The 57,303-nt window shown below is 41.2% G+C and overlaps 7 protein-coding genes across 7 annotated transcripts; 1 reads left to right on the top strand and 6 right to left on the bottom strand.

The window, feature by feature from the left end:
* Positions 1-252: 252 nt before the first annotated feature.
* On the bottom strand, positions 253-6,085 carry LOC102720044 (probable serine/threonine-protein kinase PBL7). Its single transcript, XM_040523566.1, has 5 exons — positions 5,573-6,085; positions 5,022-5,221; positions 4,415-4,604; positions 2,136-2,527; positions 253-1,426 (listed from the first exon to the last, which is right to left on the bottom strand). Exons 1-5 carry the CDS (start codon positions 5,802-5,804, stop codon positions 926-928), a joined length of 1,515 nt encoding a protein of 504 aa, XP_040379500.1. The 5' UTR covers positions 5,805-6,085; the 3' UTR covers positions 253-925.
* A 5,566-nt stretch (positions 6,086-11,651) lies between these two features.
* Positions 11,652-12,093, bottom strand: LOC102719766 (glutaredoxin-C3-like). The gene has a single exon (XM_006653281.2). The coding sequence runs from the start codon at positions 12,089-12,091 to the stop codon at positions 11,672-11,674; it is 420 nt and encodes a 139-aa protein (XP_006653344.2). The 5' UTR covers positions 12,092-12,093; the 3' UTR covers positions 11,652-11,671.
* Positions 12,094-29,689: 17,596 nt separating this feature from the next.
* LOC102712904 (membrane-anchored ubiquitin-fold protein 4) lies at positions 29,690-33,554 on the top strand. The gene is made up of 3 exons (XM_006652155.2): positions 29,690-29,876; positions 31,316-31,486; positions 33,203-33,554. The coding sequence occupies exons 1-3, from the start codon at positions 29,690-29,692 to the stop codon at positions 33,256-33,258; spliced, it is 414 nt and encodes a 137-aa protein (XP_006652218.1). The 3' UTR covers positions 33,259-33,554.
* Positions 33,555-34,637: 1,083 nt separating this feature from the next.
* On the bottom strand, positions 34,638-37,204 carry LOC107304005 (putative uncharacterized protein DDB_G0271606). Its single transcript, XM_040523564.1, has 2 exons — positions 36,902-37,204; positions 34,638-36,048 (listed from the first exon to the last, which is right to left on the bottom strand). The coding sequence occupies exons 1-2, from the start codon at positions 37,108-37,110 to the stop codon at positions 34,944-34,946; spliced, it is 1,314 nt and encodes a 437-aa protein (XP_040379498.1). The 5' UTR covers positions 37,111-37,204; the 3' UTR covers positions 34,638-34,943.
* Positions 37,205-39,634: 2,430 nt separating this feature from the next.
* Positions 39,635-41,946, bottom strand: LOC102719486 (putative uncharacterized protein DDB_G0271606). The gene is made up of 2 exons (XM_040523467.1): positions 41,796-41,946; positions 39,635-41,011 (listed from the first exon to the last, which is right to left on the bottom strand). The coding sequence occupies exons 1-2, from the start codon at positions 41,933-41,935 to the stop codon at positions 40,081-40,083; spliced, it is 1,071 nt and encodes a 356-aa protein (XP_040379401.1). The 5' UTR covers positions 41,936-41,946; the 3' UTR covers positions 39,635-40,080.
* Positions 41,947-43,972: 2,026 nt separating this feature from the next.
* Positions 43,973-47,932, bottom strand: LOC102719202 (4-sulfomuconolactone hydrolase). The gene is made up of 10 exons (XM_006653279.3): positions 47,622-47,932; positions 47,429-47,500; positions 46,932-47,011; positions 46,662-46,761; positions 46,521-46,574; positions 46,345-46,422; positions 45,650-45,747; positions 45,497-45,554; positions 44,798-44,919; positions 43,973-44,561 (listed from the first exon to the last, which is right to left on the bottom strand). The coding sequence occupies exons 1-10, from the start codon at positions 47,865-47,867 to the stop codon at positions 44,405-44,407; spliced, it is 1,065 nt and encodes a 354-aa protein (XP_006653342.3). The 5' UTR covers positions 47,868-47,932; the 3' UTR covers positions 43,973-44,404.
* Positions 47,933-50,602: 2,670 nt separating this feature from the next.
* On the bottom strand, positions 50,603-52,777 carry LOC102718924 (ACT domain-containing protein ACR6-like). Its single transcript, XM_040522909.1, has 3 exons — positions 52,317-52,777; positions 52,154-52,221; positions 50,603-52,071 (listed from the first exon to the last, which is right to left on the bottom strand). Exons 1-3 carry the CDS (start codon positions 52,564-52,566, stop codon positions 50,989-50,991), a joined length of 1,401 nt encoding a protein of 466 aa, XP_040378843.1. The 5' UTR covers positions 52,567-52,777; the 3' UTR covers positions 50,603-50,988.
* Between the last annotated feature and the right edge of the window lie 4,526 nt (positions 52,778-57,303).

Raw genomic sequence — 57,303 nt, 5'->3', positions numbered from 1 at the left:
GGCCCATTTTACGGGCCGGGACGGCCCAGCCCAACCGCCCTCTGTCTGCCTGCATGTCCAAGCCCGACTTATGCTGTAAAGGATAACAACGTCATAAGACTCATAACTTATTTTCAAAACACAAAGTGTTTCCAAGTTGTCCTCTAAATCGTAAGGATTCTAATCATTTCATCATTTTTTATTCTTTACATGATTCATATGTTTAATAATTTTATGTTACGACCAATTCCATAAAAAATATGACGTTATGCTTAATTTTTGTTATGTATGATATATAGTTATCATATAATCGTTAAGTGTTCGATATTATACAAGCCAATTATTGAAATTTTAGATATAAAAAAATTTCTTAGTCCTTAACTTTTCGAATACCCGACCTCTTACCGTTTCGAATACCAAACCTCTCAACCATGTGCCTGCCACTGTCCTGACGGTGCTCAGCTTCCTCTTCACCACCGCCGACGAGGACACCGGCGAGCGCAGCCGCCGGACCTACTGCCGCGGCAAGGGCTTCTGACTGAATGACTGACTGACTGACTGACTGACGACGACGACATTAGCCAGAGCGAAACTCACCGACAACATCTGTATCAGCTCTACCACCAGTACAGTTCAGCAAACTCGTGTCCAAATTTGTTCTTCGTTGATGCAAAATTTTTCCGAGAATTTACAGGCACAATGACATTCCAGTACAGAGCACCCAAATTCTTCCCCTCTCTTCTCCACCCCTCCTTCCTGTTGTTTTCACCGCTACAAATTTACATCCTAACACCATCCATCGGTAATCAAAAACGAAAACGAAAGAAACCACCACCCAGTTCGTTTTCAGCTCTAACCCAAATCATACCACGAAATGATGAACTCACCAGCAACAATGCCGATCCATGATGGCACTGCTTCTTCTTGTGGGTATGGTGTCCCAGCTTTAGCCGGTTTCGGTAGGGGAGTCCAGGCTCCCCTGGGCGCTGCTGCTGTTGCCGGTGGTGGCGGCGCGCCTCTTCTCCCGCCAGTTCTCGCCCCACATCCTCGCCTCCGCCACCATCCTCTCCCTGTCGTTGAGGATCCCCGGGAGCGGCCCTGGCCCTGGCCCCGGCCCCCTGGGGGAGTCCTTGCTTGACGGCGACTTGTGGCCAGAGCTGCCCGCCTCGTCGTTCCTGGACAGCGCCGCCCTGCCGCCCTCGCAACCGCCACCACCTCCTCCAACCTTCTTTGAGGATGGCGTCGCGTTGGGATCGTACTTCTGGGATGCCAGGTAGGAGAGGGCGGTCACGACATCGGCGATGAGCGGGCGGGACGCAGCCTCCGACTGAATGCACATTGATGCCACTGCAAGCGCTTGGTAAAGGCCGCGCATCGGATATCGTCCCTCCAGCCCTGGGTCAGCCATCTTTGGGAGCTTCCGCCTGTCGTTGAAAAGAGGCCGCGCCTGCAAATTAACAATGTGATTATTGATTACCACATTCAATCAATTGATTTAAAAAAAACAGAAAAAACCATTGCACAGAAAATACCAAATGATCATTACTTTCCCTGAACATTAACCATCAAATACACGAGTACATGCAAGCAATCTATTATGGACAAGTTTGACTACGGTGCTCTCTACCACTATAGAGAATAATCTCGGCCATTGATTTAGATTTCTACTGCAATTAGATAAAAATATTTTACTACCAGTAGTTTATGTGGTAGTATAAATAGATTTGATCCATTGGATTAGAAAAGATAAACAGACTAGATTAATTCTACTACCATTATAGAGCATAGTAGAACAACTAATCATGGACATTCGCAAGATGTGTAAACAGAACTAATAGAAGGCATAATACAGCAAAAAATTATAGTCAAGGCTTGCACATCAGCTCCAGCACAATGTAGTGTGGAGAAGATATATTGTATCGTGATCCTATCACATTGTCTACAAACAGAGATACAAATAGCTATTACTAGATGCACCCATCTTACATTTATCTCCCATAATGATTAGATATCCAGTTTTCCAATAAAGAAATATTTTGAAGAAAGTGACAGCTGATCTCAATACATGAAAATGCCACAAGATAATCAGATGCTGCTCATAGAAAGAAGAAAAACCATGATTTATGACATTTATGATTACCAAAACCATAGCTTACCCATGAGACGAGGTTTTGTTCTACATTTGGTCTGGTACTGTCGATGGCCTTCCGGCCAGTAATCAACTCAAGCAGGACTACTCCGAAGCTATAAACATCCGATTTAACTGTAAGCTGTCCTGTCATAGCATATTCTGGAGCACAATATCCATATGTTCCCATCACACGTGTAGAGACATGAGACTTGTCACCAACAGGGCCCAATTTTGCAAGACCAAAGTCTGATAGCTTTGGATGGAAACCCTCGCCCAATAGAATATTTGATGACTTGAAGTCCCTATATATAACTGGTGGTTGAGCCTTGTCATGAAGGTACTCCAGACCTTTAGCTGCACCTGCAGCGATTTTCATCCTAGTGTTCCAATCCAAGGGAACCTTATCAGGAGGGAGATCTGCACCAAGTATTTCACACAGGTGAAAATTAATTCAGCAAATTAAAAATATTTTCACTGCTCAAAGTATTAGTACACGTGCACAATCACTTGGGAAAAGGTTTAAAAAGTGTCATACAAACACATCTTTCGCAAAAAGTTTGAAAACCTACTGATTTCTAGTTTTGTACTTGCAACACTTGTTAAAGACCACTGGTTCCCCTTACCAACACTGACCCAGCACTCATGTATCGATTGAGTGCTCTTCCAAAAGAAAAGGTACCCAGCATACTGTTGCATAGCTAGATATGTAGAAATTTTATAGTTCAACAATGTACTTTCTGGGCACAATATTCCCATAAGTGTATCAAGTTTATAGTTCAACAATGTACTTTCTTTGCCAGGATACAATTAGTACCATGGCTGACTAGTTATTCTCTGGTCCCCCAAAATAGACAGTGCAATTTTCACCAATTTAGCAATGTACACTATCCTTCTGTTCAAATAAGCAACTGAACGGGTGCTTCGATAGATTGTTACGTAGCAGTAATTGATTGGGATGCAAGTGCGTTGACCCATGGGTACCGTTCAACCCAAGGTGTTTGATTTGCTTTATTCTTGTTTCATAACAAGCATGAGCTAATAAGTAGGAAAAGTGAACTTTATTAGTTGAATGGTGTTGGTCAATGGCTACCCATGAGTGAGCAACCTTGCATCCCTAGTAATTGCTCCAATTACATTTCAAACCATCTATCAAGGCAGTAAAACTAAAGGCCACCGAGTAGGTAACAGAGTTAAAATTAACATTTCATGGCTAAATTCTTTATTACTTGTGAAAAGGACATGCATCTTACAAAAGGCAAATTAGTGGTTAGGACTTGTTGCATACATCACCATTACTAAAGTCAGCCCAGTTCTAGGTGCCTAAAGGGACCTGGTGTCCCACTTAGCAAATACAACATGATGCGATATTTCAAATATTACAAAAGAATCTTACATTAGCACACAAAAAGTAAACTGCGAAAATTCGCTTCCAAAATTACTCTAGATGTCAAGACACAAAAAAGACAAGCATTCAGCATGGCTTTGAAAGTATGCAGTGGTAGGCCGGCAGTGCTGTCTGTCCTTTGCTCCTTTTCTTTTGTATCTCTACGTCTAAAATGAATTTGAAATTAAAGATGTGTAAGTTTACATACTTTATGTCTTCATCTATGATTTATTTGGGGAATTCTAAGGCGGTGCATCATGTTTGACTAGTCTGATTTTGTTCAAAATGCATAATGTTGACATAACAGTATGCAACTTTGGCTGCTAATAAAAATGCATACATGCACATGGAATCCACCTCCGAATACAGGCCTAATAGCCAAACCAGAAAAAGGACAAGAGTTTCCTGATTTGCTCTACTGGGGAATTGCCAAGAAAAGAACATTATGCTGCGAAACATGTCTCAAAAAGTTGAGATAACAGTACGCTGTCTGAAGAATCATTGTACAGATATGAACAGTTCATCCTACTATAATTAGGCAGCACAAGAGAAAAGAGAAAGGTGGGAACTGTGGTTAGGTAAAATGCTCCAGTAAGCGGGGTAGTTATAAATCCTATGGATCCCCAAAAGGGGCACGCTCTATCATGCGAAAAACCCTACTGGACACTGTACGTCTGCACATTATACACCATTGAATGGACAAAAAGACTTCAGAGCTGGGAGAGAAAAATGTCTCATGGCAAGAACCATGCACATGGATGAAGTGAATAACAGACAGATGCGGGACAGACAGCATGGCAGATTGACAACATGCTCCAACAAACATGTGAGGAACAACAGGTAACACAGATTTGTGCAGTACTCACACAGAAACATTACTATGCACCAGAACAACATAAATAACCAAAGAGCAGTCTTACCATGCAAATGATCCTCCAATGATCCAAGGGGCATGTACTCGTACACAAGAAGGCGTTGATCTCCATCAGCACAATAGCCAACCAAGTTAACAAGGTTCTGATGATGCAGCAAACTGAGCATCAGAACTTCCACTAGAAATTCTTTGTTCCCTTGAGTACCATCCCTATTGAGCTGTTTTATAGCAACAACCTGCACAAGGATGCATCGACAACTTTTCAGCTACAGAAGTATTGCAGCTCATCTCATAATTTTGTGAATTATGATTTACAACAATTAAATATTAATTTCAAAAAGGGCATGCATCAGCTGTTTCATGCGATTAATCCTGTTCGATTCAATAAACGAAAAGGGCCTACGAACAGTCTAAACACTATTCACAATTGAGGAGGCCAGCATAAATTGGATCTGCTAGCATAATTGGACGGCATGGACTTTTTCCCCTTGTGGGGATCCCTCTCACCCAAGTGCAAACACTGATTTCCTCGAATGTCCTAGGCAAATCAATGGCGCCTTTCAGTACAACCAAGCAAATTCAGTACCACTTCAACAGCAAGGAGCAAGAAAACGTCAAAGCCGACCCAAAAAAAGAAAAGGAGGAGTTTTTACCTGGCCAGTGCCGTCCAGGCGTCCCTTGTAAACGCGTCCAAACCCTCCTTCCCCGATGAAGCACTCCTCCCTGAAGTTCCTCGTCGCGGCGGCGAGCTGGCGGAAGGTGAACGTCTGCGCGGAGATGACATTGCCATTGGCGTCCTTGAGAGCTGAGAGCTCCTTCACGGTGGCATTGCCTTTCCCTGATCTGCAGGCCCCTGCGCGTATCCACACAATGATGGCAAAAGCAACTCAATGGACTAACCCTGAAACAAGAATTCTGCGTATAATCCATTGAGCAGTCATCTCGAAAGGTTGCCGAGCTAGTCCAGACCACCTCTATTTCTCAGGGATCTAAAGCGCTCGCTCACAAAATGAAACTTTTTTTCCCCGGACTTTTGCATCAATATCCCATCACAAACGATCAACCAGTACGTTCATCGTTAACAAACAAGAAGATGAGACTAGAAGAGTAGCAGAGAATCAAAACCACGAGCTAGCACGCGCGGATCCGATCCTACCAACCAACAAAACGATGGGGAGCGGGGGCGGCCGACGCAAGCACGCACCTGCGGCGGCGGAGATCCTCTCGACGCGCGGCGCCGCCGTGGAAGTCCCCTCCCAGCCGCCACCACCACCACCACCTCCACCTCCTCCTCCTCCTCCTCCGCCGCCGCCGCCGCCGCCACCGACGCCGGAGGACGACGCCGCCGCCCCATTGCCGCCACCTCCCGCCCCCTTCCGGTAGCACACCTCCTCCTCCTCCTCCAGCCTCGAATCGAAGCACGGGAAGCAGCCCATCGCCTTCGTCTCGCTAGCCGCCGCCGCCCAACCCAAGGCAGACCAAACCAAACCAAACCAAACTCACCGCCGCCCCGCCGCGCCAAGAACCCGCATTTCCACACCCCTCACTCCTCCTCCTCCTCCGCGCGCGCGCCTGCCCCGCTACCTCGCCCTCCACGCAACCCGCAGCCGCCGGCGTGGATCAGTCGTGGTGGTGGGCTCCCGCCCTCCGCGGCCGGTGGAGTGGAGTCGTCGTCGTCGTGCCCCCGAGCTCGTCTTTAACGAGGGAAAAAAAAGCTTGCTTCTTGGGGTTGGTAAGAAAAGGGCGAGAGAGGGAAGGCAAAGCACTGCTGCTACCACTGGAGAGAGGGAGGAGGGTAGGACTTCCTTGTCATTTCAAAGGTGATTATTATATTATGATTAATTTAATTAATCCCTCTGTGATTTGTGATCTTGCTAACATTTATGTCAGTGAGAAAGAAAATTGGGGAAGAAATCTGAATCAGATAATTTAATCCACCTGATTTTTTTATTTGAGCCTTTTTAATCTAGGTTTAATCGTTCGTCTTATTCAAATTTTTTATATAAATACATAAAAATATAAGTCGTGATTAGATCGTCTTTAGTAATAAAATTAAATCATAATAAAGTAATTAATAAAAATATATTTTTTTCAATAAAATAAATAGTCAACCAGAGATTTAAAAGTTAACGATGTCAAATAAAAGAAACCACGGTAGCAGTTATTATAAAGATTGGGGAAGATTTTTTTTTTAGTGGGTGATTTCATGGGTGGACAAAGTTGTATTTGTGCGTGCGCAGCAGGTTAAGAAAACCGTGGGTGTGAGATAGGATTGCAAACAAAGCATGTGCCGGATGGAGATGGGGCTGCAGGTATTTGCAGGCTGTGGTAGGTGATTAGAAGTGTCAACTGTGGTTAATTAGATGGAGTAGAGTTGAAAGCGCTGTTGGGATGTTAACAATGTTGTTAGAACGATGCAAATGTGTGGTCTTATTTAGAGCATGAGTAATGATGACACGATGTTACCGTCTTGGAGAAACTACCGTATAAGAGTTTTTTATGCCGTGGAAGGAAGAAAATAGAAAAGAAAGATGTTATCCTAATTGATTACTAAACGGTCTAATAGACAACTTAGGTCATGTTCTTATGTAGGTATCATAACCGGCGAAAAAATATAGTAATGGATTAACACTTTTTTAATTAATTATTAACTGTAGAAAACTTGAAAATTATATTAATAAGAAAGTTTAAAACAACTTTCTTATATATTTTCTTCAAAAATAATACATAATTTAGTATTTTGGAAAGCATGCAAAAAAAAGAAAAAATCTGGATCAGTAATGAGATAAAAAGAACACACCATCTATATAGTCAAGTCATCAATCATGAAAATATATTACAAATAACTAAACAAACATCATGTTTTACAAGTTACCATATAACTCGTGCACCGGCGGTCATAAGCTTGCGTGCATGTGTTATCTAGGTTCCTGAACTCTCAAAATGTATTTTTAGGTCTCCAAACTTGTCCGGGGGCGTCATATAGGTCCAAACAGGTTTCAACCCGCTCCTTCCGCTGACGTGGCATGACACGGTGGCGCCACAAATTAAAATTTTAATTTAATTTGTAAGCCAAAAATTAAATTTTTAACCTTAATTTTAGAGTTTTTATCATAATTTATTTTCAGACTTGCCTTTTAGATTGCTAAGAACAAAATTCTATTTACAAATTATTTTTTTGTTTGCAAATATATCAAAGAAAAAGCCAAACAATCACCGTCTTATCCCTCTCTGATCCATGCCGGCAAAAAAAAATTCAGAATACTAACATATTGTAATGAGATTTTAGTAGAAAATATCATTAGCATTGTTTTAAATTAGAGTTAATAAAAATGGTTTGATATATAGGACTTTGTTATTTTTTCTCTTAAAAATAGAAGAGAATTGGTGGTGAGTGGGTGGCAGATTTACTCCTTTTTATAGGAGTACAGGTAATGATCGTGAAGTAATTTCGATAACAATTCTGCAAGTGACAACATTTTCATCTGGAAAAACAAAACTTCCAATATACATATAATAAGTAGTATAGTTTTATGCTGGGATGAATTTAAAGAAAGAAAAAGGAAGATGAGTAGGGGCATCTAACTTTCTGGACTTCCAAGTTACAAGAGAACAAACAGACCAGGCCTTTGTGGGCCATGTTTGGCAGCAGCCCAGGCCTTTCTGATCCATGTATTTGAGGGAGAGCAGGCCTGGCTAATTAACTAACTACGAGGGTAGATCTATACAATCTGGGCCTACAATTTTTGTTAACAAGCTAAGCTAAGCCCATCTGCATTTTTAATCGTTGGAATGCATCAAGCAACCGTTTTTTCTTTGGTTGTTGTTTCTATAAATTATAAATTTTCAACCCACAAACTCAACATCGACAACTCACATGTAGTTTTGGTGGAAAAAGGCATTTGGTGTGTCTACCAACATAAAATAAAAATACTCTAATATAGAGAAACGTATACACATATCCTGGGCTAGTAACATAATAAGGAAATAAATAACGGTCAAAATTAAAAGTGTAATAAAGTTATATTTTGTGTCATTTTAAAACTTCACATGAAGTTTTAGGCAATTATTTGTGCCAGTTTAGTTGACTACGTGCTCCCTCCAGTTTAATAGTTCATGTCATTTTGAACAATGACACGGTCTTCAAAATCTACTTTTAACTGTCGTTTTCTATTATAATATATAAGAAACAAATATTTATTTTTTATTACATTACTTTTAAGACTCATATATACAACCTGTTCTAGTTTCTTCGTACTAAATATTTTAAAAGTCATTGTCAATCAAAGTTTAAAATTTTGACCACAATCTTATAAAAAACAACATGAATTATTGAACTAGTCAACTAGAAGTAGTAAAAAATAAGAAAAATTCCCATGAACAAGACGGTTATCTATTCGTGTATTTACTAAAGAGAGTATATGGTTGCTCCAGATCCCTCATAAGAAGTAATCCACTCTAGCTTCTGACGTGGTCTTCAGCATAACATATATATCATGGACAAAGACTTATAAAACGGAAATAATTCACGTACGATGCGCCTCGTACGATCCACGTACGACACGGACGGCGCGCGCGGCCGCAGACGGAAGCAACGCCGTGCGCGCTGCGGACCAGTCGGTCGTAGACGGCTAGTACGACGCGCGTCGTACATATAGCGTTGCTCCTTGTACTTATAAATATGAATAAGATGGAACCATTCATGTATCACTGAACGTGTATATACCAATCAATTTTAGCTATTGATATGTTAAAATATTACGTACATATAATTAAGTTTTCAATAGTATTTTTATTAGCTAAGTTTAGGCTTGTTTTTGGCTAGCTGTGTAGTCCCCGCCTCTTTGAAAGCGTGTATATGCTGGCAACGTTGCGTTTATGATGACGCGCGTGCGCCCGTGTTTTTTATATGTAATCCGAATAATAATAATAATAATAATAATAATAATAATAATAATAATAATAATAATAATAATAATAAGCTAGCTAGGAACTCGATCGATCGTGTCTATCCAGCAATTGGCCTCGTAACTTTTCCCTCTCATGCATAGATATTGCTGGCGTCCGTACTACCTTACACCCTAGAATTAATTTTAGATGAGCCCAACTGTACACTTTAGTAAAGAAGGTAAGTTAAGAGCAAATTTAATGGTAGAACCAACTGCTTGCTATAAATTCATATATAACTAGATCTAATATGTATAATATATGTATTAGCTATAAGATTAGCTTTAATATTTTTCTCATATCTCCTTTCTCACTTATATATGTAATTAATGCATCTACCCTAAAACATATATAGAGCTAACTCTTACACGTGAGTCAATAATTTTCTTATTTCATCTCTGATCCAGGCAATATAACCTGTATAATAGATTATAGCTTTAGTATTTTCCTCTTATCTCTTTTGTCTCACGTATATGTATGTAATGTATCTGCCCTTGAGTATATATATGCAAAGCTAACTCTTGCATAAGAGTCAAGAACTCAAGATTTTTCATTTTTTATTTTCTCTCTCATCTACTTAAGATTATAATTGGCTTGTAATGGAGGTTTTATGGACGTGTCATGCACATTAATTAGGTGACACATCAGCACAAAAAAGAATATTGGCATGAAACTATGAGAAGAGAGAGAAAATTAGTTTCATGGTCATAAAACATTTGGGCACCATTACCAAGTCCTCAGTAACGCAGTGAAAATTACATTGAGGGACTTGAGACATTTCATGCAATCAAACACTCTCTGCATACAGTCAAACTTTCAGCAGTAATTAAATATTTTATTTAGCTTTGGAAATGGTACAATACAACGTTGCACTATGAGTAGTTATTTTATGCATCGTTTTATCGAGTTAGCTGTTTGGATAACTGTGTAGTGAAACTTAGCATTGAGACTGGCCTAAGGACAGTCCCATAGAAGAAATTGACACGGTTGCCGTAGTATAAGAAATCATCTACGGAAACCCTTTTTCACAATGGAGATGTCTTCGAATAATAAACGTTTTCTCTTTCTCTCTCCTAACTCTATATTATTCCTCCAATGGTGAGCGTGACATATGTCCCTTAAAAACTAGTAGTTTCTCTCCAATGGTGAATTCATAGTTTCTTGGTGTATTGGGTGAAGAAAAGACTTGATTTCTTCGTGAGGAAACCATTTCTAAATTTTTCCTTCTCTTTCTTTATTAATTACGTTGCCATGCCACTGTTTTACTTATGTGATAAGCTATTTAATAAAAATAGAAATCATCATTAATATACCATTAGAACTGCCCTAACCAAACTAAGCAACAAGCAGCAAGCAGGCAGACATGCACACAGGGGGAAGCAATGCAAACAGTGTAAAGTTAGTTGTCTCGAGCAAAGCATAAAGATGAGCTCCTCATGCAAAAAGATGCATGCATGCATGCTGCCCCAAAAAGGAGCTGAGACTGAGAGAGCTTAGCTTAGCTTGGCCCCCGGCCGAAACTGCACTCTGACCTCGCGAGCTAAGGCATGCACCGACCACGACCCAGCAACATAGCCCACTTGGCCTTATAAAATTAATCATCTCAAAAAAAACATTAGCTTCATTTCGCCTTTGTGCTTTAATTTATATATGTGCGCTACATAGTACATATGCTACATCTGTTAAGTGGGCTAGTATTAGCATCTCTGGTTGGTCCAATCAGTACCGTTAGCCACAGACATTTAAATGGTACTATAACGGTAATGCAATGCAGAGGATTGGACATCCAAAACTCCAATTATATCATATGCAAAATATATTGTCCTTGTGTTTTCGCTTCTATTTATGCTTATAAGCAAAAAATTGAATTTTCAACCTTAAATTTAGAGATGATTTGAGGTTTACTTTATTGCAACTTATGTTTTAACCTTAACTTTTAGATCGCTAAGAACACGTATATAAAATTTTTATTTATAGACTATTTTTCGTTCGCAAATATGTGGTGGCCATCCACCTGCGAAAATTGGTGCTTGGCCAGGGGATGGAATTAATCGAAGTCAGAAAAGAACATGAAATCAATTAAGGAAATCTCTCAAGAAAGCAAGCCAAACTGACAGAATTAATAGAAGAAAAATGAAGCAGTACACTAGCTACTAGGTGTAAGCAAGCGTGCAGGCACGTACTAAATAGTAGCTCTCCTCACACGCGCACACATGGCGGAGGCAGTGCAGCAAAAAAAAAAGATACACCGACCTCTCTCTCACACACACTCACGCCGGCCACAAAAATCTACCCTACGGCGGCTACCCGCGGCGGCGGCCAGCTCCGGCAGCCCGCCGGCGCGCGGCTAGCTAGCTCAGAGCCAGAGCGCGCCGGCCTCCTTGAGCAGCGGCACGAGGGAGCCGTTGATGTGCGCGGCCATGACGCGGTCCATGGCGCCGACCAGCTTGCCGCCGATGAACACGACGGGCACGACGGGGGGGGCGGCGGCGCCGCCGCCGCCCCCGCCGCCGGCGGCGAGGCGCGCGAGCGCGCGCTCCAGCTCGCGGCCGCGCGGGTCGAGGTCCAGCTCGTGCACCGTCGGATGGACGCCCATGCCGCAGAAGAGGCGCTTCACGGCGTGGCACATGCAGCAGCTGCTCACGCTGAACACCACCACCGCGCTCTCCGACGCCAGCCGCTCCACGCGCTCCGCCGCCGTCTCGGCCACCACCACCGGCGCCGCCATCGCCGCCGGCATGTACCACGGCTGCTCCGCCGCCGCGCCGTACTGCATTGTCGCCGCTCGCTCGCCTAGCTAACCACTAGCTAGCTAGCTAGCTCGGCGTAATCGTGTGCTTTGTGAGAGCTAATTAGGGTTGGCGAGCTCAGCAGCAAGAGCAAGAGGTGGTTCTATATAGTGAAGTGCCAAGGGTGTTTTGGTAATTTTATGGGACAGTTTTTTTATATAAAAAAGGATTACTTTTGCTTTTCTTTTCAGCCGTGAACTACAACTTGATGAGCTTTATTTGCAGGTCAAGAGTGAATATTATAATATGCCTTGTACTGTGGCATATATGTGTATGTATATTCTACTCGGAGTTGTTTTCCTTTTTTTTTTTAAAGAAATGGTCCATCTGGAAGTTTCTTGTGTCAGCCAGTCAAAATAGGAATATTATCAATTTGTATAATGATTGGTTTTTTCTTTACTATCATTATCTTTTTTTACTAATTAACATATATATCTATCCTTTCATGGAAATGAAACAAGTAATTTCTAACTTAATCATGATACTACATTCATCCCTTAATATAAACGACCTCTGTAGTTTGAAGATGATAGAAGTGATCAAGAATCTAGGATTTAGAGATTTTTTTTTGGTTGAGTATTTTTATTCGGCATCCGGTGAGATATATCCGGTGAGATATACGTGGCCATACGATTTATAGACATATCAAACATGCCCCTGAAATCTTGGATTTGAACTTTTGGCAAAGTTAATGAGAGTACCTATTAGTTAACTAGTACTATAAATAATCATCCCTATCGCTTTCCTGATTAGCTTCTACTCCATCCAGGCTAGTGTGCCCTTTGAACAAGGCACACGACATAGTGCATGCATGCATATGTCGCATAATTGCTAATTATTAAATATCCCAATGAACTCCAAAAATTACTTCCAACCTGTTCATTATTTCTACGAAAAAGCTAGATTACATGTCCAGAGCTTCATATACAGAGAGATTGTGCTCTAAAGGCATGAACAATGTAGCGTATCTCAAACGAGTAGACTTGTGCTCCACGTAGGATTGGACCACTTATCTAAAAAGTAGTTATTTCACAGTGCATGAAGCATCGTTGAGTAGCCTCAATTTTTTAAGTCAGCCCCTATATTTTACCTATTTATATATAGGTCCAAACTTTTATATCCAACCTCTCAACTACAGAAAACTAGCACCAACTTCCCCCTCCCCTCCCTTTTCACTTTCCCCTTTCCCCTCCCCTCATTTTTTCCCTCCCCTCCAAATCAAGATCTAGACGGCGGCGTGGCGGGCCGGCGTGGCTCTGGCGGCCGTGGGTCCAGCGGTGTTGGCGTCGTCATCCGGGCGACGACGGTGCAGATCAGGAGGTGGCGGCGGCGGTCAGGCGATGACGGCGGTCGTCGGGTCTAGGCGCAGGTGGCCGGGGCAGGCAGAGCGCAGGTCGATCGAGGCTGCCGCGGCGGGCAGTGAAGGCAGTCGTGGGTGAAGCTCGGAGGAGGGGGCGGAGGAAGGAGGAGCGGAGCAGGCGCGGCTGCTGGCGGAGTTCGGACGGTGCGGCGAATGGAGCTTGTGGGCTCGTGGCATCGAAGTCAGTCACCGGTTGTTGCTTCACTTCTTTTTTGACAAGAAGATAGTGGCATGAAGAGGATATAAGGATCCCAATGAAACTACCCTTCCCCACCAGTAACATTGTGCCTACATGGAGAGCTACATCCACTCGCGACGTAGGTGCATTGTTCATGCCCTAATGTATCTGGGGACAAATATCCTATATTTTGGATGGCAAATACTTGATGCATATCACCTAGAGTTTAATTGAGACAAGTGAGAGCCTACTTTTGTCTCCCTGCTGGTCGTGGATGGTACCTTCCGCACACAAGCAGGACTTCTTTTGGGAACAAACAGCCATATATTTCTCTCCTTGTCAATGTACAAAAGGGAAGCATCGTCGCTACAATTTTGATTTGTCAAAGGATTTAATGGCTTTTGTTTCCACTACATAATTCCATATCCATCTACGACTCTATGTGGACTGGCCGGCAAGCTAGCTGGCTAATTCGTCCGTTTCAAAGTATAGTAGCTTCTCAGTGGCAGAGCCACCTTCCGGTTAGGTCAGATGACTGTCCGGGCTCCGTTACCGGCGTTTTCACTGTATTAAATATCACAATACATATAAAAAGTTATACATGGCTAGCACACATATCTTAGTCACCCGTGCTACAAGACGTCACTTGCTCCACCATTGTAGCTTCTAGCAAATTTTTTTCACAAAATTTAACAACTTATCTATCTTAACCACTCATATATAAACAAGGGCATACGCGATATAATAGCACTAAATTGGGTGCTGCTTAATTTACAAACTGGCTGGTCTGATGATTTTTTTTTTTGCTTTTACTTGTGCTTATAAGGCAAAATTTGAATTTTCAATCTTAACTTTACAGCAGATTTTGAGGGGGTTTTTTTATCGTAGTTTGTTTTAGCCTTGAATTGGCTTTTAGATCGCTGAGAACCCTTATATAAACATTCTATTCATAAGTTATTTTTTATTTATAAATATGTCATTTGATTTTTATTTCCCTAATTAAGCCAAATGATCGATCACCCCACGACGTCAATTGCCAAGAGGTCAGCTAGCCATGCATAAATAAGATAGGATGAGATGTGCTCTATGCATATCTGAATTACTTAATTAAGGTGAGATGGATTAATTTTCTACATAGAGTAAACAGAGCAAGAGGATTCCATGAACTAACTAGCTAGTCGGCCATCATTAATCTTGGACGCAGTGCTCTCTATCTCTAGCTGCGTGATCTCTCGGGTTATGGAGTGGGTTATGTAGGCCGTACGTGTAGATTAATTTGATGTGTAAGCAGTAAGCTAGTTGATGCTGTTTTAATTTATGCCAAGCATGCATTCGTATATAATAGTACATCTTCCCTATATTATTATATATTATCAATAACACGTATCAATGGGGTTGAAATTGCTGCATGGCCATGCATGCATACGAGTGCAGGGCGCCCAAAATTATTTGTGAGAGGCACGGGCAGGTAATGCGTGTGGGCGTGATCATGACGACCAATGGCCTTGTCGGGAAAATTTTAAATTGCTACTGTATGTCCTACCGTATGAACAATTAGATATTTAGATATGTACGTTGGTCGTTGTGGAATCCATACAGTTGTAGCATGGAAGAGCGGTGGTTGTTCGACTTTTTCAACGTATTTGTAAATAAAAAATAATCTGTGAATAAAATTTTATATATGTATTTCAGTTGATACTGGAAGTAAACTTCGATGAAAAAACCTTAAAATCAACTATAAATTTAAAGTAAAAATTCAAAATTTTACGTATAAGCATAAACAAAAATAAAAGGATGGGCTTAAGATCTAAGCAAGCTATCAAAATAGGATTACGTAGACGGTTGTAGCATCCATCTTGTTAGAAGATATATAGGCTTCTTTGCAGGCGGTCGGTCAACTGCCTATGTAATGGACATCTTGGTAAGTGTGCCGCTTAACTTAATCGCTGGTAAAAAGAGATATATAATATATTAAGTCATTTTCTTGTAAATATTTTTTTTGAAAAATAAAATAAATTTCAAGAAACCATAGCTCCTCCCCTAGAAGAAACTTTCCCATTCACATTCACAAATGAAACATACAAACAACATTCAGTCACAAATTACATTAACACATGTCAAACAAGGGACGACTTCTCCATCATCACCACGGCACCGCCATCGATCATCCTCCTCCGTCGCCACACACTTGTCTGCCACTGTCGTTCTCCTCGAAGAGCCACTGGCGCTGACTTGGAGTTCCTCCTCGCAGCTAGGTAGGTGCTCCGCAGTGTCGATGCTCCCGGCGAACATGCTCTTCGATCTCCAGCGAGAGACCATGTCTGTCGCTTCAGCTTCATCCTTCGATCATGTCGGCATGTGCGAGTGTGTGGGGTTTAGAATGGCGGTGAAGGGTGGCCGGGCAAGAGGTGGCACCGGTGGAGGTGGAGGAGACTAAATGATCTCAGCTAGACGATGGTGGAATCTCCTCCGGCTGAGGAAGTAGTATGCGTTGTCAGCGGCCATGTCATTGTCCGAGCCCAAGTCGTTCCGTCGTCTCCTCTACCGCATGCCCAGTTCATTATGTTGTCTCCTCTCCTGCGAGCCCAAGCCGCCGGAGCTAGAGCCATCGCTCAACCACCTGCTCCTTCGCAAGTCCGTCCTTGATCAACAAGCCAGACATCAAACTCGACAATCCTAAGGTGGTGTTTAGATTGAGAAAATTTTTAGGAGAAGTGTCACGTTAAATGTTTGACTGGATGTCGGAAGGGGTTTTTGGACACGAATGAAAAAACGAATTTCACGGCTAGCCTAGAAACCGCAAGACGAATCTTTTGAGCCTAATTAATCCGTCATTAGCACATGTTGGTTACTGTAGCACTTATGGTTAATCGTGGACTAATTAGGCTCAAAATATTCGTCTCCAGATTTCTTACATAACTGTGCAATTAGTTTTATGGTTCATCTATGTTTAATGCTTTATTTAGGTGTCAAAAATTTCGATGTGATGTTTTTGGAAAAAAAATTTAGGAACTAAACGAGGCCTAAGAAACACTCACCGGTGTCTGAGTCTAACCCCCACAATGATGACACTGCCGCCACCGCCATTCCTATTTATAACGTTGCGTGATGGGTGATAGAGTTAAAAAATAACTCACTCAAACAAGCATGTCGTATATCGTGTTTTGCGATATCCAGTATGAGTTAAAAAATAACTGGCTTCGCAGGTAGCATAGTGTTGCATGTTGAGTCAAAAATTAACTCAAAAGTGACTGCCCACTAATTGAACAATACATTGGTTGTTTAGTTAAAAATTAACTCACGTTTACTGGTTTGTATTCATGCTTTAGTAAATTAAAATTTGATTGAAAATAGGTAAAACTTAACTCACTTTATTCAGGGCACCCACAAGTAATTCAAATAGTTAAAATTGAACTGCGACGTAAAAAACATGGTGGTTGCTCTGTATCTTGGTAAAAGTAAATCGTTAACATCATCATCGATCACCAATGTAGCCATTTTACCGCCATGGTTAAATACCTATTACCTGCATTTATAAGAGCACATACAAAGATGTTTATTAACTAACTCTACTGATGGCCATGCAAGTAAATGGTGACATGGAGAAAAGAGAAATAAAAAGAAAGAAAAGTCATTGTTATGCATGACAACGATTCAGAGTCGACTGTTAGCATTTATTAAAGGAAATTTTGTTGTACCATGGTGGATAAATAGAAAAGTAATGTAATAAAAATATTTCATTATATTAACGAAGAATTCACACCTAACTATATCTTTAACGTGCCATTATAAAATCAGGTTTTGTGCTGATGTGAATTTTATTAGAATCAATAGTGGGCTCTGCCGGGAGGCGCTACGTTTGGTAAGTAATAACCAAGTGTGATGTGATTAAAGCAGTGCTTAGAGCAAGTATTATAACCAACTGCAAGTCGGCGGAGAGGGGTCCATGTCATCTAAATACAGCCACGTAAGCAGAGAGATTACATCCTCTTCGCCCGGCTGTAGCGCATCATACGAGGGAAAACACCTCCTTCCAGCCCGCACCCAGCGAGAAGCCGACGTTCTATCTCCCGTATCAATTTCTTCCCGATCCTGTGCTCCCCTTCCCCTTCCCGGCGCCAAATCCACCATGCCCTTGCCGCCAAATCGATTCCTCCCGCGCAAAATCGATTCCTCGTGCGCTAAATCGAAGGATTTAAGCCCCAAATCTTCCCCAATTGTCACCTCTCCCAAACCCTAGCCGTCATATCCAACAACCGGTGAGATGAGTGGGAGGTCCAAGAGAGCTTCTGCGCCAGCGCCCATGAGGATTCCGTCGTCGCTAGTTCAGTCTGGTTAGCCCGCAACGACTCATCCTGCTCCTCCGCCGTCCATCGCTTCCATGTTTGGATCTGGTGTATGGTGCCTGCCTCGCCCACCGCAGTCGATGCATCCCTCCTCGGCACCATGCTGGCTAACAGTCGTACAACAACCGAGCATGGCAAGCTCGTCGGCTCAAGGCCATTGGTGGGCAGCTCCTGGCGTTGATGCTTCAGCATATCCTTGGTCTGGACTGGGCATGGCGTGCTAGAAGCTGCAGATGCTATTTGCAGGTATCCACTCTAAAATTCTGAAGATGTTCTCTTCAAAATATTTGATCCACACCTGTCCATAGACATAAACTTTTCTATCTAATTTTTAGGACTCATATTTTAACTTTCGCACTATTATGCTTGCAGTGTTGTCACTTTTGGCGCAAACGAGCTGCGTGCTGCATTCTACCGAAGATCACTTATCAACTTTGGCTTCATGGTTCTATCATTGTCGTTTAGTATTGCTTGTTTAGTAAATGATGACCTGTGCGCCAACAAACTTGTCTAGTATTGCTTTTAGTTAATGGTCTGTGTGCCAGCGAACTTATTTGGATTGTTGCTTGAAATTTATCATCCATCTGGTATTGTTTCTTTTATTATGTTGTTTAGTAAAATAGTATGGACGTGCATATTTGTTTTTTAGTTAAATGAGCACATATATCTGGTCACAAAGATGTGATCACAACAGATGTATGTGTACATGTGAACATTAAATGATTGTAATCTGTGCTGCAGCTTGTTGTATGAGTTAGCTGTATAGCAGGCTGTATATGACATGGCATACGCTTACAGCCAGGAGCAGGCTAAATTATTAGACTTGCTCTTAGACGTACGAGACCTCTCGGAGCTTTTCGTCAAAGCCAGCGACGACGGCCGGAGTTCAGCTTACCACTTTGGGCCGGGTAGGCTACACATCCCGAGGTCGAGGGGCTCATCGGGCGCTCCACGGCCGTCCGATCGATCGCCTGCATGCCGCGCCTCCCCTCCCCTCCCCTCCCCGTCGTCTGATCGATCGAGATAGATATTAAAGCGAGCGGGGGCCGATCGAGCGATCCGCACGGGAAAAAAGCGATCGGTCTGTATACGTTGCTGGCTCGGGCGGCCCAACCGATGGACGGATGTGAAGGCCAGCCGGCAGGTGTGTTGTACTTGCTCGCGTGACTGCATGCTCGCCGGTATGATCGATCCATCTCTTTTATCGAGCAGTGTTATGCGTTACGACTAACGGCAGCACGCGTAGCGTAACGGCGCGGATCAGGGCGCAGCGGCAAATCACGGTGACGGCATCAAAAATCGTACACGTATCGTACGATTTCATTCGTATGTACAACATTGTTCCTCTTTTATCAGCGTACATGTGTGCTACGTGCTGACTCCGTTCTCCAGTGATATAGTATAAGATATTTTGATCTGATCTAATTTCATTTATGAAAGCAAATACCTTAATTGAAATGGAGATGATTTGAAGAGGTACACCGTTCCATTGTCCACCAACGGTACGAAGTGGTCCTATCCAAATGTATATTTTCATCCATACAAAATTTTGCAATCGCACGTATACTTTTCATCCATACAGGCGCACTATGCACATCGCCAAGACTCTATATATGATAACCAATACAACCTCTTTACTATATATGCCACTATTGGCTTTATTAATTATGGTGCACGTATCTATTCACGCTATCCTTGTATCTCAGACTGATTCAATTAGGGAAGCATGCAGCTAGGACCATATAACCATGTTTGGGTTTTATTTTTATTTTTCTTTATAAGTTAAATAAAAATACCAGAATAATATGTGCACAGCACATGCTGCATGTGATGGTTTATTAGTACTAGCAACCGCTAAATCCGTTAACTGGATTTAATTTTTTTTTCAATTTTTAGTAAATTTATTTTATTACAATTTAGATATTTCAATGTATCGTTTATATTATAGAGTATCATTCTTAACGAGTAATGTTGCTATCGTCTTGTTATTAGTCTTTACCGATAATGTATCAGTTGATATCACATCAGTATCAGTTGGTATCAACCGAGTATTATCTGATACAGTCGTGGTACTAGATGTTACCGGTGCTGTATAAGATCTGGTACTGATTGGGTATATCATGTTTGATACATCGTAAAAATCATCATGTTCCATAATGAAATATCGTACGATAGCATCTTCATATAAATAGTTTACCTCCATAGTTAAATCTACATAAGATTAGAACTGAGAAGATATTATAATATAAGACGGAGGAATAGCTAGATGCAGGTGATAACATATCTCTCGCTGGATTTTCGTCCCTGTGCCCTCTCGTACTTGTTTTTCCATCCTTTGCATGCACATGCATGCGCATCCTTTCCATGCGTGCGTGTATAGCAGCAGCAAACGGCACCCCCTTTGCCCATGGTGGCCGGCCACGTCATGCATGGCGCTCATACACGACACATGTATCCATTTATCTAGCCTACGGTCTTGAGGGATGATGTGGTAGTGTGGTGCTAGGGTTTGGGTATACGGCTAGGATCCTATGATAATTAATTCTTGTTGTTTCTTGATTGTTTGTTGTACCAGTATATTATCCATACGTTGTAATGAAATTTTATTAAGAAAATATCATTAGCATGCATGTTATTAAAATATAACAATAAAAATGGTTTGTTATATATGTCTCAGTTATTTTTCCAGTTAGAGGTAGAGTAAGTGACAGATTCACCACCACCCACTATCACCGCTACTCATTTTATAAGAGCATAGATATAGATAAAAGTTAGAGTTCATCGGTGGCAATTTTCTAGAGCAATTTATCATCAATTATAAAACATACTTATAATTTCTCTTAATTAAAATGCACTTGATTATATGGCCAGTTTGATATTACACTATACTAAAACTATACAAATTTGTCTTGGTCATGAGTATAAAATGTAGCGCCATACTCTATAACATAGAGTTATAGACAGTCCCATTCTACCACACATGCATGCATGTTATTGGTTCCCTTAATTACAATACAAGCACCAAAAGTTCTATAGATCTATGCCTCTCATTAACTTGGCTCTCATTAACTAGAATGGCTCTTTCCATTTCAGTTAGTCCCAAATCCTATGGTTATACGTTAAATTTTACATGCTATTTTAAACCTTGTCCAATACACGGTAGTATGTCAAAGGGCTTATACTTTTGTGTATCCCTCCCTGCCCCCACCCAAACCCCTCCTTGTGTGAGGTTAAGAATATCTATTCTATTAACTTTTATTTTTTATGTTGATCTCTATTCATCAGTGTAAATCATAAAATATTAAGCTTCGTAATTGTGCTATATATGCTTTTGTACCTTGGTTGACAACACAAATCTTACTTTCTTGTAACATAGTACAAAGTTGGTGCCTTTGCTTGTCCATGTGTTTTTTTTCCTATCAAAGGTGATGCCAAAGGATGCTTTGTTGGCACCAGAGGTGATGACCTCTAGTACACTACTTCCGACTACTCCTTGGATGAGAGTAAATATTTAGGCAATCTTACTCTTTGGATGAGAGTAAATACTATAAACCGCTTAACACAAACACCAAGATGACATGTAGGATTAAATGGTGAGATATAAAAGAGGGAAGAGGGGAGATGGAATGACCCACCCCTCATGCAAGGGATAACCTCTACACAATCTCTAAAAAAAAAGGTGAAATAGAAAGAACATATTAGCTAATCAATGGTTGAAATTAGTGAAATAGAGGTAGTATAGATGTGATATATTGTATATGTCACATTATATTTGATGAATTGTTTACATGGATAAATTAGATGTGTACCTCTCATATAAATGACATGTCGGGATTTGTGTTAAATAAGTTGACACATAGGGTACAAAATGACGTGACAAGTGAGATGCAACACCTAAGACATAATAAGAGGTAAATAACATTAAATTCTATGTGAATTAGTAGTGTTTACATTATAATAGTACATAGTTTATTAATAACATATAGGATATAACTAGTGTTATGTATTAGGATTGGTCTTACGGTATCGGATACCTGACACAAATGGTATGTATATATGTTCTGTGGTAATGATTTAAATTATTGGATCCAACTAGTTATTTTCATGGTTGCGCATGCATAAGCACGCTGCATTAGAGGGAAGAGGATGCAAGACAACTCTGCTTCTAAGGAATAGATATATACCGTGCACCAGTAAAATACCCATGCTTTGTTATGGAAATGTATTACAAACTGTTATAGGAATTTTTTTTATCAACTATATTAATATCACTTTGTTTGAACCAAATATTGACTATTTCACACTATCAGAATAATTTCAGAAAAACAATAGAAAACGATGGGAGTGACAAATTCACTGCTATCACTGCTAAAAACATTTAAAATAATACAGATAAACACACATGCCAAGTAAAGCGGGCAACAATAAACAAACAATACTAGCAGCCCACCACTGATACTGCGTGCACAAATCAGGTGATCGTATGGAGTAACTAACTACCTAAGCACGTAAACAAAGTGATCTTGTATATCAAAGATGGAACAATACACTCGGGAGTAGTATAGTAAACTTCAATTTGTACACTAGTAGTACTAAACAATCGACCGGCCGGTGCGTACGTACGTATGTACGTCCTGGCCATGATTCTGGGGATTAATCACATGCAGAGCTAGCTACTGTCCCAATTTATATGTAGGTGTGGATTTTTGGGTCCACCGTTTGATTATCCCTATTATTTTAAAAATAATATATTTTTAAAAAATATATAATTACACATGAATTAATAATATGGGTTTGTTTAGTGATCAAATGTTTGAAAATTTTAATCTCATCAATTAAATCTAGTGATTGGATGGTAATCTAAAGACATGCGCACAAGTTAAAAACCTCATGCACGGCCTCCCCTAGCCTCCATATATTACATACGTGTTTAACAGAAGAACAAAAAATCAAACGTTTGGTAAATAGCAAATGGAAACAATTAGTATTATAAAAATAAAGAATTTAAAATAAAACGAATGATCGTGGAACAACTGCATTCTTTTGAGGACGGAGGGAGAGAGCACGAGGGCGTCAGGGCGTGCTTGTCTGCTGGTCTCCTGCCTGCCGCTGCCACCATGCTCCTCGTCGTCGTCGTCGCCGCCGTCGACCGACGCATGCAGAGAAAGCGATCGGGAGAGGGAAAAAAGAAAGAAGTAAAAGCTAGGCGCTACCTTTGCCTGCTGCAGCCACCTGCTGCAATCTGCATGCGATCGGCTCCCATGCAGCTGATCATGCGGCGCCCGAGGCGAGGAAGAAAAGCCGGAGGCGCGGCACGCACGCTGCCGGCAGGCCGGCCGCCCGCCATGGGTGGTTCTCGTTGCTGCTGCTGCGTGCCGGTGGTTTTTATCTTTTGCCGGCCGGCCGGCTGACGGTGGTGGTGGGCCGGGTGAGCAGGCATGCGAGGATGCGTGGATCGGGCAGCGTCCCGAGGCTGACGCGATGTCCATTGACTGATGACCTACTTCGCCGCCCGCCGGTGGTCCAGGCTGTGAGGGATACAGATACATACAGTTAGATTAGAGATAATAGAGTCCAATAAAAACTCTAGAAATAAAGATAATCTTGAGTTACGTTCTGCGTATGTCTTCCTCGTTAAAGACGAGATGATCGATCGATCCGCTTCCGGCAGCCTCCGTTCATTTCTTTGCGGCCTCCTGCATACCCGTCCACCTCTTTTTTTAAGGATGCTTAACAATCCACTGGTTAGGATAGTCTCAATGCATGAAACTGTCATATTTATCATAGTGTAAGAAATTATTTATAGAAACATTTTATAATGGAGGTGTCTTTGAGTAATAATTATTTTCTCTTTCTCTTCTAACTATATATTCTTTCACCAATGGTGAGCATGACACATGCTTACTAGAAACTGTGTTTTCTCCCTAGTGATGAATTCATAGTTTCTTAGTGCATTGGATGAAGAGAAGACTTCAGTTTTTTCATCAGAAAATCATTTCTAAGTTTTTTCGTATCTTTCTTCATTAATTATGTTGTCATGTCATCATTTTACTTATGTGTCAAGCTATTTAATGTTGATTGAAACTACCATTAATATACCATTGGGACTGCCCTTACTAGAAGATACTGTAACAATCCTCCTGCTTAAAGGATAAGATAGAAGTGTTTGGTACTACGGGTAACGAGATTGTGGCTTGAGAATTCATCGAACTTGTACCCTTAAGGGCATCCTCATGTATACAGAATGAGTAGTCCATAATGATAGGGCTCATATATAAGTGGGTTTTTTGCTATTTCAATTTGCACCATGTATAAAGATAGCAATAGATATAATCTATGACCCACGTCCTAACAAATAAATCATATCAAATAGTGCTAACTCTCTCACTAGAGAGGAAAAGGAGAGGAGAGGAGAGAGATAACACATTTTAATTTATATGGATAGTCCATATAACTAAAATTAGTATATCATATTTTATTTTCTAATATCCGTTTCAAAATACTAAAGTAGCCTATATAGGGCTATAAGGACTATTTTTGACTGTGATGCCTTAATCAGTTGAGGTGAGCTGGCTAGGTTTTTAGCCCGTGAGTTTTTGAGCCATCTGGTGAGCTGCTTGTTGGACTAATTCATTAGTAATATTTATATATATTTAAGAATAATCGCATCAAAACTATTATATATATTATATATAGTGAATGTTTTGTTAATTAGTGTTTATTCCTATGTTAATATATGATAGTGATAAATTTATAAATTACATAGATGATTTAAATGGTATAACTTATTAACGAGCTTCAAGAGCCTTTCAACATTAACAAGCCAAGTAGTCCTATTATCCTTCTAGTTGGAACATGGCAATCATTTTGAAGAAGTTGTTTTGAGGATGAGTGGGACAAAGCCATCACTAAAAGTGAGTATTCATTCAAGATCTGCGTTGACCTTTTCCATCAAAATTTTTGAAACCAATCCAACCCACTTTCTCTCTCAAAGATACACGGGCCATCCTTAAAAAGTAGAACCATCCTATTTCTTGTGCCAAACGAATAGTTGGGATCATCCCATCGTAAAAACATAGATGGGTACCATCTCATCTCGTCCCCAAATAAAACATATGCTTAAGCTCTGTTTGGGTAGGTTTTAGTTGATGCATCTTTCTTAGAATTTCTAACCCTCTAATCAGTATATATTCTTATTTAAATTCTGAGAATGTATAACTATATAATTAAGAAAATAAACTAGAAGTCACAAGTTAGAAACTAGAAAATCTTTTCTAGCTTTTCTTGATATCTAGATTAATTATTAATTATAAAAAAATAAAAATAGATTAATATGGTATTTTAAAGCAACTTTCCTAAAAAAAATTTCGTACAAAACATATCGCTTAGCAGTTCGGGAAGCGTGCACGCAAAAAACGAGATAATCTGGATAAGATAGAGGCACAACCGAACATAACCTTTATGGCTTAGGTTCCTTATGAAACATGTTTGCCAGAGTTTAAGTCTCCAATCTGGTCTGAGAGCCCTTATTTGTGGATAATTACTTTTTCAGTGGTAGACATTGTCGACAGCATGTCGTTTGGTGATTAAGATATGCCATCGGATATATTGAAGGTGTTTATAGGGGATAGAGTGTACCCACGTGCTTCCTTGCTTTTTTTTTAAAAAAAAAGTAAATTATCAATTTATCACATGTAGCTAGATCTATGAGTCTTGGGGACATGCCCTCCTTCCATGTAATCATTTCCTCCTTTCTCTCCAATGCATGACACGGCCACATATCGACATCTCTTTCATCGTCTCCACTGGTTTTTGTCCCTATTATGGTTATTATAGTTTTTATCGGATCGACTTATATATAGACTTAGCTGATAATTTGTTAATCTAGTGATTGAGGTCTAAGGATTTTAACAAGCCCATTAATGATGTTTGACATTAGGTTGAATAATACACATTGTACAGTCAAGAATAGTGCAATGATATAGTTATCGAGTCTTTTAATTATTTAACACTTACGTGCAATTTTGATAATGCAATTCACTCTCGAGGGTATTTTTAGAATGCATGTTAGCCAATTCCCATGGGAAGCATTGCTCATCCCACAGGGAACAAAGTCATTGAAGCAAACAAACAGTACTGCAAAGTCCAACAACGGTCAGCCACTACACTCACTCACAATCATATGAGCATCATGTGTGTCTAGAAGAACCAAATCAAATCAGCACTACACATTATATTGGCCACAGTGACATAGGCATGCATGCAGTAGTGTCTGTTCCTGTGTGACATCACTCATGCTCAAGTGGGCCCTGCAGCCACATTATCCTGTGCCCTAGCATGAAGTTGATGTGTTCCTCTCCAATATTAGGGACCATATATAAGTATGGTGTTTAATTAAGGTAAATGAGGGAAAAAAAGAGCTCTTTGTTGTTTAATTAAGGGAAAAGGCATAAATATGGTTGCCCTAGCTAGAGGCAGGCTCTTTGTTTTCTCCTTGCAAGGACAGACAGCTTCTCCATGTTTAATGGCTAATGCATTAGATTTAGCCTAAAAAAACTAAAGTAGAATGATAGAGCTAGAGATGATGGGCTACCCCAATTTGAAGGGTTTTCTAATCCATTGCCTGCATTGTCTTTCAGATGGGAGCTTGATCAATCATTTTGTTCCATCAATATTACTACCTCCATCCCTAAATATTTAACGCTGTTGACTTTTTTATATATGTTTGACTATTTGTCTTATTTAATTTTTTTTTCAAATATGTAAAACTATATATACATAAAAGTATATATATTTAACAATACAGTGAAATGATATAAAAATAATTAATAGTTATGTAATTCTTTTTAATAAGACGATTAGTCAAACAACGTTAAATATTTAGGGATGGATGGAGTATAGATCTGGCTCAAGCTGGGGGGCGAACAAAAATTGCGTGCAGTAAACAAAGGAAAAGGTAGCAAGAGACTGATCGACCTCGGTCTACCTAGCGCGCGTACTGTATGCATGGCGAGTATTTACGGCTAAATAGAAAAGAACGGCTGCAAAAAAATATCCTCTCAAACATCAAAAGAAATGTCCCTTGATTTTGTAACTTAGTACGATAAGGTAATATGTGTGGGTGTTAAGACATACTCCCTCCGTCCCAAAATAAACTAATTTTTCACTTTTTATCTATAATTTTTAACTCTTCATCTTATTAAAAAAATTTTGCGATTGATATTTTTGTTTTTATTAGATGATAAATCATGAATAGTACTTTACGTGTGACTAATTTTTTTCTAATTTCCTGAAAATTTTTTAAATAAGACGGATGGTCAAACGTTGGACACAGAAACCGAAGAATTGGTTCTTTTTGGGACGGAGGGAGTATCAGATTTGTGTTTAGGTGACAAAGACACGAGATGGGAGAGAAAAAATAGCTTTGGATTTGTCGCTAGCTCCGGCATGAACTTTAATGAGCTTTGTATGAGAGAATTAGTCCAAGCGATACAATATTCATATATAACTAGATTATTGTATAAGTGGACTGCTAAACTGGCTATAGATGATATGCGTAATTTTTAGAGCTCCTGGATCATAGTTGTTGTTAATATTGTAAAAAATATGTTTTAGGTTTATTATAAGTTAAACCTGTTTCTATTAATTAACCAAATATATATAAAAACATGATAGCTCTACAACAATTTACTTTCATAAAATCCAACATTAAGTATAATTTTATGATATATTTATATTGGATTGAAAATGTTAATGTACTTTTTTTAGAAGTTAGTTAAATTAAAACGTTTGAATTGGTACAACCCAAAGTACTTTTTTCAGGAAAAGCCGAAAACATCGAACGAAAAACCACTATCAGTGTTGCATTATTTCCAAATGCCTCACAGAATTAAGTTCGTGTTAAATTGGGCTCAACTGTGCTTCGTCAAGAGGAGGGAACTAGGAGATCGGAACAGTTGGATTTCGATCCAACGGTCGAAACTTGAGCAGATATGAGGCCTTAAAACATTAGAATGATACACAGACAGTCCCTGTAAACTTCATAGGTTTTTACCGAAAAATAAAAATTGTCTAACAGTATATTCCCTCCATATTTTTATTATAGATGACACCGTTGACTTTTAGAATCGCGTTTGACCATTCTATCTTATTCAAAATTTATATCCAAATATGCAAAATTATAATGCATAATTAAAGTTTCTATAATAATAAATCATATTATAACAAAATAATTAATAATTATATAATTTTTTTAATAAGACGAATGATCAAACGTGGACCTAAAAGTTAACGGCATCATATAAAAAATATAGAGGGAGTACATAAGTTTTAGTTTTAGAGAACAACCGGTGCATGGTTTCGTACTTCACCTTAGTTTTTCTATTAAGATACTCGCAGTCATATTTTTTCGTTTTTGCTTATGCTTATAAGCCAAGTCTAAATTTTCAAACCACAAATTTAAAGTAAATTTGAAGGGTTTTATCGTAGTTTATTTTCTAGCCTTTGATTTTAGATCGATAAGACATATAAAGTAGTATTTATAAATTAATTTTTATTTATAAATGTGTTGTTCGGACTCCCAAAAAAAATAATCAACAAGTACGGTACCTACATACCATGAGATAAACCACTATCAACATTGTATCATTTCCATAAATAATCAAGAACATGATGTGAGTCCATAAAAAAATCAAGCGTACCGGCCCAGTTAAGCTGACAGGCCAGTTTTACTGGCTAGAGCATCTGTGGCAGCCCGGCCCAACATCTATATTCTGCAAAGGATATCAGCCCAAAAGGTCCATTTACAAAAGTGCCAAAATACTTTTGGAAGTTAGAAGCAGACACTGAAGTTTGCAGCCAACAAACTTTTAGGTCACTTTCTCTGCACATTGAAGTGTTCTCAGCCAAAAAGTTTGTAGCTTATCTGGCTGATTTGCAGGGTGTTCAACCACAAGTAAAACCAACCATTTTAAAAAGAGCTAATTATTTCAAATTTTTTTGTCACATATTACATTCATGCCGTAATCGTAACTAGTTGTAACAAATAGACCTGCCTGTATATATATATATATATATATATATATATATATATATATATATATATATATATATATACTATCATTGTATAAGTAACAACACCACATCAAGAGAAAAAAAAGTCAATTTCCCTCATTTTGTAGTAAAATCAATTACTCACCTGATGCCACTAATTACTGTTATTTAAGAAAAGATTTTGTTAACCCTTACAATTTCAGCCATCGGCCATCTATCAGAATAATTTCATACAATCTAATCGAAGAATTAATTTATAAAATTTGATCGAATCTTGTACTAAGCGTGTCAGCCACCAATGAATCGAGACAATACAAAAGAGCCGCTTACGCTTAATTTTAATAGCATAAAGGCCCCTGCTTTAGAGAGAGAAAAAAAAGTGGAAAGAGAAATTCCTCCTGCCTTGCAAAGAAGCTCTCCTTCCTCTTCCTCCTTCCTCCTCTCCTACCTTCCTCCCCCCCTCGCCCTCCCACCAAACCCTAGCACGCGAGCGGGAGCGAACCCTATCCCTTCCCCACCCGCCGTCGAGCTCGTGACCTCCTCCCGCCGCTCGGAGCTGCGCCGTGAAGCGGTGGGCGGGAGGGGGGGGGGGGCGGCGGCCGCCAGTTTGGTTGGGGTGGGAGGGGGAGGAGGAGGAGGAGGCCAGGAGATGGCGGAGGGGAAGGTCGCGGAGGGGACGAGAGAGGGGGAGGAGAGGGGCGGCGCGGAGGCGGACGAGGAGGTGGAGGTGAAGTTCCGCCTCTTCGACGGCTCCGACATCGGCCCCGTCCGCTGCAACGCCGTCGCCACCACCGTCGCCGCCCTCAAGGACCGCGTCGTCGCCGACTGGCCCAAAGGTTGATGCCGCTGCCCCGATTTCCCCTCCCGCTCCCGCTGGGGCTCCGCGCTCTCGCCCGTGGCTGTAGTGTTGGTATGCCCCCCGCGTGATCCGCGGTTGCCGAATTCCGTAGCGGAGCCTCTTGACTCTTCTTCGCGACAGCTAGGAGATTGGAGGAGTAAAGCCTTTTGACTTAGGCGAGAGAGAGAGAGAGAGTTTCTTGTTTCGTTAGATTTGCTTGCCTAGTGTAGTGAGTAGTGACTAACATCTGCATGGTTGGAGTGATCTGGGGGGTAAAGCATGGAGAGGTGCACCTATTATTAGCAAATTTATTTTTAATATTCTAAATGGAGGGTTATGTTGGTGGTATTTAATGTTTATGATCCATGATGGTCTATGATACCTAAATGGAATTGGCTGGTGGGATGTTTGGTTGCGATAGGGACTATATTTGTAATGAAGATTTGGTAATGTGTTTATGATGCGTGAGGGGGGATTAGGCTGGGATTTAGTTTTAATTAGCAATACATCTTATTCTGATCCTCTCAACAAAACTGGCTGATCAGCGATAAATAGTTATGCAAGGGAATCTCCACTTCATGAAAATGTGCAACTATTCACTTGGTCTCCCTGAACATGCATGGTTGCATCATTTTACTTTAGGTTGATGTTGATAGAGGAGAAAGGCTTCTGGAGCTTGAAAAATGAGACACGCCAGCATCTGAGGTAGCCACGGTGCTCAAGAGTGTTCTTATGGAGAATCCAAGAGGTCAGCTTCAGAGTAGCCTGTAGAGAGCAGAATAGGGAGGAAATGAGGCTTTGCAACACACAAAGCTCTAAGAAAACTCATGGTGTTCAGGCTAAGGTTACATATTGCATTATTGGCAGCTATCCTATTCTCATCAAATCCCCGTCACATCCACACCAGAGGAAAGAGAGCACGCCATATGCTCTACTCTGTTGTTAGGGGTTGAAAGATGACTTAATGAGTACGCATTTATCCTGTGGAAAAGAAGTCATTTGTCTTGATTTAATGCACTCCTGTTCTCAAGGCTTGTATTTTGTGGCATGATGGATCAACCAAACAGTTGAATAGTAAGGCATCCAACTTGGATTAGCTAGCGTAGGCAGTTTTTTTATGAGCCTGAAAATATATCGCTCTCATACCCTTTGGTGTTTATTGATGATTTGGGACTCCATATTGTCTTTGTTTCATTGACAGTGTTTTAGTAAAGATTTACTCTTTCTGTGTTACTTCTTTCATTTCAGTTTCGTGTAATACATTTTTTCTAATATCCTTCGCTCTGGAATTTATATTGATTACTTATGCATACCAAATCTCCAATATCTTGTATTGCTAGACACATGTTCATAATGTTTTTTTGAAATTGTTAAAGAATAGTTCTATCTTCTGATATTTGTGTGACACTTCTAATTTATGCAATGATTCTGTTGTAGATAAAACAATTGTCCCAAAGACTGCTAATGATGTCAAACTGATAAGTGGAGGAAAAATTCTAGAAAACGACAAGAACATTGCGCAGTGCAGAGCACCTTTTGGTGATCTTCCAAGCACTGCTATCACAATGCACGTTGTTGTGCAGCCATCATCAGCCAAATCAAAACCTGGTGAGCTATAACCTCATAGCATTCTGTATCTTGGACTGTTTGACATAGTTTAGATTTATAGCTTTTGTTAATTACAATCATAAAAACAAAGTATCAATTGTTTCTCTAGCTTACTCTGATATGTTTTTTCTGTAATTTATATTTTACCAAATCTGTCAGCAAAAGTTGGAGTTCAATAGACTTCCTGAAGTAATTTTTTCTTCTTAAGATATCAATTAGATGCTATTAAAATTGAATGTGCTCATTGCATAGTTTTCTATTCTTCAAGAGTCAGCTAAGTAAGCTCCAGCTACCCTGTACATAGTTAAAATGCTGAGATTGCCCATTGGTGTCAAAAAGCTGTTCCTAGGGCTTCTCCTGCCAGGTCATATGTTTTGTTTTTCTGGTTGATTCCCTAGTAACCGCGACAGATGGAATTTGCCAAAATCGGCAATAAACTGCCTGTCTTGAAGCACACGACTATATCAGAATGTCAGATTTGTCAAATATCTGGATATATCACCATGAATGCTGTTATTGTTACGCAATAAAATAAGGTAAAAAGGATCCCACACAGTTGCTCTCAACCCTCTAAGCGTATAAATTTACCATGCTTGTTTGTTGTGGTGCTGTTCCATGTTCATAAATATTAAAGGTACAATTCAAATTCAATGCTGGATTAAAACGTTAATAGCCTATTTGGTTTGGAGGAATTTTGAGGTATTGAACTGCTTCCTGTGAAAATCCTATGATTTCTGTGTTCCAAAGGAGCCCTAAAGAAGAATCCATGTAAAATGCAATATACGAATAGCTGGAATTCTGAACAAACAACATTAAACCAGCAATTTAATGTTCATAGGAATTCTGAAGTAAATTCTCTCGATAACTATAAGCCAACTCATCTAAATATTAAACTATAATCTAGGCACATGCAATTGTGCAGGAAATAAGTCAGCTAGTGTTGTATTATAGAATATGAGACCAAAGAAATGGTCCTACCTGCATTGGTCATAACTTGAAATAGCATGTTTATTTAAATCGTCGTACGTATAGCAGTGCTGGTTTATTTTGTGAACACTAGCATCCAGGACTCAAAAGTATGCCTTGGCCAAAATATTATTTTGCTACTGTAAGCAATACTAGCTAAATGCACATGGCCTTACTATAGATAAAAATAAAATTGTATATGTGATATATTTTTTTAAAGAACTAAGTGTGATTTTTTTTTCATTGAACTCTTGCTTCATGTTTTTGATATATGGAACACTTAGGTTTTTATTTTAGAGACTAAATAAGAATAAGATTACGCGATAGGACCCCGTGTATTATTGAATAACTTCAAGGACTCAGGTAAACTGTAGTGCAGCTTGGTTGGGATGGAAGATTCATGGCTCCCCTCTTCTAGCCCGATATTATTGAATAACTTCAAGTATGGATCCCCTCTTCTAGCCCGATATTAGTATTGTCCTCTTGGTTACTTCTTAGTAGTGTTCTTGCTCTGTACTTTGCCCTCCTGAGCTAGTTCAACTTTGATGACCCACTGTTTACTAAGAATCCTCATTTACATAAAGCATGAAATATTCTGTTTTAGTATTTCAGTCAATAAACACTGAGGTAATGATTCTAGAAATATGGACAGCAAAGTTACACATGTTGCAGTTTCAATTGTCAACAGCACATGCTAAAATCTGATGAAGCCTGGATTCTGTTTTCTCTGTTCCTTTTTGTTTGTGGCAGACAAGAAGACCAACAAGTTGCCTAAGACCACTCGCTGCTCATGTACCATACTATGAAGGTTCAAAGTCAACTCCGTTGACAATAATTTGTATGTCGGGGAAAATTACGCAGAGAGACGACTGGAGAGGAGATTGAAGAAAATCTGGTGTCAGAGAAGGGAGACCCATGTGTTGTGAGATTGTATTGTAATTGTAAGCTAGATACTACAGAGAGTTCGTCCCTCTGCGGCTAGGGAAAATAGTTGTCGTTCGGTTGCTTGTCTGTTTTACCCAACAAAATGTTTCTATATGATGTACAATATACACATACATGATGTTTCTGGAGGAAGAAGTTGGTTGTTTTTCCGTGTCAAGTCCACTTCGTATCAGTTTAGAATTTGTCAACTCGATTTGCACTTGATTGATGCTGCGTTCCCCGTCATAAGTACACCAGTAAACAGTCTATCACTGTCAATTTTCTGAACAAAGTTGATTGATCCTTCGAATCTGAAGGACTGTCGCTATCGTCAAATTCTACTTATTTACTTACATTAGAAGGGTTCAGAAAATCATTTTGAATAGTAGCTATGACCGTGCTTTCCTAATGATTAGGACGCTCTTTGAGGAGAAAATTGCCCTATTGACATTCTAAAGACGACACTTTAAATATTGTTTTGATTAAATCACACTCTAAACATTGTGTTGCTTGATTCACTAACATTTTCCCTTTATTAATCTATTTCATTTTTCTTTTCACTATTTTACCATATGAATTGACACCTATACCCTTGGCTATTTTTTCCCTCAGATGCTGCTAACGGGACGCTGCTCTTCCCACACCCAATGTTGCTTCGTTCTTTTTCTAAACAAACCAGGTTTGTGGTAATAGTAAGACACCTGATGTTGTTTCATTCTTTTTCCGAAGAAAACTAGGTAGCTGTTTGGATCCAGAAACTTTTTTTTAAGTACCTTATCACATCGGATGTTTGGACGTTAATTAGGAGTATTAAATATAGACTGATGACAAAATTAATCACATAAATAAAGGCTATTTTATTAGACAAATTTTTTAAGCCTAATTAATCCATAATTAGTAAATTTTTACTATAGCATTACATTCGCTAATCATAAACTAATTAGGCTCAACAGATTCGTCTCATAAAATAGTCTAGAGTATGGGGTGAGTTTTATTAATAGTCTTTATTTAATACTTATCATTAGTATCCAAATATTCGATGTAACAGTGACTAAAAAAGTGGGGGGAAACAACACCCCTAGGTTACCAAAACAGTTGCTCAGACCATTTCATTAGCAGTGAATGAACGGTTGTAATTTACTTTGGTTGGAGGGGGCAAATTTTTACACATAAATCATGCATGGATAAAGCTCAAGCTAAATCAACAAAAAAAATTTAGATTTGAAACCACATTAGTTAAAAGCAAAAAAAACAACGAGTATTTTAGAAACCAAACTTTGGTGTTGTTACTTGAAGAATGAGGAATCAGGTTCACAAATTCGCATGCTGCTAATAAAGTGCTAAGTGCTCAGCTCTCCCAATCCAAGTTTAACAAAGACGGGAGAGTCGCATGATCGATCATACTTACTCAGATCGAAGTCTCGCACGAATCTCGAAGCCCCAGCAATGTCGTCGGAATGCACCACCCCTCCCTGCTCCTTCCCACTGCGTCGGCGTCATCAGTCATCACGTCGTCGCGTCGGCCGCGCCGTCCGCCTACCCCCTCTCCTCCCGCGCCCGGCTCGACTCACCGCGGATCTACCGGAGCAGCTCGTGCAAGCGGGCGTCGACGGATTCGGTGTCCAACCCAACTGTCCCACATGTCCAGAATAGCATCCGCCGCCTCCAAGTAAGCGGACCACGGAGGCGTGCCGCCGCCGCTGTCCGGCACCGCAACCGTCGGCGGCGTGGCCTGGTAGAGCCGCTGCTGCATCTCGTCCACGAGGGCGTCGAAGGATTCGGGTCCGGCCCCGTTCTCCCACGCGTCCAGAAGAGTATCTGCCGCCGCCAGGAAAGCGGACAAATGAAGCGTGCCGCTGCCGCCGCCGCCGTTCGTATTGATCCACGCGTCCATAAGAGTTGTTGCCGCCGCCAGGTAAGCGGACCACGGAAGCGTGCCGCCGCCGCCGCCGCCGTCACCACCGACTTGCCCCTGGCCCTGCTGCTGCATGATCGCCGGCCCATGCGCGTGCGGCGACGACTCCGCCACCTCCTCCTGCTGCTGCTGCTGTTGCTGTTGCACCACCATCTGCTGCTGCTGCATCTGTTGCCGCTGTTGCTGTTGCATCACCATCTGCTGCGGCGGCGACCGCATCATCTGTTGCTGCAGCTGTTGCCGCTGCATCTGCTGCATGCCCGCCACTTGCTGCTCGTCCAGCATGAGCTGCTGCTGCATCTGTTGCGGATGTTGCTGTTGCACCACCATCTGCTGCGGCGGCGACCGCATCATCTTTTGCTGCAGCTGCTGCCGCTGCATCTGCTGCATGGCCGCCACTTGCTGCTCTTCCAGCATGAGTTGCCCTTGCAGCGCTGCTGGCTGCTCAGGCGCGCGTCGGCGGCGTTGCCGATGCAGCATGAGCTGCCTCTGCATCTCTGCACGTTCATGCTCAGGCGCGCGTTGCCACCGCTGGACCATGTCGCGGACGCACTCCGCCTTCTGCCGCGTGTAATCGAGTCGGAGGTTTTCCATCATGAGCCGCTCCTCGGCGCGGGAGGCGGCGAGGTTCCGGACGGTGACGTTGAACATCTGCACCAGCTCATCGAGCTCCCCAGCCATGCGGGTCGCCTCGGCCTTCTGGCTCTCCTCCCACTGCACTCCTTCTGGCAGGTCCTCCGCATAGTACGGAAACAACCTGAAGGCAAATCAGTGCATGTTAATTATACTGTGCATGTACTCGCGGGATGTGAACTTTTCGGTGTGTTAGCAAGATGAAAGAAGCTAACCTCTTGGCGCAATTCGGGTTTCAGAGATTAGCAGCCAAATTCAATGTGAAATTTCGTTGGGATACACTACAACATCAGTCCTGGCAAAGTGCTATTAAAGATTTTGATCTACATCATGGTTACTGGTGCAGATATGACAACACAAGTTTATATGCTGAAATATTAGCTACATACTGTAATTTTGCATACAAAAATTATACCATCAAAGATTGTCAAATTGATCATATATAGACTCCTGATGAGTATAATATATCAAGGATCACTGCCCTCCGTTATCGAATGCACCGTGCTCAGTATATGAAGCTAACCAAATATTGTCCCATAAACATTTCGCCAGAATAACATGAAAAGCAAAATTAAAGCTGCTGATCTTGCCCTTTTCCCTGTTCATCCATCACAGTGAAATCCTGAACTAATCAACTAACCCTGTGCACAATTCTGAAAAATTGAACGCTCATGTTAGAATTGTTCGTGGATTGGTTGATTTGTAAGCAGTACGAGGTTGCTCCAATTCGATTCTCTGCACAATCTATATCCCCATTTCAGAGAATGCAAATATCTAACTCATATTGAACTCCATGAATTCGCTGCACCAAAACCTTAAAGTAAGAGCGAAAATGCGAAATGTTGCAACCCACAAGTTGATCGCAAGTAGTAACGAGAGATCGATCAAGGTCGGTTGCAGCAACGATAGGCGGCGCGCGGCGGAGAGCTGGGTAATGGAGGAGGAGGGAAGATCAATCGGCGGCAGGGCGCATTTACCTGCTGATGGCGTCCTCGACGGAGGCGAACGGCGTGTTGGAGTCCGGGTTGCAGTCCCCGGTCGCGTCCTCGTGCGCGATCTGCTCCGCCGAGCGCTTCCTCGCCCGCGCCTCCTCCTCCTCTGCTGCCGCCGCCGCTCCAGCCCCGGCCCCGCCGAAGCCAACGCCCTCATCGTGACGCGGCGCGGCGTGACGTGAGGCCGCCGCCATACCCCGAGGCGAAGGCGGCACCACCGCGGCCGCGGCTCTCGCGCCTGGCGCCCCGTTCCCTACGCCGACCCCCTCCTCCTCCTCCTCCTCCTCCTCCTCCTCCTCCTCCTCCTGCTGCTGCAGTGGCGCGAGGATCGTCGGCTCCTGCCTCTCCTGCTGCTGATGCATGGCGAGACGCGGCCCCGCCACCGCTCCAGCGACGTCGCCACCCCCGTACCCGAACCCCTCCTGCTGCGGCGGCCGCGCGAAGACCGTCGGCTGCGGACACTGCTGCTGCGCGTGCTGGGGACGGAGCCGCGCGAACATGGTACCTGCTCCGTCTTGGACCTCCGCGGTGGCTGACAGCATTGGCACCTGCTCCGTCTCCGTCTCCTCCTCCTCCTCCTCCTCCTCCTCCTCCGGCGCCATCTCCTCCCGTCTCTGAGTCTCTCTCTCCTTTTTTTTTTCTTGGGTTAATTTTTCTATTGTGAGATGCAGAGATACAATGCGTAGTCCAGGATATATATACTAATATGAATGTGAGAATCACGTAATTGGAAAATAGACTAAACAGGTAATCCCTTCGTTATAAAATGTAGGCATTCTTAAATTTCAATCCTTTTCAGAATTATTTTCATTTATCCCACTACTCTTTCACGTTTGTCCATTGCTCGTTTATTAGAGGACGCTAGCTACATCATTTTCTTCTCAATATTAACATCTACTAAACAATCCAAAAAAATACTACCATTTTGGGATGAAGGTACTATTTCAATAATCTTTTTTAACTTAATACAAATCAAAAGTGTTTTCCTCTGCAATTAGGAGATGACATCGTCGGTTTTTTCGATACATTTAATTATTCATCTTATTCAAAATTATCTATAAATATGTCACAAATGTAAGCTATAATTAAAATACATTTAGTAATAAATGTTGTCATAACATGAATATATGATAATTACATAAGTTTTTTTAATATATAAGATAAATGGTTAAACAGGTGCCAAAAAGATAACAGTATCTTCTATTAAAATACGACAGGAGTAGAATACAAAACTGAGTGAGTCCTCTCTCCGTCTTTTATTTGATATTATTGGCTTTTGAATCTATATTTGATTATTCATTTTGTTCAAACTTTGTATGAAAATATGTAAAATATAAATGATGCTCAATGTAAACTTCTGTAATAGAGATTTTTTTCAATTGAAAGTTTTATTTCAAATTTAAAAAATGTACTGAACTTTCAACTCAAAGTTTCAAACTATTAACATACCTTGTTTATTTATTGTTTTCTAATAAAAGTCTTGAAGCGCTAATGATGGTTAGCTAATGATTGATGCTCACTTGTCACATGTATGTACGTGAATTCATTCCCATTTGAAGAACTTCAAGAGATTAAAAAAAAAGGCTAATACATGAGCGTGAACGAATCGATCACATTTACTTTACTTTTACTTTTACAGTTATTGATTTGTTAGCATAGGAACCTCATGGTGCGCCCTACCGTCCAATCATCCACGTGCGTGCTTCGATATGTTTTATCTATATAAAGTAATGTATTTATAGGAAAAATGTTTATGTCGTTTACATTCAGAAATCTATGGTTCTGTAAAAAAATGATATAAAGTATACAATAGGAAAATATTTATATTGAAATGATATATTAGAAAAAAAATAGGACAAAGTTTTAGTACAGAAAAATCTACCTAAATATTTTGTATATATAAAATTTTTATATAGAAAGTTTGTATATAAAACATTATAGGTACCAAGATTGTTCGTATCAAGTTTAGAGCCATAGAGTACAAGAAAAGGAAAAGAAAACATGTGGAAACATGTTCCTGACCGTGAGTTTAAAAACATAAAAAAAGGGACAATTGCTCTATCAACATGTTTTGAAGCCTAACAAACAAAATGACTATATCTTTTTCAGTTTGCTCATTTGAGTTTCTTTTCAAAAACAAGCCAGCCGTCTAAACCTATTCCATTAACCTTTGCTGACGGTGTTAACATAAAGTTTATAAATACAAACTATTTGACTATTTGACCCTGATGCCCTTGCTTATTTAACCCTGTTTTGTGACGTTTATTGAGGTAGAATTTGTTCATTTGTAACTATGTGTAAGGAAATATAATATTTGAAATATATGTGATACATTACGGAGAAATTTGAATTATTTAAAATATATTTGATATGTTTTGCACAAATTTGAATGCTCAAAAATATAATTCAAATTTCTCCGTAACATATCACATAAATTTGAAACAATTCAATTCTGTGCATATATTTACAAATGACAAATTCTATCCCAATTTACATAATAAAGCAAGGTTAAATGAGCAAGGGCCTTAGTGGTACTTTTTTGGTTGTATTAACATCGTCAATAATGATCAACGGAATAGGATCAGACAGCTGTTTAATTTTTTAAAACAAGGGTCAAATAAACAAAGTGGAAAAAATAGGTTTATTTGGTTAGTTAGACTTAAAAATAGGTCAATAGAGCAATTGCCCGTTTAAAAATATCATACTTTGTGTTGCGAAAGTTCCACATAGAGTCAAAAGAACAAAAGGTAGTCAATTCAAGTGTAAAAGAAATTGAAGGGCAAGCATATCTGCATATACATAAGTGGGCTGAGATTTTGGCCATCTGGACCAGTTGTCATCCCTTAGTTTGATCTGGTCCTTGCTGGAACTATCTGGACTAGTGAGTTCAAAACAAAAAAGGTTACTGCAAAGCACTGGAAAACAATATGAAATATGAATTCAAAATGCATCTATAATTCGCAAGTTCAGACCATCATCCTCAAATCACATCCGTTCAAAAAAGAGAAAAAAAAACAGATTCCAGAAACCAAACTTTGGTTTGGTAAACGTTAACTTCAAGTGAAGAACCAGGTCAACAAAATTCACAAGCAGCAAAAGAGTATGATCCAGATCAAGCGGCGGTCTGGCACGAATCACGACGCGCGCGAGCAAATGCATTTCTCCTACTCGTTCTCGATGAGTGGCTCGGGCGGCACCGGCGGCGGCGGCGGCGGTGGCGGCGGCGGAGGCGGCGGAGGCTGCCTCGCGGACGGCCGGTGAGCCCGACAGTACCACCAGTCCTCCTCCCTCCGCCGCTTCTGCTCCTGCAGCAGGTGCTTCAAGCAGGTCTTGAAGCCTTCGCGGCCCCCCTGCACCAGCGCGGTCGTGAGCAGCGTGTCGGGGTCGATGGGCTGCGCGATCCACGGCGGTATCCTGACGCCGCCGACGATCTTCCCCTCCGGCTCCACCCTCCGCCGCCGCCTCTGCTGCTCCACCATCTGTTGTTGCTGCTGCTGCTCCGCCATCTGTTGCTGCTGCTGCTGCCGCTGCTGCTCCGCCATCTGTTGCTGCTGCTGCTCCGCCATCTGTTGCTGCTGCTGCTGCCGCTGCTGCTGCTCCGCCATCTGTTGCTGCTTCCGCCGCTGCTGCTCCGCCACCTGTTGCTGCTTCCGCCGCTTCGCCGCCATCTGTTGCTGCTTCCGCCGCTGCTCCACCACCTGTTGCTGCTGCTGCCGTGCCGCCGCCGCCGCCGCCTCCTGCTGCTGCTTCTGCAGTGCAGCCTGCTGCATCAGCATCCGGTGCTGCTGCTGCTGCTGGAGTGCCGCCACCTGCTGCTGCCGGACGGCGGCGCGGACGCGCTCCGACCGCTGCTGCTCGTCGGCGAGCAGGAGGTTATTCACCAGGAGCCGCTCCTCGGAGTGGGTGGCGGCGAGCTTCCGGACGACGAAGTTGAAGCCCAGCACATACTTCTCGAACCTCTTGGCCATGCGGGTCGCCTCGTCCTCCTGCCTCTCGTCCCACTCCTGCACGCTCGACTTGTTCTTCACCGGCGGCTCGTCCTCCACGTAGATCTCGTCGTCCTCGTACTCCGCGAACACGTGGTATGGAAGCAACCTGAAAGACAAATCAATCCATGCACTTATGGATTTTTTTTCAGTGTATTCAGAGATTGGCAGCAAAATTCGATATGAACTTTCAATCTGTTCTTTCATCAACAGTGTGAAGAAATAGGAAAAGTACTAAAGATTATCAGTTACGTCATGATCATTGGTGCAGATATAACATAGAACAACTGTCTTGATGGTCAAACGAGTAACATAATTCCAAGGTGTTGTTACAGAAATTATTCTGCCAAAGATTGTCAGATTAATCCTAAACAACAAGTGATCAGTATGGTTAATCAAGGACATGAATCAAATGCATTGTGAACCAAACATTAGATTCCAGAAACAGTTTCGTCAAAATAACATGAAAGGGAAGATTAACGATGATGATCATGCCCTTTTCTCTGTTCATCCATCAGATAGGGAAGCTCTGAACCAACCCAGATTGTCTAAAGTTTTCGTGCTAGTACTGTTCGTGGATTGATTGATTGATCTGGAAGCGGGGAAGAAGGTTGCAGCAGTTCGATTTTGTCTGCGTAATCCCCTTTTGAGAGAATGCAGATATCTGAAGAATCATATGGACTGCACGAATGATCAGATTGGCGATGAAATCTTGCGGCACGCAACTCGATCTATTGCGAGTGGTAAGGGCAAACGGGAGATCGATCTTGGTTTGTTGTTCACCGCGGCGAAGAACTAATCCGATAAACCCTAAAGAAAAGGTTTACCGCTACGGAAGGTCGCAGCGAGAGGGAGGGGGAGACGACGGAGGAGGAGAAGATCAACCGGCGTACCTGATGATGGCATCCTCCACGGAGGCGAACGGCGTCGTGAAGTCCGGGTTGCAGGCCCTGGTCGCGTCCTCGTGCGCGATCTGGCACGCCGCGCGCTCCCTCGCCCGCGCCTCCTCCTCCGTCTCCGTCTCCGCCACCATCCCCCGCAGCGACGACGCCGCCGCCGCCCCGGCCCCGGCGCCGCCGAAGCCGGCGCCCTGATCCTGCGGGGCCGCGGCCGCGCCCGGCGCCGCTCCCGCTCCCGCTCCTGCCCATGCCCTGGCGCCGCGCCCGTCCCCGCATCCTTGCTGCTGCTGCTGCTGCCGGAAGATGGTCGGCGGATGGCGCACAGCCGGAGTCTGCGGCGCCTGTCCAGCCCTCGCCGCCGCCGCCTCCTCGTCCATTCACCGCCTTAGGGCGACGGCGCGGAGTTGTCGCTGGTAGTCCGCGGGGGCCAACAGCAAGGGCACCTGGCTCTCTCGCTCACCCCCCCTTCTCCTCCATCTCTCTCTCTTTTTCTCTTGGATTAATTTTTGGTCGCGAGTGTCTCAAGGAATACAATGCGGCGTCCAGTTGATAACACCGGTGGTAATATACACGTGAGAATCACGAAAGAGAGATTAAAAAAAAAGTTTGACTCTTATGGTTAAGTGGTTTCTTGTGACGCGGGTACTCTTAGGTGCTTTCTGCTGTGACATGGTTACCGATACATGGGTCTCACATCTCTCTGGTCAACATGTCAGAGTTGACGATCCCAATCCGATTTCTTTAGACCATAAAATAAAAAAAATTACATGGTATCACATATTTATATTATCGTTCATTTACTCAACTGTAGGTAGATACCAGTTAACAAAACTGGTGGTAATATAAATGTGAGAATCACGAAAGAGAGAGAAAATGTTTGACTCTTATGGTGAAGGGTTTCTTATGACCTGGTTAGTCCTACGTGCTTCTCATCGTGATATGATCGTTGACACGTGGATCCCACGTCTCCTAGGTCCGTATGTCATTAGCCACGTTAGAGGTCATGTGGTTTCATATCTTCCGAGTCCACGTGTCATTGATCGTGTTGGAGAGAAGTAACATCATATGATCTTAATCTAATTTCTTATGGCTATAGAATAAAATTATATGGTATATTACGTTTATATTATCATTTATTAAGTAGGAATTTGAAAGGTATAAGTTGAACGTAAAAATGTTGATGTGTTGGCACTGTATCTGTATTGTAAACCATAAGCATCTATGAGTGGCATGCAACATGTAACCATAAGCATCTACGAGTGACACGTAACATGTCGCATTTAGGATGAATGTTGTCGACGATTTTATTTTATATACACAATAGCTTGTCGATATATATAAGCTAGCCTATGTAGAACTGCCAACGGCTTATATGAAATATGAAAAGGGGTTGGCTTAGAACGAGTGATCAAATAACGCTCACCGTCAATGGTAAAAAATAGAAGAAAAATTATATATTACAACAAACGTTGGTTGTAATTTAATGAGAAGCTATAACATGGAATGCAAGGAGGATTCCACTTTTGTATTGCTTTTATTGTTGCAACGGTGTCAAAGTGGTGAACCAATATATGCATGCATATTTATATGGAAACACACTACTTCCTCTAATTTCCTATAGTTGTAAATGCAGATCATTTTGTCGTTGTACATGCGAATTTAGAAAGTTGTTAAAATGACCTTATCTGGTTCTTGATACTTTATTTATGCACGAGATAATTAATTTACATTTAGATAAGGATAGAAAATTCTGAAATGACCCACATTTGAAATAGAAAGGAGTAGCAAGTACCAGCCGTACGTAGAATATTTTTCTGTTGGTATAATTTCCAAATATACGGCCATATATTTGGCCACCAGCAAATGTTGGTACCACATTGTAAACCGTGAGTATCAGTAGGTAACAATTGGAGATTGCATTTAATATCTATGTGTTTTCTTATTGCTGTAAAAAAAGTACTTATAACTTCATAGATATCGATTACGCTAGTTCATGCGTTTGTCTGGATCGCGTTACTTCAATTTATATTCTTCTTATTTTTTTCATCCTGATAATTTTCCCAGCTGGCAGTTGTATCTCGGCTGGAACTTTTCAATTGATATATTATAACACACAATAAGGGGAGAAATTTTTGGCGACATTTTAATTCCAAACGGATCTTTAACATTATAGAAACAGAGAATATGGACTAGAATTGACCTCGTCTTTTTCCTGAGATAATTTTCGATGTATGCATTTTGTTTTTGCAGTGGAACTGTAGAGTTCTGAACATTTGAGCGCACAAAGATTTGCAATGCGACGAGCTATTCTATATAAACATTTAATACCTTACTGAAACAAACGAGTATCAATTATCCAAATGAACCGAGGAATGCTTTTCCTCATGAGCTTTGCAACAGTAACCCATGCATGCACCTTGGAACAGTTGATTCACTGCTAATTTTGCCCCAAGATTCATTCCAAGGATGATGCCATCCATCGGCATGATTTGCAACTCGGTTCTCCTCTCATACAACAATCATTTTCACCCTGGCCCATTGCAAAAATATTTACTGACCAATAAAAGCTACACCTTACCCTGGCCAATGAATGAACACCTCTATCATGCAGTAACCCATGCACCTTGGAACAGTTGGGTCGCTGTTTTGCCCAAGATCCATTCCAAATCTGATGAGGAAACAGGTATCTTGCTAGCAACATGTGAGATTGCCTCCTTTGCCCCTTTGTAGCCACATTCAGGAACAACAAAGGGGAAGTCGCTGCAAAATACATGTGCAGAGCATAAACAGTTTATACTGGTGGTGAGGTTTGCAGAAATGCCAGGCATCATATGCTCGTACCCATAACAGATTTATACTGGGAGTAAAGAGTATGGGCTGGTTATTGGTTTTTTTAGGACTAAAAACACTTCTTCTCAATGAAATATTTTTTGGGACTTCTTATTAGGATGGTAAAAAAGCTCTTAAAATAAGGTCCCAGTTGATCTATTAATTACCTTCCCCACATTATTCGATTGGCTCCATAGCTGGAGATCACACGGGAAAGAAGCTGAGCTGTGTCCTCATATGGATATGCCTCTCTTGAGATACGAAAGAGAGCACTATATTTCACGTAAATCTGTTCAAGCCATGAATCACAGCATCAGTGTAAGCATAACATATCAAATAGAAGAACTGATTCCAAATGTAGCTGAAAATCTTCTTGTACATACTGTCATCGACTAGCACAATTGATTAGGAAAAAATATCACATCAATATCATTTAGCTCATTTTGGTACTAAACCTCAGTGTTAACTTGGTAAAGGAAACCAAAGAATGCAGGCTTCAACAAGTACCAAAAATAGTTTAATTTTGCAGTAAATATCTTCTCAGAAGGGGTTTTTTTTTTTTTTGAGATTATACTGATGGGCCAAGTTCATCGAGATGGGATTTCTGCACTTGTGACCATGACAGAATTGCATACAAATAGTTAGAGTATATTTAGATAAGCCAATAATTTGGAATGAGCTTTTTTACCATCCATGAAAAAATAAAAAAATAACTCGAGATACCATAATTTCTAGTGTAAAAGTTTAGTACGTTGAGATACATTGTATCTTGAGATACCAAAATTTTGTATTAAAATTTTTGGTACCTTAAGATACTTTTCAATAATGGTAAAAAAAACCCATTTAGAATTGTTTTGATGTAGTACCTGAGGGAATCTGGCTAGGTTTAGAAATGAAGCGAATGCCTTCTCTTCTTCGGTGTTCCTGAGTTTCAATGGAAATGACATTAATACAGACAGGAACTACTTAGTAAGGATTACAAATACTGCAATTTAGGAGAAGCAAATCAAAAGGCTTACGTTGGTGGCTTGCAGAAAGCCATATGGTCGAAAATAACAATAGTTTTTGGATAATCTGTGCAGAGCTCCTCTATCTCCTGAATATATGAACTGATTCCCTGCATGTGCAAAGACCATGAGTTAATAGATGGGCAATCACGAAATAGAAGATGTATAATTCACTTGTGTTTTCTAGAGTACGTCAGGCCCTCAGTGGTGGAAAAAGCAGATGATCTTTAGTGTACTTACAGCATCAACATGCAAGTGTTACAATGTAGTTTTGCTTTTTTGGATTGTCTTGCTAGTGCTAAAACACCATTTGTGGCACTAACTGCATTCTAAAGGAGAACATTTCAGACTTTGGGCATTGTTTCAGCCTCGATACAAAAGAATTACATATTTCTGTTCATTAGCTATGTCATTCCAGGGCCTGACTGATGCAAATGTGATAACCATCTACTTACAGCTACACACGCAGAAATGCAAATTATTGACAATATTAATTATAGAAGTTATTGCTTTCAGCAGTTATTCCGAAACCAGTCTGCACTTTGTTGGCAAACTCCTTTTGCCCCCATTGGCATTTTGGCACTAGCAAAACTTCATCCAAATTTCGAAATCATAAACTACAATGCACACTTGCACATTGTGAGTACACTAAGAATAACATGTGTTTCGCACATTGTAATTAATTGCAGCAAAGGCATATATTTTACCTTCATCACCATGATTCCAACTGGGGCTCCAAGTTCTCCAGCCTTAGCAAATAATGACCTTCCAACCTCATTTGTCATCTAAAACAATGAGTTTTTGTGTGTGTGTGTGTGTGTGCTGAACCATGTATTATCGTAAATCAACACTCAAAAGTACATGAAAATGCCCATCTGCAAACCTTTTGACCTGATGGCCACAAGCTTGGGTTGAACCGTATAGCACGATATTTTTCCTAGTGAGAAGAAAAATGAATCATACACCAAAATGGCAAAATGTAACTTGGGTCAGTTTCAGGTTTGGTTAATTCCGAGGTACGTACTTGTACAATTAGATGTTCAAGCTGTTTAATTCCGCTTCCATCATCTGCAGGATTAGCGAGACAGCAGCCGATGAATTTGGATGGGTATTTCTTCAACACGCTACAACAGAAAACGAAATCATAACAAATTATAGCCTAGTTTATTGTGTTGGCATACGCATTCACATAATGTTTCGACAAAATATCAGAGGAGGAATCCTGTAACTAAACAATTTTACAGGTAAAATCATATAAGTATGATCAGCTCAGATGGATCGAAGCAACTTTTACCTAGTAACTAATGAGTGATCAAACATATGATTAATAGGTTGAACAATGAGAGCTCCATCCACTCCGGCTTCGTCCATGCACTAGAGAAAAGGTGAAAAGAGTTAAACTACATATGTTTTAATTAATTAATTACTATATCCACACAGGCTAATCTACTGCTAATCCCAGCATGTTAATCCAAACCGTTTTCTGATGAACAACAGCAAAATGGATGCTTGTTTTTTCTCCATTTATGCTAGAATCAGCATGGCAGCAGGTAAGTGACATTCAGATTCTGCTCATGACAGGGAATAGAGCACATCCGTGGGAAACTGTGAACACACAAATTCTCCTTTCGTTTCCCCTACCAAAATCAAGCGCCAAATCAACCGCACAAGAAACAGGTAAAGCATATCCAGACCGTGCACTAGGCTATCGATCGGTTTGCCATGATTTGGCCCCAATTTTGTGGAGAGATTTTGTGCTGTTGCATAGGGAAGGGATTAGGGGGGCGGAACCTCGAGCAAGAAGTCGATATCGCCACGGAGCGCCGGCTCCTGCCCGGGGAAGTAGGGGTGCTTGTCCGCCGCCTGCTCATGATCAACAACACCGACCACCGCGTGAACCAACCCAGCAATCACCCAAAGGAGTTTTGGGGGCATGTGTAATCGACAAGGAGTGGGGAGGGGGGCGGGGGCGCTAGCCGCGGACCTGCTGGGGGGAGGCCCAGACGTGGAGGTGGGAGTCGACGACGGCGGCGGCGGTTCCCTTGCCGGAAGCGAAGGCACCGCCACCGGCGGCCGCCGAACCCTCCATGGCGGCGGCGGCGGCCGTGAAGGTTGACGAGAGGAGCAGCAGATGCCTCCTCGTGGTCGTGGCGGATGCGGTGGCGGGGGAGAGCGGGGAGGTGGCGGCGGCGACGGGGGAGCAGAGGAAGCGGCACGCCGCCGCTGCCATTGAGGATTTGAAGGAGTGGTGGTGGCGGGTGGGCGGGTGGCCGTACGTGTCCCCCTCTCTCTCTCTCTCTCTCTCTCCGCGCCACACCCAGCACGCGACGTTTTCTTTAATCGGATGAAAATAATCTTATTTTTTTAAGTTATATTCAATGATATAAATGATGAATTTAGTTACTGCGGCCTCCGTGCCATAATTATGCGATCCTCACTATTTACTTATAATTGTTGATCATTCATCTTATTTAAAAATTTATTATTAATATAAAAATTTATAAGTAATATTTAAACTACTTTTAGTAAAAAATAAAAAATAAGTAAAATAAATAATACTTTTAATAAGACGACTAGTCAAACATTATAAACAGAAAGTTAAAATCTCTTATAATCTGAGATGGAGGGAGTACAAGGTTATTCTGCTTTACAAATATAAGATGATTAAGTTTTATATAGAATTTTTTAAAAACATTTCGTTTTGTACTTTGAGTAACGTGTGGGTGTTTTGTAGGGGGTGATTGTTTATTTGTAGATAATATATTTCAAATGACAAACTTGCAAATAGAAAATAATTTATAAAATCCAAGGCTTACTAAGATCTAATTAAATTTATGGTTAGAAATTTAAATTTTGGTACGGGCGTAACGAAAATCCACCGTACAGGGCTTGCGCTGGGCTGATAGTATTTTGTTGTGCTTAAAGACAAATACAATCGACGACCCATATTGTCTTTCACCTTAATACCTTATACATTAGACATGTACGGTTAGCACAAACGATTCGAGACTGTTAATTGACTTGATCTTCTACTTAATTAAATTAAAAAATATTCATTTATTTTACTTTAAAACAAACATATATATATATATATATATGTATTATATATGTAGAATCTTGATAAAGCCCGAAAACTTTGTAATATGAAATGGAAGCAGTATAAAATAGGAAGGGATGGATTTGGGCAAATACGTTGACATTACACATAGCACGGATAGTACTGAGCATGCATTCATTTCCCATACTCGTTCAATCGAAATCCCCACTGAACACACGAAAAGTTGGGTAACTATTACTATAATATTCTTCTAATATTTTTCACAAATTACTAAGATACCCTTATATATAGCAACATTGCATAAAGTTTAAATTATTTTAGAAATAATCTGCAGTTGCAATACGATAGTACTAGCACGTCCAGCCAGGTGCTGCTCGAGAAACGTACGACGCAGCAAGGGACGTGGGTGATTGAACTGGCCCTGAATGGATGGGTCTGATTTTTGAGATGACGTGGCGGTACGAGAGGATGAATAGTAAACGGTGCTTCGAGATAGTGGAGGGGAGAACCTAAGGATTTTATATGATGTGTATTGCAGTCAGTCCACTGAGAAAGACAGGAATTTGGGCCAAAATACAGCGCAGAAATATTTTTACTCGTTGGGCTGAAAAAAATTGCTTCTCTATGGGCCGGTAATCAGACAGTAGGTTTTGAACAGTGTTGGGCCCTTTTTGCGATCGATAGTGAGGGCTGTTTTTGATTGGATTTATACCCCCGCCAAAGTTTTGGCCCTATCAAATTTTGGCACAATAAAGTTGATTTGATGAAATTTTGGCAGCCGAGGGTTGAATTCCAATACGTATGGTTTGAAAAATTGAGATAGGTCAATTAAAAATTTTTATATTCATGAACAGTAGGAGAATACTCTACGATATATTAAACTTTGGAGAGTGATATTTATAAACAAAGAGAACAAAACCGAAAACCATAATTCGACTCAAGTAACCATTGATCCTAAGTTTGTTAACCTCTCGATCTTCACCCTATTCCTCAAAAGCATATACCAAATTCAAAAAAAAAAGAGGATTAGAGTCATTTTTACATCATATTTAAAGAGGAAAAAAATCTCAAGACGAGTCACACTGTTTGATTCCTCAAACCAAACAACCCATCACAAGTGAAATTAAAACAACAGCATGAGAAATTAAGCATGGCAAGATTGAAAAAAAAAACATCCTGAGAATAAAAAAAAGCTCGAACGGATGGGATCAACCTCGTGGGAGAATAGAACGTGATCGTCAAATTAAGACTTAAAAAGAAGAAGAAGAAAAAGAACCTGTTCCTTCTTGGAATTGAGTTTTCCATTTCATTGACTGCGATTCCCAATTAATTCGATTTTCTGATTGTTCCATGATTCCAGCCTCATTTGCAAAGACATTGGGCTGTGCCTAACCTTTCCACGGCTTTTTGTCCCTTTGCGACCTGTTGCTTTGCTCAACTTGTTCATATCATCATACTCAATGACTCAATCTATGCAGACTTTGCATCGCTCGTGTTCTAGTACCACGTCCTTTTTAAACGTACGATTCTACGCATCTTTTTGTTTCTTTTTCGCATATAAGCTAAAACTTTAAATCTCAAGCTTTAAATTTAGAGTAAATTTTAGAGTTATTTTAATCGTAGTTTATTTTTCAACGAAACATATATATAGTTTTTATTCATAAATTATTTTTCATCTGTAAACATGTCATTTTATTTTTTTATGAAAAAGCTAAAAGATCACACCCGAAACTCAATTGGCGTTGTCCTATTACTAGCACGCACGTGTTTAGCCTTGATTGATCGACATCGATGCCAGGATAGTTTCGCTATTCGATTCCCTCCTCGACGTGTCATACTCGTGGTACTCATTTTGCATATATGAAGCAGCTAAAAATCTTGCAAAAATCGAGAACTTTCGAGGTCGGCAAAACTAAAAATTCTTATGAAAATATGAAATATTTACAAGTATTTTTTTCTTTCTTTCTTTCCCCCACAAGAATATGAATACATGTACAAGAAGATGCAGTATTTACAGAGACTGTGTTCCCCAATTCCAGAGTACACTGATGAACACTGATCCTACAATTTTGTTTTCTTCTGATGACCTAAACCTTAAACTACCATTTTTTTTCCTAATTTTTGTACCATCTGTAAACCTATTTACATGCTGCCTACATCATCATCTATTCATCTTCGTCATCGTCATACGAATTCTGAAATCATATTTACAGTGAATGCTAAAAAGAAAAACATGTGACTAATTAATTATTTACAGCTAATTAATTAACCCAGCATGGTGGAATTAATTAATTTACGAGTAGAGCTTGATGAGGCTGAAATTCTGGAACGGCCGGTAGAATTTGAAGAGGTTGCCGAAGAGGAACGCCGTCGAGCCGGCGACGTCGTCGGTGGCGCCGCCGCCTCTCGTCCTGTCGCCGGCGGCGTCGGCGAAGGGGTTGTGCTTCACCCGCAGCGTGGCCTCGCCGATCTGCGCGCGGATGGCCTCGATCGTCTTGGCCTCCACGGGGTGGCCCTGCGGGTCCGATAGGTAGAACGTGTCCACGGCCTCGCCGCCGTCGGAGGAGATCTCGGCGCGGCGGATGGTGAGGCCGTTCTCCCGGAAGATACGGGTGACGTCGGAGAGCAGGCCGGCGCGGTCGCAGGTGCGGACCTCGAGCGCGAGGCCGTCGGCGGTGCGGCGCTCGATGGCGGCCTCGAGGCACTGCACCACGCGCTGCCGCTCCGCCTCCGAGCGGACGGGGCGGCCGTCGACGTGCCGGATGTAGTACTCCTGGTACGCGCCGCCGCCGGGCTCGCTGCTCACCGTGCCGTGGTGGATGACGTACTGCATGTCGGTGATGGTGCACACCGTGTCGAACAGCAGCTTGGGCCGGTCGCGGCACCGCACCACCACCGCGGTGTACCCGCGCTCGGCGCACGGCGTCACGGACACCTCCGTCCGCCGCCGCGAGGCCGTGGCGGCGGCGGCGGCGGCGACGCCGTCGTAGTCGCGGTCCTCGAACATCATCTGGTGGAGGCGGCGCTCCTTGTGCGTGAGCCCGCCCGCCGACGCCGCGGCGCGCACGTCGCTCTGGCCGCGCAGGAGGTTCCCGAGGCGGGCGCTGATGTCGGCGATGCGGGCCTCGTCCCCGATGGCCCCGCCGCCGGCGCCGCCGTCATCGGTGACGTGGACGACGGCCGCGACGCGGGTGTTGTGCGTCCACAGCTCGGCGCTCCGCACCGCGCAGCGCATGGCGGCCAGCACCGCGCACACTTCGGACAGCAGCCCGGGGCGGTCGGTGCCGGTTAGCTCGATCACCGTGTACTCCTCCGCCGGCACGATCCCCACCGTGTTGCGCACCTCCGGGTAGTAGCAGTCTTCCGCCTCCAGCGTCTGCAACCCCCCATCAATCCGACAAATCAATCCCCCAAATCCAACCAAGAAACCATGAGAGATTTCATCAACAAATCACTACCGTTTGGATGTACGAGATGGTTTCTTCATCAAGAACCTTGTTGCCGTCGCGGTCGGTGACGTTGAACACTGCAGGTTTCCCAAATCATCCGGTCAGAATTCAGAGCCCAAGCAAAGAAACGGCGGCGATGGGAAGGGAAGGGAAGGGAAGGGGGGGAGCTGACCGTCCATGAACCAGCTGCCGTCGGAGGAGAAGTAGGCCTTGCGGATGACGAGGTCGAGGTCGGCGATGACCTGGACGACGGCGAGGAGCGTGCCGTGGCTGCTGACGCTGTCCACCCGGATGACCGTGGCGTCGCCGGAGGCCTCGTTGTCGATCACCACCCTGGGCGGGTTCATCCCCCGCACCAGCTTCGCATACTCGTCCTGCGCGTCCACGCGGCCCGCCGCCGCCACCGCCGCCGCCATAGCCATGGTTAGCTCCTCCAACCCAGCAGCGGCCGCAGCAAAGCTCAGCTCGCTCGCTACCTCCACATGCCCAAGCAAGCCAAGAACAGAGCTGAGCAGAGAGAGCTACTGCACTGCCACTGCCGCTGCCACTGGTGGTGGTGGCGAGGAGGAGGAGGAGTTCGTTGGGTGTGCTGGCCTGGACCGGACAAGGCAACCGGAAAGGCCTCGAGCTGGGCTCCTTTTATCTGTGTGCGAGGAAGACGAGAGAAGAGGAAAATGCTGCTACTCTACTCTTCTTCTCCTGTTCTGGATTTGGACAGGTGAATTGGTTACCCAAAATTTGGATTTCTGTTAGTATTTCTTTTAAGTTATTACTCCCTTCATAATATAAGATCATAATATAAGATGTTTGACTTTTTTTTCTTTGTAATGTTTAACCATTTGTTTTATTCAAAAAATTATAGAAATATCATTTATTTTGCTCGTGACTTACTTCAGACAAATTTTAAGCATGACTTATCATTTTTTATATTTGTACTAAATTTTTAAATAAGACAAATGGTCAAACGTTATCATTAAAAAGTCAAACATCTTACGTTATGAAACGGAGATAGTAATTGGTTCGCACCTCACGTGCCTTCTTTTGAGATGATGGCTTATTATCGTCAAGGTTTCGAAAGACACTGATAGGGTCATCTTTATGGTGTTTAGGGGAAAAAAGGCTAAATGGTCTATTTATAAATAGAAAATAATTTATAAATAAAATTTTTATATACGTGTTCGTAGCCATTTAAAAGCTAAAGTTAGAAAATAAACTTTGGCAAAAAAACTTTAAAATCAACTCTAAATTTAAGATCGAGAATTTAAATTTTGGGTTAACCTAAAGTCAAAGTCAAAAGATAACCTGTAATATTTCCTACATGCTGTTTTAGTTTTTTGAGTCTTTCGAATATGGCTTTGATTATCGTTATGGGGTAATTTTGGGTGGTCAAAAGGGGTGAAAGACTGTCTGTTCTCTCTGTGTTTGTTTTTTCGTGTTGGTTCTCTTTGGGACATGGGTTTTGATTAGTACATTTCATTGTTTTACACCATGATATGATATGATACTATGACAATAAATCTAATATGCAGTTTTTCATGAAATAAATTTATATGGTTCCAAATACATTAATACCACCTCTTGGGAAGGTTGATGGCATGGATTACACGGCATAAAAATCATTGTTGCCTATCTCCTAGTATTTCTTGCTTGCAACAAAACAATAGCTGTCGGTGGTTTATGTAAGTTTAGGGTTCGATAATGTTTAGAAATAGTCTATCATCATACTTTAGTCATTTAAGTGCTATATAAAAAATAAAAAAAGTCAAATGATAGACAGCAAGTTATTGTTATAGGAGCATAGTAGTGTACCATAAGGGTGGAAACTGATGTCATGGAGTTAAAAATATAGATGCTTTAAAATTTAGTGACTATGGAGGCCATCGGCGCTGTCGTCGCCTCTTCTATTTCAGTTGAGAGGAGAGGGTGACATTGATAAGAGGAGGGAGGAAAGCCGTCATTTTCACTTTGCCTTTTAAAATATACATGGAGTTGAATTGTTACTTAAAAAATAGATTTGATAGATTTGATAATTATAACACATATTTTAAGGGATGACGGAAACATTTAAGATAAAAAAACACTTTTCTATGGAGTCCAAGTGTTTAGCACTGTTCCGGTCATCTTGTTCTGACTTAGAGCCCAGACAAAAAGTACTGTGATTTTCTACTATTCAACAATGAAGTGGTTATTACAAGAGAGCCAGCTGTAAAAATCACTTGGTGCTGTAGATACAATATCATCTTAGGTCTAGCCACTGCCATAGGATAGTTGATCTATCCATTAGAAAGAGAAATAAAGCAGAGTTTCATGGCATTTTTTTAATAAAAAAACAATGCACAAGCCCATTGTTTAATCTTTCCTTTCCTTTTGTTGTGGTTGAGCAAGTCTATTCCAGTGTACTGTCTGATGTGGCTACTGTATTGATCAACTGTGATGAGCCAAAAAAGGGAGGTGCCATCTACACTAGTTGAATGCATGCTTTCCCTGCCTTTTGAACCACAACTCATGGTGTGTGTGTGTGTTTTTGTCCAGCACATACTCATGGTTTTAAGCTGCCATTGTATTTCCTATGCATCAGATTCATTAGTACCACGAGCTATACTTGCGAGGTATATGACCAACAAAAAGCAACCTTGGGTTAGAAAACAAAGTAACTGTGCTACCAGTACAATAACATACTATCATATGAAAACATACAAACTAGTGAGGTGATTGTTTGGTTTTTTTCTTAAAAAAATAACATGATATATTTTAATTTACAAGCGAAAAATAATTTATAAATAAAATTTTTGTATATGTCCGCTTGGCGATCTAAAAGCAGAGATGAAAAATAAACTACGATAAAAAAATCCCAAGATCTACTCTGAATTTAAAATTAAAAATTTAAATTTTGGCTTATAAGCATAAATAGGAGAGAAAAGATAGGGCTACAAGGGATTGAGTGCAGCAATTACGAATGGAGTGAAATTTGTCGTACAACGTTGTATCACCCAAGCAATCTAGTGCAACAACTCGACAAGGTTTGTGAGTGAGGCATGTTTGATCCGTATCTAAAGGTTTATAATCCAAAATTCACCATTGAATCTCACACAACTGCAGGATGATTGTAACCGCATACTTGCCAAAAAAATAATAATTTATAAATAAAAACTTTTATATACATGTTCTTCGTGATCTAAAGTTATAGCTAAAAAATTATGATAAAAACATCAAAAATCAGCTCTAAATTAAAGATAAAAATTTAAATTCCAGCTTATAAACACGAAACGAAAAAGACGAGTGTGTGCTGTACCACGCGTAGACCTGAGTTTGCTTAACTATTCTCCATTTAGCTTTTGGAAAAGCCGAGAAGCCAGGTAATTTTGGCGCCTTCTTTCTGTCACACCCACACACACGATCCTATTGGCCCAAAAGGCAGGGTTAGCTGGACGGCCACCTTCCACGCACATGCTTGACCGGCACAAACGTGGAGCACAGCACAACGAAGGAAGCAAAGCGAATGGGCACAAACACAACGATCAGGTCGGCTGGCCTGGCCCCACCCGGATGCCTACTTGGCTTTCTTTTGTGTTTTTTTTTTCTTTTCCTTCTCTTTGTGCAGTGGAAGCAAGGAGAAGGTTTTGGTTGACGGCGACGACCATTGTATTATTAATCTCTGAAATTCGGTGCACTGCTTTGGCGGCTCAGCCAGCTGCTGTACTTTTTTTTTCTCCTCTCTTCTCTTCATTATTTTTGTTTGTTTCACTGTTAGTACTAACAGTGATATGTTTTCGCTTCTACTTATATTTATAAGTCAAAATTTAACTTTTAAATTTAGAGTTAATTTAGAGTTTTTGTCTTCCTCTTTTTTGATTTGTTTCAGTGCTAGTGCTACAGTCTCGTCTTTTCGTTTCTGTTTACACTTCTAAGCTAAAATTTAAATTTTACCTTTAAATTTAGTATTGATTTTATTTTCTTTTTCATTTTGGTTTTTTAGTGTTTTCTTTTAGATCGGTAAAAGCGCGCGCGCATATATATATATATATATATATATATATATATATAAGTTATTAATAATTTTTTTCACAAATATATCTTTTGGCTTTTTTTGAGAAAGTCAAATGATCAACCCCTAGTTTGGTTGCTAATTTTATTTTGAAAGAAAATTTGATGAATTTGACATTTGCTTAGAAAAAAGAACTTTTTTCCTTATACAAGGAAGAGCTTGTTTTTACATTGTTTGTACGTAGGACCGCATTTGTAACATACGGACTTTACATGATTTAATTTGACTGAAAATTTACACAAACGTCATCATTTCTCGCAAAAAAAAACAAGGAGATCGGTCTTCCCGTGTTTCAAATTTGAACTAAGATTTATTTCTCGTTGCCATTTTTTATTTGCGCAAATATATATTCTCTGGGACACAGAATTAGGAAACGCTACGAACTGTAAAATTATACTCAGAATAAAGCCTCTTCCATTTTACGAAATACCCTATCCAAGTTGTATATTTATGTGAGTGAATCACAACAGAAAATCAGGTTTCAGATCTTAGAGCATCCCCAACAGCTCATCTATCCTATGCTTCATCCTAAAAATAGATGATGAAAACTGTAAGATGAGCTCCAACAGAACGACTATCATATCATCTATTTTTGGATATCATCCATATTCCATATTAAGAGAGAAACTTCATATTTGGATGATCTCTCTATCCTCCAAATAGATATAGAGGATGTCATATATGGATGAACTGGTGAAGTACAAAGAGATATGAAGGCTGAAACTATTTTAAATGATCATCCAAATGAAGATATGGATGACCAAATTTAGATGAGCTGTTAGGATGCTCTTAATTGTGCTAGAAGTTATCCCTGATCTTTTAGTATAACTCACTCAACAATCATTTTCTTTTTGACAGAAAAAAAACTTGAATATTGAATATTAATTTGCAACACGATTAACACGATTTCCATACCAAGATAGTGCCAAATAAATAAAGCCAAGCTATCTCCTTTCATCAAGTGAAAAAAAAGAGCAAGATACCATCAAACAAAGCACCCACCAAATGTCCAAAAGGCAATCAGAAAAATCATATAAGATCGGTCGATTTGACACAGGCGTCGTCTCTCTCTCTCTCTCTCAGGTTCCAAGTTAATTAACTTGCACGATTAAGC

The sequence above is a fragment of the Oryza brachyantha genome, chromosome 4 (assembly GCF_000231095.2).
Source record: "Oryza brachyantha chromosome 4, ObraRS2, whole genome shotgun sequence".
NCBI lineage: Eukaryota > Viridiplantae > Streptophyta > Magnoliopsida > Poales > Poaceae > Oryza > Oryza brachyantha.
This window is presented reverse-complemented; position numbering and strand designations above follow the sequence as displayed.

Excerpts from the sequence above, each read along its gene's own strand:
- LOC102712904 (XM_006652155.2), top strand. The coding sequence starts at position 29,690 with ATGGCGGAGGGGAAGGTCGCGGAGGGGACGAGAGAGGGGGAGGAGAGG. Across the intron at positions 29,877-31,315 it reads CGTCGCCGACTGGCCCAAAG|ATAAAACAATTGTCCCAAAG; the intron begins GTTGATGCCGCT and ends ATTCTGTTGTAG. Across the intron at positions 31,487-33,202 it reads ATCAGCCAAATCAAAACCTG|ACAAGAAGACCAACAAGTTG; the intron begins GTGAGCTATAAC and ends TGTTTGTGGCAG.
- LOC102719486 (XM_040523467.1), bottom strand. The coding sequence starts at position 41,935 with ATGGTGGCGGAGACGGAGACGGAGGAGGAGGCGCGGGCGAGGGAGCGC. Across the intron at positions 41,012-41,795 it reads GTGGAGGATGCCATCATCAG|GTTGCTTCCATACCACGTGT; the intron begins GTACGCCGGTTG and ends TTTGTCTTTCAG.
- LOC102718924 (XM_040522909.1), bottom strand. The coding sequence starts at position 52,566 with ATGGCTATGGCGGCGGCGGTGGCGGCGGCGGGCCGCGTGGACGCGCAG. Across the intron at positions 52,222-52,316 it reads CGGCAGCTGGTTCATGGACG|TGTTCAACGTCACCGACCGC; the intron begins GTCAGCTCCCCC and ends GGAAACCTGCAG. Across the intron at positions 52,072-52,153 it reads CCATCTCGTACATCCAAACG|ACGCTGGAGGCGGAAGACTG; the intron begins GTAGTGATTTGT and ends GGGGGGTTGCAG.
- LOC102719202 (XM_006653279.3), bottom strand. The coding sequence starts at position 47,867 with ATGGCAGCGGCGGCGTGCCGCTTCCTCTGCTCCCCCGTCGCCGCCGCC. Across the intron at positions 46,423-46,520 it reads TGTGGCCATCAGGTCAAAAG|ATGACAAATGAGGTTGGAAG; the intron begins GTTTGCAGATGG and ends TCATTGTTTTAG. Across the intron at positions 45,555-45,649 it reads GCTTTCTGCAAGCCACCAAC|GAACACCGAAGAAGAGAAGG; the intron begins GTAAGCCTTTTG and ends ATTGAAACTCAG.
- LOC102720044 (XM_040523566.1), bottom strand. The coding sequence starts at position 5,804 with ATGGGCTGCTTCCCGTGCTTCGATTCGAGGCTGGAGGAGGAGGAGGAG. Across the intron at positions 4,605-5,021 it reads GCCTGGACGGCACTGGCCAG|GTTGTTGCTATAAAACAGCT; the intron begins GTAAAAACTCCT and ends ATCCTTGTGCAG. Across the intron at positions 2,528-4,414 it reads ATTGGAGGATCATTTGCATG|ATCTCCCTCCTGATAAGGTT; the intron begins GTAAGACTGCTC and ends TACTTGGTGCAG.
- LOC107304005 (XM_040523564.1), bottom strand. The coding sequence starts at position 37,110 with ATGGCGGCGGCCTCACGTCACGCCGCGCCGCGTCACGATGAGGGCGTT. Across the intron at positions 36,049-36,901 it reads GTCGAGGACGCCATCAGCAG|GTTGTTTCCGTACTATGCGG; the intron begins GTAAATGCGCCC and ends ATTTGCCTTCAG.
- LOC102719766 (XM_006653281.2), bottom strand. The coding sequence starts at position 12,091 with ATGCAGTACGGCGCGGCGGCGGAGCAGCCGTGGTACATGCCGGCGGCG.